The sequence below is a fragment of the Martes martes genome (genome assembly GCF_963455335.1).
Source record: "Martes martes genome assembly, chromosome: 3".
In the NCBI taxonomy this organism is placed as follows: Eukaryota; Metazoa; Chordata; class Mammalia; order Carnivora; family Mustelidae; genus Martes; species Martes martes.
The window spans coordinates 82621054-82689090 of NC_137890.1; positions in this window are offsets into that span (position 1 = coordinate 82621054).

Consider the following 68037-nt stretch of genomic DNA (forward strand, 5'->3'; position numbering starts at 1 on the left):
GCGGGCGCGGCTCTTTCTCGCTTCGGAAGAGAGGCATGCACGCGAAAGGCAGCTCGGCTCCAAGCGTCACTCATGGAGGTAAGGCGCTGGTTCTCTCACGTGGTGTGCAGGCTCGGGTTGGGGAAGGCATCGTCCGTGGAGCGATGTGGGCAGGGATGGCGTGGGCATCCCACACCGACTTCTTTCTCACAGGGGCGGCAGAGGGACGTCACCTCGGGCGTTCACACACACTCTGAGGTAGCAGACCGCCGCTTCCCCGCGAACGGCAGCTGACGCCGAGCGGGCAGAGGCGGGCCGCTCCGCCCGGGCGCTCGCCCCTCGGGAAGCGGGCCGCTTCCTCTCTCACCCACGCTTCTCTCTCTGCGGACGCTGTTCGGGGGAGAACGCTCTTCCCGGAGAACGGCGTTGCTCTGAATTCAGGGCCCGGCTGGCTCGATCGGCGTCCGGGCCCCTGTACGAAACGACTCTGTGTCCCTGTAACCGGCTGTCGCACCAGAGGTGCTGGCGGCACCCACGGGTCCCTGGGGGTGGAGTCCAAAGTCCTCGGGGGTGTGCGTCCATTCGCCAGCGTCGGAGGGGAGGCCCCTTGCCTTCCGGGGGGGGAGGGGTGTTGGGTAACAGGAGCTGAATGGGCCACCTCCGTGAGGCTCGTTCCTGGAGCCTTGCTCGGTGCTTCTGGGTGTCACGACTGCTTCTCTCTTCGCGGGACCGTGTGTGGCATGCCGGGCAGTGGCGTCGTCCGGAAGTTCTCCCGGGGCACGGGTTTTGCTCCTCCACCCCGAAGCCCCGCCGGCCCCGCGCACCGCCCTCCCAGGCTGGCCCCCCTGCCCAGGGCGCCTCCCAGGAGGTGTTCCTGAAGGAGGGCTTCGCCGTCCTGACCTCTGCGCGAGACCGGTATGCAACACGCTGTGTTCCTCATGCTTGCTCCAGTGGGGCCGACCGCCGGCGAGGGGCAGGCACAGAGAAGCGGGGCTGCGGTCAGAAGGACACCTGCGCCCTCAGACGTGCAGTGGGTGTGCGGCATGGGGCGCACGGTCCCGGTAGCAGCAGGAGCCCGTTTCGGCGCCCTTGTGCGGGGCTTCTGTGAGGCCGAGGGAAGGGGCGCCATCTGGGAAGTCCTCCGACGCGAGGGCCGGGAACCTTCCTCCGGCTGCAGCACCAACAGGCGGGCGCGCGACTCTTTCTCTCTTCGCGAGAGCGGCCTGCACGCCAAAGGCATCTCGGCTTCGGGTTTGTGGCTTGGAGGTAAGGCTCTGGCTCACTCTCGCCTTGTCCAGGCTCGACTCTGAGAAGGCATCCCCTTACGTGCAAGCGACCTTTGCGGTTAGGGCGTGTGCACGTCCCACCCTGACTTCTTTCTCACGGCGAGGCCGAGGGACTTGGGCTCAGGCGTTGACACACACACTCGGAGTCAGGAAACTGCTTCCCCGTGTACGGCGCCAGGTGCTGGGCAGGCAGAGGCCGCCCCCTCAGCCCGGGCGCTCCCCCGTCAGGAAGCGGGCCCCTTCCCCTCTCATGCACGCTTCTCTCTTCGCGGACGCTGTTCGGGGGAGAACGCTTTCCCCAGAGAACCGTGTTGCTTTTGAACTCAGGGCCCGCTCGCTCGACCGGCTTCCCAGCCCCTGTGCGGAAGGACTCTGTCTCCCTGAAACACGCTGTCGCCCCAGAGGTGCTGGCGGCGCCCACCTGTCCCTTGGGCGGAGGCCAAAGCCCTCGGGGTGTGTGTCCGTTCGCCAGCGCCGGCGTCTGGCGGAAGGCTCTTTGGCTTTAGGGCCCACGAGCTGACTGGGCCTCCTCCGTGGAGCTCGTTCCTGGAGCTGAGGAGTTTGTGCCTCGCTCTGTTGCTGCTGGGTGTCCCGACTGCTTCTCTCTCCACGGGCTGAGTATGGTGGGCGGGGCCAGGGCGTCGTGCCGAAGTGCTCCCGACGCACTTGTTTTGCGCTGCCTGCCCTCCCGGCTGCCCTCCCAGTCCCCACCCGGGTTCGGGAAGGCCTCCCTGCTCAGGGCGCCTCCGAGGACGGATGCCCCAAGAGGAGCGCGTCGCCGTCCGGTCCTCTCCGCGAGACGGGGGACGAAGCACCATGCTTTCGCGAAGCCTGCTCCGGGGGGGGGGGGGCCGACCAACGGCCCCGTTCAGGCTGAGAGAAGCGGGCCTGCTGTCAAGAAGGACTCCGGTGCAAACCGTCCTGGAGTGTGTGTTCCGCGGTGGGCCCCGCGGCCACGGTCGCAGCGGGAGCGGGTTTCGACGCCCTTGTGCGGGGCTCCTGGGAGGCCGAGGGAAGGGGGCGCCTTGTCGGATGTCCGGCGACCCGACGGCCGGGAACCCTCCTCAGGCTGCCGCACCCACACGCGGGCGCGACCCTTTCGGTCTTCGAGAGCGAGGCCTCCCCGAGATAGGCAGCTCGGCTTCAAGCCGGACTCTTGGAGGCAAGGCTCTGGTTCTCTCTCGCGTCGTGCAGGCTCAGGGTGGAGAAGGCCTCCTTCTCCGGGGGAGCGATGTGCGCGGGGACGGTGTGGGCATCGCACACTGACTTCGTTCTCCCAGGGAGGCAGAGGGACCTTACCTCCGGCCTTCACACACACTCTGAGGTAGCAGACCGCCGCTTCCCCGCGGACGGCAGCAGACGCCGAGCGGGCAGAGGCGGGCCGCTCCACCCGGGCGCTCGCCGACCCCCCACCCCCCCCAGCAAGCGGGCCGCTTCCTCTCTCATCCACGCTTCTCTCAACACGGACGCTGTTCGGGGGAGAACGTTTTCCCCGGAGAGCGGTGTTGCTCTGAACTCAGGGCCCCGTTGGCTCGATCGGCGTCCGAGCCCCTGTGCCAAACGACTCTGTCTCCCTGAAACCTGCTGCCGCCCCAGAGGTGCTGGCGGCAGGCACAGGTCCCTGAGGTGGAGGCCAAAGCTCTCGGGGTGGGTGAACCTTCGCCAGCCTCTGACGGGAGGCTTTTTGGCTGTCGGGGAAACCGGAGCTGACTGGGCCTCCTCCGTGATGCTCCTTCATGGAGCCGAGGCGTTCGCGCCTTGCTCTGTGCCTCTAGGTGTCAGGACTACCTCTCTCCTCACGGGACTGAGTGTGGCGTGCGGGGCAACTGCGTGGGCCCGAAGTGCTCCCGTGGCACTTCTTTGGGCCTCCCACCCCACCCCCGACCGCACCGGCCCCCGGCCCGTCTTGGGCAGGCCTCCCTGCTCAGGGCGCCTCCAAGGGTGTATGGATGCCCCAAGGAGGGCGTCGCCGTCCTGTCCTCTCTGCGAGACGGATATGCAGCCCGGTGCTATTCTAGTGCTTGCTCCGGGGGAGGGGGCCGACCGACGGCGAGGGTCCGGTGAGAGAAGCGGGGCTGCTGTCAGAAGGACTCCCGCGCCATCAGTCCTGGAGTGTGTGTGTTCTGCTGTGGGTTCCGCGGTCACGGTAGCGGCCGGACGGAGCCGGGTTCGCCGCCCTTGTGCGGGGCTCCTGGGAGGCCGAGGGAAGGGGCCGCCTTGTCGGTTGTCCGGCGACCCGACGGCTGGGAGCCTGCCTCGGGCTTCAACAGCAAGACGCGGGCGCGGCTCTTTCTCGCTTCGGAAGAGAGGCATGCACGCGAAAGGCAGCTCGGCTCCAAGCGTCACTCATGGAGGTAAGGCGCTGGTTCTCTCACGTGGTGTGCAGGCTCGGGTTGGGGAAGGCATCGTCCGTGGAGCGATGTGGGCAGGGATGGCGTGGGCATCCCACACCGACTTCTTTCTCACAGGGGCGGCAGAGGGACGTCACCTCGGGCGTTCACACACACTCTGAGGTAGCAGACCGCCGCTTCCCCGCAAACGGCAGCTGACGCCGAGCGGGCAGAGGCGGGCCGCTCCGCCCGGGCGCTCGCCCCTCGGGAAGCGGGCCGCTTCCTCTCTCACCCACGCTTCTCTCTCTGCGGACGCTGTTCGGGGGAGAACGCTCTTCCCGGAGAACGGCGTTGCTCTGAATTCAGGGCCCGGCTGGCTCGATCGGCGTCCGGGCCCCTGTACGAAACGACTCTGTGTCCCTGTAACCGGCTGTCGCACCAGAGGTGCTGGCGGCACCCACGGGTCCCTGCGGGTGGAGTCCAAAGTCCTCGGGGGTGTGCGTCCATTCGCCAGCGTCGGAGGGGAGGCCCCTTGCCTTCCGGGGGGGGAGGGGTGTTGGGTAACAGGAGCTGAATGGGCCACCTCCGTGAGGCTCGTTCCTGGAGCCTTGCTCGGTGCTTCTGGGTGTCACGACTGCTTCTCTCTTCGCGGGACCGTGTGTGGCATGCCGGGCAGTGGCGTCGTCCGGAAGTTCTCCCGGGGCACGGGTTTTGCTCCTCCACCCCGAAGCCCCGCCGGCCCCGCGCACCGCCCTCCCAGGCTGGCCCCCCTGCCCAGGGCGCCTCCCAGGAGGTGTTCCTGAAGGAGGGCTTCGCCGTCCTGACCTCTGCGCGAGACCGGTATGCAACACGCTGTGTTCCTCATGCTTGCTCCAGTGGGGCCGACCGCCGGCGAGGGGCAGGCACAGAGAAGCGGGGCTGCGGTCAGAAGGACACCTGCGCCCTCAGACGTGCAGTGGGTGTGCGGCATGGGGCGCACGGTCCCGGTAGCAGCAGGAGCCCGTTTCGGCGCCCTTGTGCGGGGCTTCTGTGAGGCCGAGGGAAGGGGCGCCATCTGGGAAGTCCTCCGACGCGAGGGCCGGGAACCTTCCTCCGGCTGCAGCACCAACAGGCGGGCGCGCGACTCTTTCTCTCTTCGCGAGAGCGGCCTGCACGCCAAAGGCATCTCGGCTTCGGGTTTGTGGCTTGGAGGTAAGGCTCTGGCTCACTCTCGCCTTGTCCAGGCTCGACTCTGAGAAGGCATCCCCTTACGTGCAAGCGACCTTTGCGGTTAGGGCGTGTGCACGTCCCACCCTGACTTCTTTCTCACGGCGAGGCCGAGGGACTTGGGCTCAGGCGTTGACACACACACTCGGAGTCAGGAAACTGCTTCCCCGTGTACGGCGCCAGGTGCTGGGCAGGCAGAGGCCGCCCCCTCAGCCCGGGCGCTCCCCCGTCAGGAAGCGGGCCCCTTCCCCTCTCATGCACGCTTCTCTCTTCGCGGACGCTGTTCGGGGGAGAACGCTTTCCCCAGAGAACCGTGTTGCTTTTGAACTCAGGGCCCGCTCGCTCGACCGGCTTCCCAGCCCCTGTGCGGAAGGACTCTGTCTCCCTGAAACACGCTGTCGCCCCAGAGGTGCTGGCGGCGCCCACCTGTCCCTTGGGCGGAGGCCAAAGCCCTCGGGGTGTGTGTCCGTTCGCCAGCGCCGGCGTCTGGCGGAAGGCTCTTTGGCTTTAGGGCCCACGAGCTGACTGGGCCTCCTCCGTGGAGCTCGTTCCTGGAGCTGAGGAGTTTGTGCCTCGCTCTGTTGCTGCTGGGTGTCCCGACTGCTTCTCTCTCCACGGGCTGAGTATGGTGGGCGGGGCCAGGGCGTCGTGCCGAAGTGCTCCCGACGCACTTGTTTTGCGCTGCCTGCCCTCCCGGCTGCCCTCCCAGTCCCCACCCGGGTTCGGGAAGGCCTCCCTGCTCAGGGCGCCTCCGAGGACGGATGCCCCAAGAGGAGCGCGTCGCCGTCCGGTCCTCTCCGCGAGACGGGGGACGAAGCACCATGCTTTCGCGAAGCCTGCTCCGGGGGGGGGGGGCCGACCAACGGCCCCGTTCAGGCTGAGAGAAGCGGGCCTGCTGTCAAGAAGGACTCCGGTGCAAACCGTCCTGGAGTGTGTGTTCCGCGGTGGGCCCCGCGGCCACGGTCGCAGCGGGAGCGGGTTTCGACGCCCTTGTGCGGGGCTCCTGGGAGGCCGAGGGAAGGGGGCGCCTTGTCGGATGTCCGGCGACCCGACGGCCGGGAACCCTCCTCAGGCTGCCGCACCCACACGCGGGCGCGACCCTTTCGGTCTTCGAGAGCGAGGCCTCCCCGAGATAGGCAGCTCGGCTTCAAGCCGGACTCTTGGAGGCAAGGCTCTGGTTCTCTCTCGCGTCGTGCAGGCTCAGGGTGGAGAAGGCCTCCTTCTCCGGGGGAGCGATGTGCGCGGGGACGGTGTGGGCATCGCACACTGACTTCGTTCTCCCAGGGAGGCAGAGGGACCTTACCTCCGGCCTTCACACACACTCTGAGGTAGCAGACCGCCGCTTCCCGGCGGACGGCAGCAGACGCCGAGCGGGCAGAGGCGGGCCGCTCCACCCGGGCGCTCGCCGACCCCCCACCCCCCCCAGCAAGCGGGCCGCTTCCTCTCTCATCCACGCTTCTCTCAACACGGACGCTGTTCGGGGGAGAACGTTTTCCCCGGAGAGCGGTGTTGCTCTGAACTCAGGGCCCCGTTGGCTCGATCGGCGTCCGAGCCCCTGTGCCAAACGACTCTGTCTCCCTGAAACCTGCTGCCGCCCCAGAGGTGCTGGCGGCAGGCACAGGTCCCTGAGGTGGAGGCCAAAGCTCTCGGGGTGGGTGAACCTTCGCCAGCCTCTGACGGGAGGCTTTTTGGCTGTCGGGGAAACCGGAGCTGACTGGGCCTCCTCCGTGATGCTCCTTCATGGAGCCGAGGCGTTCGCGCCTTGCTCTGTGCCTCTAGGTGTCAGGACTACCTCTCTCCTCACGGGACTGAGTGTGGCGTGCGGGGCAACTGCGTGGGCCCGAAGTGCTCCCGTGGCACTTCTTTGGGCCTCCCACCCCACCCCCGACCGCACCGGCCCCCGGCCCGTCTTGGGCAGGCCTCCCTGCTCAGGGCGCCTCCAAGGGTGTATGGATGCCCCAAGGAGGGCGTCGCCGTCCTGTCCTCTCTGCGAGACGGATATGCAGCCCGGTGCTATTCTAGTGCTTGCTCCGGGGGAGGGGGCCGACCGACGGCGAGGGTCCGGTGAGAGAAGCGGGGCTGCTGTCAGAAGGACTCCCGCGCCATCAGTCCTGGAGTGTGTGTGTTCTGCTGTGGGTTCCGCGGTCACGGTAGCGGCCGGACGGAGCCGGGTTCGCCGCCCTTGTGCGGGGCTCCTGGGAGGCCGAGGGAAGGGGCCGCCTTGTCGGTTGTCCGGCGACCCGACGGCTGGGAGCCTGCCTCGGGCTTCAACAGCAAGACGCGGGCGCGGCTCTTTCTCGCTTCGGAAGAGAGGCATGCACGCGAAAGGCAGCTCGGCTCCAAGCGTCACTCATGGAGGTAAGGCGCTGGTTCTCTCACGTGGTGTGCAGGCTCGGGTTGGGGAAGGCATCGTCCGTGGAGCGATGTGGGCAGGGATGGCGTGGGCATCCCACACCGACTTCTTTCTCACAGGGGCGGCAGAGGGACGTCACCTCGGGCGTTCACACACACTCTGAGGTAGCAGACCGCCGCTTCCCCGCGAACGGCAGCTGACGCCGAGCGGGCAGAGGCGGGCCGCTCCGCCCGGGCGCTCGCCCCTCGGGAAGCGGGCCGCTTCCTCTCTCACCCACGCTTCTCTCTCTGCGGACGCTGTTCGGGGGAGAACGCTCTTCCCGGAGAACGGCGTTGCTCTGAATTCAGGGCCCGGCTGGCTCGATCGGCGTCCGGGCCCCTGTACGAAACGACTCTGTGTCCCTGTAACCGGCTGTCGCACCAGAGGTGCTGGCGGCACCCACGGGTCCCTGCGGGTGGAGTCCAAAGTCCTCGGGGGTGTGCGTCCATTCGCCAGCGTCGGAGGGGAGGCCCCTTGCCTTCCGGGGGGGGAGGGGTGTTGGGTAACAGGAGCTGAATGGGCCACCTCCGTGAGGCTCGTTCCTGGAGCCTTGCTCGGTGCTTCTGGGTGTCACGACTGCTTCTCTCTTCGCGGGACCGTGTGTGGCATGCCGGGCAGTGGCGTCGTCCGGAAGTTCTCCCGGGGCACGGGTTTTGCTCCTCCACCCCGAAGCCCCGCCGGCCCCGCGCACCGCCCTCCCAGGCTGGCCCCCCTGCCCAGGGCGCCTCCCAGGAGGTGTTCCTGAAGGAGGGCTTCGCCGTCCTGACCTCTGCGCGAGACCGGTATGCAACACGCTGTGTTCCTCATGCTTGCTCCAGTGGGGCCGACCGCCGGCGAGGGGCAGGCACAGAGAAGCGGGGCTGCGGTCAGAAGGACACCTGCGCCCTCAGACGTGCAGTGGGTGTGCGGCATGGGGCGCACGGTCCCGGTAGCAGCAGGAGCCCGTTTCGGCGCCCTTGTGCGGGGCTTCTGTGAGGCCGAGGGAAGGGGCGCCATCTGGGAAGTCCTCCGACGCGAGGGCCAGGAACCTTCCTCCGGCTGCAGCACCAACAGGCGGGCGCGCGACTCTTTCTCTCTTCGCGAGAGCGGCCTGCACGCCAAAGGCATCTCGGCTTCGGGTTTGTGGCTTGGAGGTAAGGCTCTGGCTCACTCTCGCCTTGTCCAGGCTCGACTCTGAGAAGGCATCCCCTTACGTGCAAGCGACCTTTGCGGTTAGGGCGTGTGCACGTCCCACCCTGACTTCTTTCTCACGGCGAGGCCGAGGGACTTGGGCTCAGGCGTTGACACACACACTCGGAGTCAGGAAACTGCTTCCCCGTGTACGGCGCCAGGTGCTGGGCAGGCAGAGGCCGCCCCCTCAGCCCGGGCGCTCCCCCGTCAGGAAGCGGGCCCCTTCCCCTCTCATGCACGCTTCTCTCTTCGCGGACGCTGTTCGGGGGAGAACGCTTTCCCCAGAGAACCGTGTTGCTTTTGAACTCAGGGCCCGCTCGCTCGACCGGCTTCCCAGCCCCTGTGCGGAAGGACTCTGTCTCCCTGAAACACGCTGTCGCCCCAGAGGTGCTGGCGGCGCCCACCTGTCCCTTGGGCGGAGGCCAAAGCCCTCGGGGTGTGTGTCCGTTCGCCAGCGCCGGCGTCTGGCGGAAGGCTCTTTGGCTTTAGGGCCCACGAGCTGACTGGGCCTCCTCCGTGGAGCTCGTTCCTGGAGCTGAGGAGTTTGTGCCTCGCTCTGTTGCTGCTGGGTGTCCCGACTGCTTCTCTCTCCACGGGCTGAGTATGGTGGGCGGGGCCAGGGCGTCGTGCCGAAGTGCTCCCGACGCACTTGTTTTGCGCTGCCTGCCCTCCCGGCTGCCCTCCCAGTCCCCACCCGGGTTCGGGAAGGCCTCCCTGCTCAGGGCGCCTCCGAGGACGGATGCCCCAAGAGGAGCGCGTCGCCGTCCGGTCCTCTCCGCGAGACGGGGGACGAAGCACCATGCTTTCGCGAAGCCTGCTCCGGGGGGGGGGGGCCGACCAACGGCCCCGTTCAGGCTGAGAGAAGCGGGCCTGCTGTCAAGAAGGACTCCGGTGCAAACCGTCCTGGAGTGTGTGTTCCGCGGTGGGCCCCGCGGCCACGGTCGCAGCGGGAGCGCGTTTCGACGCCCTTGTGCGGGGCTCCTGGGAGGCCGAGGGAAGGGGGCGCCTTGTCGGATGTCCGGCGACCCGACGGCCGGGAACCCTCCTCAGGCTGCCGCACCCACACGCGGGCGCGACCCTTTCGGTCTTCGAGAGCGAGGCCTCCCCGAGATAGGCAGCTCGGCTTCAAGCCGGACTCTTGGAGGCAAGGCTCTGGTTCTCTCTCGCGTCGTGCAGGCTCAGGGTGGAGAAGGCCTCCTTCTCCGGGGGAGCGATGTGCGCGGGGACGGTGTGGGCATCGCACACTGACTTCGTTCTCCCAGGGAGGCAGAGGGACCTTACCTCCGGCCTTCACACACACTCTGAGGTAGCAGACCGCCGCTTCCCCGCGGACGGCAGCAGACGCCGAGCGGGCAGAGGCGGGCCGCTCCACCCGGGCGCTCGCCGACCCCCCACCCCCCCCCAGCAAGCGGGCCGCTTCCTCTCTCATCCACGCTTCTCTCAACACGGACGCTGTTCGGGGGAGAACGTTTTCCCCGGAGAGCGGTGTTGCTCTGAACTCAGGGCCCCGTTGGCTCGATCGGCGTCCGAGCCCCTGTGCCAAACGACTCTGTCTCCCTGAAACCTGCTGCCGCCCCAGAGGTGCTGGCGGCAGGCACAGGTCCCTGAGGTGGAGGCCAAAGCTCTCGGGGTGGGTGAACCTTCGCCAGCCTCTGACGGGAGGCTTTTTGGCTGTCGGGGAAACCGGAGCTGACTGGGCCTCCTCCGTGATGCTCCTTCATGGAGCCGAGGCGTTCGCGCCTTGCTCTGTGCCTCTAGGTGTCAGGACTACCTCTCTCCTCACGGGACTGAGTGTGGCGTGCGGGGCAACTGCGTGGGCCCGAAGTGCTCCCGTGGCACTTCTTTGGGCCTCCCACCCCACCCCCGACCGCACCGGCCCCCGGCCCGTCTTGGGCAGGCCTCCCTGCTCAGGGCGCCTCCAAGGGTGTATGGATGCCCCAAGGAGGGCGTCGCCGTCCTGTCCTCTCTGCGAGACGGATATGCAGCCCGGTGCTATTCTAGTGCTTGCTCCGGGGGAGGGGGCCGACCGACGGCGAGGGTCCGGTGAGAGAAGCGGGGCTGCTGTCAGAAGGACTCCCGCGCCATCAGTCCTGGAGTGTGTGTGTTCTGCTGTGGGTTCCGCGGTCACGGTAGCGGCCGGACGGAGCCGGGTTCGCCGCCCTTGTGCGGGGCTCCTGGGAGGCCGAGGGAAGGGGCCGCCTTGTCGGTTGTCCGGCGACCCGACGGCTGGGAGCCTGCCTCGGGCTTCAACAGCAAGACGCGGGCGCGGCTCTTTCTCGCTTCGGAAGAGAGGCATGCACGCGAAAGGCAGCTCGGCTCCAAGCGTCACTCATGGAGGTAAGGCGCTGGTTCTCTCACGTGGTGTGCAGGCTCGGGTTGGGGAAGGCATCGTCCGTGGAGCGATGTGGGCAGGGATGGCGTGGGCATCCCACACCGACTTCTTTCTCACAGGGGCGGCAGAGGGACGTCACCTCGGGCGTTCACACACACTCTGAGGTAGCAGACCGCCGCTTCCCCGCGAACGGCAGCTGACGCCGAGCGGGCAGAGGCGGGCCGCTCCGCCCGGGCGCTCGCCCCTCGGGAAGCGGGCCGCTTCCTCTCTCACCCACGCTTCTCTCTCTGCGGACGCTGTTCGGGGGAGAACGCTCTTCCCGGAGAACGGCGTTGCTCTGAATTCAGGGCCCGGCTGGCTCGATCGGCGTCCGGGCCCCTGTACGAAACGACTCTGTGTCCCTGTAACCGGCTGTCGCACCAGAGGTGCTGGCGGCACCCACGGGTCCCTGCGGGTGGAGTCCAAAGTCCTCGGGGGTGTGCGTCCATTCGCCAGCGTCGGAGGGGAGGCCCCTTGCCTTCCGGGGGGGGGAGGGGTGTTGGGTAACAGGAGCTGAATGGGCCACCTCCGTGAGGCTCGTTCCTGGAGCCTTGCTCGGTGCTTCTGGGTGTCACGACTGCTTCTCTCTTCGCGGGACCGTGTGTGGCATGCCGGGCAGTGGCGTCGTCCGGAAGTTCTCCCGGGGCACGGGTTTTGCTCCTCCACCCCGAAGCCCCGCCGGCCCCGCGCACCGCCCTCCCAGGCTGGCCCCCCTGCCCAGGGCGCCTCCCAGGAGGTGTTCCTGAAGGAGCGCTTCGCCGTCCTGACCTCTGCGCGAGACCGGTATGCAACACGCTGTGTTCCTCATGCTTGCTCCAGTGGGGCCGACCGCCGGCGAGGGGCAGGCACAGAGAAGCGGGGCTGCGGTCAGAAGGACACCTGCGCCCTCAGACGTGCAGTGGGTGTGCGGCATGGGGCGCACGGTCCCGGTAGCAGCAGGAGCCCGTTTCGGCGCCCTTGTGCGGGGCTTCTGTGAGGCCGAGGGAAGGGGCGCCATCTGGGAAGTCCTCCGACGCGAGGGCCGGGAACCTTCCTCCGGCTGCAGCACCAACAGGCGGGCGCGCGACTCTTTCTCTCTTCGCGAGAGCGGCCTGCACGCCAAAGGCATCTCGGCTTCGGGTTTGTGGCTTGGAGGTAAGGCTCTGGCTCACTCTCGCCTTGTCCAGGCTCGACTCTGAGAAGGCATCCCCTTACGTGCAAGCGACCTTTGCGGTTAGGGCGTGTGCACGTCCCACCCTGACTTCTTTCTCACGGCGAGGCCGAGGGACTTGGGCTCAGGCGTTGACACACACACTCGGAGTCAGGAAACTGCTTCCCCGTGTACGGCGCCAGGTGCTGGGCAGGCAGAGGCCGCCCCCTCAGCCCGGGCGCTCCCCCGTCAGGAAGCGGGCCCCTTCCCCTCTCATGCACGCTTCTCTCTTCGCGGACGCTGTTCGGGGGAGAACGCTTTCCCCAGAGAACCGTGTTGCTTTTGAACTCAGGGCCCGCTCGCTCGACCGGCTTCCCAGCCCCTGTGCGGAAGGACTCTGTCTCCCTGAAACACGCTGTCGCCCCAGAGGTGCTGGCGGCGCCCACCTGTCCCTTGGGCGGAGGCCAAAGCCCTCGGGGTGTGTGTCCGTTCGCCAGCGCCGGCGTCTGGCGGAAGGCTCTTTGGCTTTAGGGCCCACGAGCTGACTGGGCCTCCTCCGTGGAGCTCGTTCCTGGAGCTGAGGAGTTTGTGCCTCGCTCTGTTGCTGCTGGGTGTCCCGACTGCTTCTCTCTCCACGGGCTGAGTATGGTGGGCGGGGCCAGGGCGTCGTGCCGAAGTGCTCCCGACGCACTTGTTTTGCGCTGCCTGCCCTCCCGGCTGCCCTCCCAGTCCCCACCCGGGTTCGGGAAGGCCTCCCTGCTCAGGGCGCCTCCGAGGACGGATGCCCCAAGAGGAGCGCGTCGCCGTCCGGTCCTCTCCGCGAGACGGGGGACGAAGCACCATGCTTTCGCGAAGCCTGCTCCGGGGGGGGGGGGCCGACCAACGGCCCCGTTCAGGCTGAGAGAAGCGGGCCTGCTGTCAAGAAGGACTCCGGTGCAAACCGTCCTGGAGTGTGTGTTCCGCGGTGGGCCCCGCGGCCACGGTCGCAGCGGGAGCGGGTTTCGACGCCCTTGTGCGGGGCTCCTGGGAGGCCGAGGGAAGGGGGCGCCTTGTCGGATGTCCGGCGACCCGACGGCCGGGAACCCTCCTCAGGCTGCCGCACCCACACGCGGGCGCGACCCTTTCGGTCTTCGAGAGCGAGGCCTCCCCGAGATAGGCAGCTCGGCTTCAAGCCGGACTCTTGGAGGCAAGGCTCTGGTTCTCTCTCGCGTCGTGCAGGCTCAGGGTGGAGAAGGCCTCCTTCTCCGGGGGAGCGATGTGCGCGGGGACGGTGTGGGCATCGCACACTGACTTCGTTCTCCCAGGGAGGCAGAGGGACCTTACCTCCGGCCTTCACACACACTCTGAGGTAGCAGACCGCCGCTTCCCGGCGGACGGCAGCAGACGCCGAGCGGGCAGAGGCGGGCCGCTCCACCCGGGCGCTCGCCGACCCCCCACCCCCCCCAGCAAGCGGGCCGCTTCCTCTCTCATCCACGCTTCTCTCAACACGGACGCTGTTCGGGGGAGAACGTTTTCCCCGGAGAGCGGTGTTGCTCTGAACTCAGGGCCCCGTTGGCTCGATCGGCGTCCGAGCCCCTGTGCCAAACGACTCTGTCTCCCTGAAACCTGCTGCCGCCCCAGAGGTGCTGGCGGCAGGCACAGGTCCCTGAGGTGGAGGCCAAAGCTCTCGGGGTGGGTGAACCTTCGCCAGCCTCTGACGGGAGGCTTTTTGGCTGTCGGGGAAACCGGAGCTGACTGGGCCTCCTCCGTGATGCTCCTTCATGGAGCCGAGGCGTTCGCGCCTTGCTCTGTGCCTCTAGGTGTCAGGACTACCTCTCTCCTCACGGGACTGAGTGTGGCGTGCGGGGCAACTGCGTGGGCCCGAAGTGCTCCCGTGGCACTTCTTTGGGCCTCCCACCCCACCCCCGACCGCACCGGCCCCCGGCCCGTCTTGGGCAGGCCTCCCTGCTCAGGGCGCCTCCAAGGGTGTATGGATGCCCCAAGGAGGGCGTCGCCGTCCTGTCCTCTCTGCGAGACGGATATGCAGCCCGGTGCTATTCTAGTGCTTGCTCCGGGGGAGGGGGCCGACCGACGGCGAGGGTCCGGTGAGAGAAGCGGGGCTGCTGTCAGAAGGACTCCCGCGCCATCAGTCCTGGAGTGTGTGTGTTCTGCTGTGGGTTCCGCGGTCACGGTAGCGGCCGGACGGAGCCGGGTTCGCCGCCCTTGTGCGGGGCTCCTGGGAGGCCGAGGGAAGGGGCCGCCTTGTCGGTTGTCCGGCGACCCGACGGCTGGGAGCCTGCCTCGGGCTTCAACAGCAAGACGCGGGCGCGGCTCTTTCTCGCTTCGGAAGAGAGGCATGCACGCGAAAGGCAGCTCGGCTCCAAGCGTCACTCATGGAGGTAAGGCGCTGGTTCTCTCACGTGGTGTGCAGGCTCGGGTTGGGGAAGGCATCGTCCGTGGAGCGATGTGGGCAGGGATGGCGTGGGCATCCCACACCGACTTCTTTCTCACAGGGGCGGCAGAGGGACGTCACCTCGGGCGTTCACACACACTCTGAGGTAGCAGACCGCCGCTTCCCCGCGAACGGCAGCTGACGCCGAGCGGGCAGAGGCGGGCCGCTCCGCCCGGGCGCTCGCCCCTCGGGAAGCGGGCCGCTTCCTCTCTCACCCACGCTTCTCTCTCTGCGGACGCTGTTCGGGGGAGAACGCTCTTCCCGGAGAACGGCGTTGCTCTGAATTCAGGGCCCGGCTGGCTCGATCGGCGTCCGGGCCCCTGTACGAAACGACTCTGTGTCCCTGTAACCGGCTGTCGCACCAGAGGTGCTGGCGGCACCCACGGGTCCCTGGGGGTGGAGTCCAAAGTCCTCGGGGGTGTGCGTCCATTCGCCAGCGTCGGAGGGGAGGCCCCTTGCCTTCCGGGGGGGGAGGGGTGTTGGGTAACAGGAGCTGAATGGGCCACCTCCGTGAGGCTCGTTCCTGGAGCCTTGCTCGGTGCTTCTGGGTGTCACGACTGCTTCTCTCTTCGCGGGACCGTGTGTGGCATGCCGGGCAGTGGCGTCGTCCGGAAGTTCTCCCGGGGCACGGGTTTTGCTCCTCCACCCCGAAGCCCCGCCGGCCCCGCGCACCGCCCTCCCAGGCTGGCCCCCCTGCCCAGGGCGCCTCCCAGGAGGTGTTCCTGAAGGAGGGCTTCGCCGTCCTGACCTCTGCGCGAGACCGGTATGCAACACGCTGTGTTCCTCATGCTTGCTCCAGTGGGGCCGACCGCCGGCGAGGGGCAGGCACAGAGAAGCGGGGCTGCGGTCAGAAGGACACCTGCGCCCTCAGACGTGCAGTGGGTGTGCGGCATGGGGCGCACGGTCCCGGTAGCAGCAGGAGCCCGTTTCGGCGCCCTTGTGCGGGGCTTCTGTGAGGCCGAGGGAAGGGGCGCCATCTGGGAAGTCCTCCGACGCGAGGGCCGGGAACCTTCCTCCGGCTGCAGCACCAACAGGCGGGCGCGCGACTCTTTCTCTCTTCGCGAGAGCGGCCTGCACGCCAAAGGCATCTCGGCTTCGGGTTTGTGGCTTGGAGGTAAGGCTCTGGCTCACTCTCGCCTTGTCCAGGCTCGACTCTGAGAAGGCATCCCCTTACGTGCAAGCGACCTTTGCGGTTAGGGCGTGTGCACGTCCCACCCTGACTTCTTTCTCACGGCGAGGCCGAGGGACTTGGGCTCAGGCGTTGACACACACACTCGGAGTCAGGAAACTGCTTCCCCGTGTACGGCGCCAGGTGCTGGGCAGGCAGAGGCCGCCCCCTCAGCCCGGGCGCTCCCCCGTCAGGAAGCGGGCCCCTTCCCCTCTCATGCACGCTTCTCTCTTCGCGGACGCTGTTCGGGGGAGAACGCTTTCCCCAGAGAACCGTGTTGCTTTTGAACTCAGGGCCCGCTCGCTCGACCGGCTTCCCAGCCCCTGTGCGGAAGGACTCTGTCTCCCTGAAACACGCTGTCGCCCCAGAGGTGCTGGCGGCGCCCACCTGTCCCTTGGGCGGAGGCCAAAGCCCTCGGGGTGTGTGTCCGTTCGCCAGCGCCGGCGTCTGGCGGAAGGCTCTTTGGCTTTAGGGCCCACGAGCTGACTGGGCCTCCTCCGTGGAGCTCGTTCCTGGAGCTGAGGAGTTTGTGCCTCGCTCTGTTGCTGCTGGGTGTCCCGACTGCTTCTCTCTCCACGGGCTGAGTATGGTGGGCGGGGCCAGGGCGTCGTGCCGAAGTGCTCCCGACGCACTTGTTTTGCGCTGCCTGCCCTCCCGGCTGCCCTCCCAGTCCCCACCCGGGTTCGGGAAGGCCTCCCTGCTCAGGGCGCCTCCGAGGACGGATGCCCCAAGAGGAGCGCGTCGCCGTCCGGTCCTCTCCGCGAGACGGGGGACGAAGCACCATGCTTTCGCGAAGCCTGCTCCGGGGGGGGGGGCCCACCAACGGCCCCGTTCAGGCTGAGAGAAGCGGGCCTGCTGTCAAGAAGGACTCCGGTGCAAACCGTCCTGGAGTGTGTGTTCCGCGGTGGGCCCCGCGGCCACGGTCGCAGCGGGAGCGGGTTTCGACGCCCTTGTGCGGGGCTCCTGGGAGGCCGAGGGAAGGGGGCGCCTTGTCGGATGTCCGGCGACCCGACGGCCGGGAACCCTCCTCAGGCTGCCGCACCCACACGCGGGCGCGACCCTTTCGGTCTTCGAGAGCGAGGCCTCCCCGAGATAGGCAGCTCGGCTTCAAGCCGGACTCTTGGAGGCAAGGCTCTGGTTCTCTCTCGCGTCGTGCAGGCTCAGGGTGGAGAAGGCCTCCTTCTCCGGGGGAGCGATGTGCGCGGGGACGGTGTGGGCATCGCACACTGACTTCGTTCTCCCAGGGAGGCAGAGGGACCTTACCTCCGGCCTTCACACACACTCTGAGGTAGCAGACCGCCGCTTCCCCGTGGACGCCAGCAGACGCCGAGCGGGCAGAGGCGGGCCGCTCCACCCGGGCGCTCGCCGACCCCCCACCCCCCCCAGCAAGCGGGCCGCTTCCTCTCTCATCCACGCTTCTCTCAACACGGACGCTGTTCGGGGGAGAACGTTTTCCCCGGAGAGCGGTGTTGCTCTGAACTCAGGGCCCCGTTGGCTCGATCGGCGTCCGAGCCCCTGTGCCAAACGACTCTGTCTCCCTGAAACCTGCTGCCGCCCCAGAGGTGCTGGCGGCAGGCACAGGTCCCTGAGGTGGAGGCCAAAGCTCTCGGGGTGGGTGAACCTTCGCCAGCCTCTGACGGGAGGCTTTTTGGCTGTCGGGGAAACCGGAGCTGACTGGGCCTCCTCCGTGATGCTCCTTCATGGAGCCGAGGCGTTCGCGCCTTGCTCTGTGCCTCTAGGTGTCAGGACTACCTCTCTCCTCACGGGACTGAGTGTGGCGTGCGGGGCAACTGCGTGGGCCCGAAGTGCTCCCGTGGCACTTCTTTGGGCCTCCCACCCCACCCCCGACCGCACCGGCCCCCGGCCCGTCTTGGGCAGGCCTCCCTGCTCAGGGCGCCTCCAAGGGTGTATGGATGCCCCAAGGAGGGCGTCGCCGTCCTGTCCTCTCTGCGAGACGGATATGCAGCCCGGTGCTATTCTAGTGCTTGCTCCGGGGGAGGGGGCCGACCGACGGCGAGGGTCCGGTGAGAGAAGCGGGGCTGCTGTCAGAAGGACTCCCGCGCCATCAGTCCTGGAGTGTGTGTGTTCTGCTGTGGGTTCCGCGGTCACGGTAGCGGCCGGACGGAGCCGGGTTCGCCGCCCTTGTGCGGGGCTCCTGGGAGGCCGAGGGAAGGGGCCGCCTTGTCGGTTGTCCGGCGACCCGACGGCTGGGAGCCTGCCTCGGGCTTCAACAGCAAGACGCGGGCGCGGCTCTTTCTCGCTTCGGAAGAGAGGCATGCACGCGAAAGGCAGCTCGGCTCCAAGCGTCACTCATGGAGGTAAGGCGCTGGTTCTCTCACGTGGTGTGCAGGCTCGGGTTGGGGAAGGCATCGTCCGTGGAGCGATGTGGGCAGGGATGGCGTGGGCATCCCACACCGACTTCTTTCTCACAGGGGCGGCAGAGGGACGTCACCTCGGGCGTTCACACACACTCTGAGGTAGCAGACCGCCGCTTCCCCGCGAACGGCAGCTGACGCCGAGCGGGCAGAGGCGGGCCGCTCCGCCCGGGCGCTCGCCCCTCGGGAAGCGGGCCGCTTCCTCTCTCACCCACGCTTCTCTCTCTGCGGACGCTGTTCGGGGGAGAACGCTCTTCCCGGAGAACGGCGTTGCTCTGAATTCAGGGCCCGGCTGGCTCGATCGGCGTCCGGGCCCCTGTACGAAACGACTCTGTGTCCCTGTAACCGGCTGTCGCACCAGAGGTGCTGGCGGCACCCACGGGTCCCTGGGGGTGGAGTCCAAAGTCCTCGGGGGTGTGCGTCCATTCGCCAGCGTCGGAGGGGAGGCCCCTTGCCTTCCGGGGGGGGGAGGGGTGTTGGGTAACAGGAGCTGAATGGGCCACCTCCGTGAGGCTCGTTCCTGGAGCCTTGCTCGGTGCTTCTGGGTGTCACGACTGCTTCTCTCTTCGCGGGACCGTGTGTGGCATGCCGGGCAGTGGCGTCGTCCGGAAGTTCTCCCGGGGCACGGGTTTTGCTCCTCCACCCCGAAGCCCCGCCGGCCCCGCGCACCGCCCTCCCAGGCTGGCCCCCCTGCCCAGGGCGCCTCCCAGGAGGTGTTCCTGAAGGAGCGCTTCGCCGTCCTGACCTCTGCGCGAGACCGGTATGCAACACGCTGTGTTCCTCATGCTTGCTCCAGTGGGGCCGACCGCCGGCGAGGGGCAGGCACAGAGAAGCGGGGCTGCGGTCAGAAGGACACCTGCGCCCTCAGACGTGCAGTGGGTGTGCGGCATGGGGCGCACGGTCCCGGTAGCAGCAGGAGCCCGTTTCGGCGCCCTTGTGCGGGGCTTCTGTGAGGCCGAGGGAAGGGGCGCCATCTGGGAAGTCCTCCGACGCGAGGGCCGGGAACCTTCCTCCGGCTGCAGCACCAACAGGCGGGCGCGCGACTCTTTCTCTCTTCGCGAGAGCGGCCTGCACGCCAAAGGCATCTCGGCTTCGGGTTTGTGGCTTGGAGGTAAGGCTCTGGCTCACTCTCGCCTTGTCCAGGCTCGACTCTGAGAAGGCATCCCCTTACGTGCAAGCGACCTTTGCGGTTAGGGCGTGTGCACGTCCCACCCTGACTTCTTTCTCACGGCGAGGCCGAGGGACTTGGGCTCAGGCGTTGACACACACACTCGGAGTCAGGAAACTGCTTCCCCGTGTACGGCGCCAGGTGCTGGGCAGGCAGAGGCCGCCCCCTCAGCCCGGGCGCTCCCCCGTCAGGAAGCGGGCCCCTTCCCCTCTCATGCACGCTTCTCTCTTCGCGGACGCTGTTCGGGGGAGAACGCTTTCCCCAGAGAACCGTGTTGCTTTTGAACTCAGGGCCCGCTCGCTCGACCGGCTTCCCAGCCCCTGTGCGGAAGGACTCTGTCTCCCTGAAACACGCTGTCGCCCCAGAGGTGCTGGCGGCGCCCACCTGTCCCTTGGGCGGAGGCCAAAGCCCTCGGGGTGTGTGTCCGTTCGCCAGCGCCGGCGTCTGGCGGAAGGCTCTTTGGCTTTAGGGCCCACGAGCTGACTGGGCCTCCTCCGTGGAGCTCGTTCCTGGAGCTGAGGAGTTTGTGCCTCGCTCTGTTGCTGCTGGGTGTCCCGACTGCTTCTCTCTCCACGGGCTGAGTATGGTGGGCGGGGCCAGGGCGTCGTGCCGAAGTGCTCCCGACGCACTTGTTTTGCGCTGCCTGCCCTCCCGGCTGCCCTCCCAGTCCCCACCCGGGTTCGGGAAGGCCTCCCTGCTCAGGGCGCCTCCGAGGACGGATGCCCCAAGAGGAGCGCGTCGCCGTCCGGTCCTCTCCGCGAGACGGGGGACGAAGCACCATGCTTTCGCGAAGCCTGCTCCGGGGGGGGGGGGCCGACCAACGGCCCCGTTCAGGCTGAGAGAAGCGGGCCTGCTGTCAAGAAGGACTCCGGTGCAAACCGTCCTGGAGTGTGTGTTCCGCGGTGGGCCCCGCGGCCACGGTCGCAGCGGGAGCGGGTTTCGACGCCCTTGTGCGGGGCTCCTGGGAGGCCGAGGGAAGGGGGCGCCTTGTCGGATGTCCGGCGACCCGACGGCCGGGAACCCTCCTCAGGCTGCCGCACCCACACGCGGGCGCGACCCTTTCGGTCTTCGAGAGCGAGGCCTCCCCGAGATAGGCAGCTCGGCTTCAAGCCGGACTCTTGGAGGCAAGGCTCTGGTTCTCTCTCGCGTCGTGCAGGCTCAGGGTGGAGAAGGCCTCCTTCTCCGGGGGAGCGATGTGCGCGGGGACGGTGTGGGCATCGCACACTGACTTCGTTCTCCCAGGGAGGCAGAGGGACCTTACCTCCGGCCTTCACACACACTCTGAGGTAGCAGACCGCCGCTTCCCCGTGGACGCCAGCAGACGCCGAGCGGGCAGAGGCGGGCCGCTCCACCCGGGCGCTCGCCGACCCCCCACCCCCCCCAGCAAGCGGGCCGCTTCCTCTCTCATCCACGCTTCTCTCAACACGGACGCTGTTCGGGGGAGAACGTTTTCCCCGGAGAGCGGTGTTGCTCTGAACTCAGGGCCCCGTTGGCTCGATCGGCGTCCGAGCCCCTGTGCCAAACGACTCTGTCTCCCTGAAACCTGCTGCCGCCCCAGAGGTGCTGGCGGCAGGCACAGGTCCCTGAGGTGGAGGCCAAAGCTCTCGGGGTGGGTGAACCTTCGCCAGCCTCTGACGGGAGGCTTTTTGGCTGTCGGGGAAACCGGAGCTGACTGGGCCTCCTCCGTGATGCTCCTTCATGGAGCCGAGGCGTTCGCGCCTTGCTCTGTGCCTCTAGGTGTCAGGACTACCTCTCTCCTCACGGGACTGAGTGTGGCGTGTGGGGCAACTGCGTGGGCCCGAAGTGCTCCCGTGGCACTTCTTTGGGCCTCCCACCCCACCCCCGACCGCACCGGCCCCCGGCCCGTCTTGGGCAGGCCTCCCTGCTCAGGGCGCCTCCAAGGGTGTATGGATGCCCCAAGGAGGGCGTCGCCGTCCTGTCCTCTCTGCGAGACGGATATGCAGCCCGGTGCTATTCTAGTGCTTGCTCCGGGGGAGGGGGCCGACCGACGGCGAGGGTCCGGTGAGAGAAGCGGGGCTGCTGTCAGAAGGACTCCCGCGCCATCAGTCCTGGAGTGTGTGTGTTCTGCTGTGGGTTCCGCGGTCACGGTAGCGGCCGGACGGAGCCGGGTTCGCCGCCCTTGTGCGGGGCTCCTGGGAGGCCGAGGGAAGGGGCCGCCTTGTCGGTTGTCCGGCGACCCGACGGCTGGGAGCCTGCCTCGGGCTTCAACAGCAAGACGCGGGCGCGGCTCTTTCTCGCTTCGGAAGAGAGGCATGCACGCGAAAGGCAGCTCGGCTCCAAGCGTCACTCATGGAGGTAAGGCGCTGGTTCTCTCACGTGGTGTGCAGGCTCGGGTTGGGGAAGGCATCGTCCGTGGAGCGATGTGGGCAGGGATGGCGTGGGCATCCCACACCGACTTCTTTCTCACAGGGGCGGCAGAGGGACGTCACCTCGGGCGTTCACACACACTCTGAGGTAGCAGACCGCCGCTTCCCCGCGAACGGCAGCTGACGCCGAGCGGGCAGAGGCGGGCCGCTCCGCCCGGGCGCTCGCCCCTCGGGAAGCGGGCCGCTTCCTCTCTCACCCACGCTTCTCTCTCTGCGGACGCTGTTCGGGGGAGAACGCTCTTCCCGGAGAACGGCGTTGCTCTGAATTCAGGGCCCGGCTGGCTCGATCGGCGTCCGGGCCCCTGTACGAAACGACTCTGTGTCCCTGTAACCGGCTGTCGCACCAGAGGTGCTGGCGGCACCCACGGGTCCCTGGGGGTGGAGTCCAAAGTCCTCGGGGGTGTGCGTCCATTCGCCAGCGTCGGAGGGGAGGCCCCTTGCCTTCCGGGGGGGGGAGGGGTGTTGGGTAACAGGAGCTGAATGGGCCACCTCCGTGAGGCTCGTTCCTGGAGCCTTGCTCGGTGCTTCTGGGTGTCACGACTGCTTCTCTCTTCGCGGGACCGTGTGTGGCATGCCGGGCAGTGGCGTCGTCCGGAAGTTCTCCCGGGGCACGGGTTTTGCTCCTCCACCCCGAAGCCCCGCCGGCCCCGCGCACCGCCCTCCCAGGCTGGCCCCCCTGCCCAGGGCGCCTCCCAGGAGGTGTTCCTGAAGGAGCGCTTCGCCGTCCTGACCTCTGCGCGAGACCGGTATGCAACACGCTGTGTTCCTCATGCTTGCTCCAGTGGGGCCGACCGCCGGCGAGGGGCAGGCACAGAGAAGCGGGGCTGCGGTCAGAAGGACACCTGCGCCCTCAGACGTGCAGTGGGTGTGCGGCATGGGGCGCACGGTCCCGGTAGCAGCAGGAGCCCGTTTCGGCGCCCTTGTGCGGGGCTTCTGTGAGGCCGAGGGAAGGGGCGCCATCTGGGAAGTCCTCCGACGCGAGGGCCGGGAACCTTCCTCCGGCTGCAGCACCAACAGGCGGGCGCGCGACTCTTTCTCTCTTCGCGAGAGCGGCCTGCACGCCAAAGGCATCTCGGCTTCGGGTTTGTGGCTTGGAGGTAAGGCTCTGGCTCACTCTCGCCTTGTCCAGGCTCGACTCTGAGAAGGCATCCCCTTACGTGCAAGCGACCTTTGCGGTTAGGGCGTGTGCACGTCCCACCCTGACTTCTTTCTCACGGCGAGGCCGAGGGACTTGGGCTCAGGCGTTGACACACACACTCGGAGTCAGGAAACTGCTTCCCCGTGTACGGCGCCAGGTGCTGGGCAGGCAGAGGCCGCCCCCTCAGCCCGGGCGCTCCCCCGTCAGGAAGCGGGCCCCTTCCCCTCTCATGCACGCTTCTCTCTTCGCGGACGCTGTTCGGGGGAGAACGCTTTCCCCAGAGAACCGTGTTGCTTTTGAACTCAGGGCCCGCTCGCTCGACCGGCTTCCCAGCCCCTGTGCGGAAGGACTCTGTCTCCCTGAAACACGCTGTCGCCCCAGAGGTGCTGGCGGCGCCCACCTGTCCCTTGGGCGGAGGCCAAAGCCCTCGGGGTGTGTGTCCGTTCGCCAGCGCCGGCGTCTGGCGGAAGGCTCTTTGGCTTTAGGGCCCACGAGCTGACTGGGCCTCCTCCGTGGAGCTCGTTCCTGGAGCTGAGGAGTTTGTGCCTCGCTCTGTTGCTGCTGGGTGTCCCGACTGCTTCTCTCTCCACGGGCTGAGTATGGTGGGCGGGGCCAGGGCGTCGTGCCGAAGTGCTCCCGACGCACTTGTTTTGCGCTGCCTGCCCTCCCGGCTGCCCTCCCAGTCCCCACCCGGGTTCGGGAAGGCCTCCCTGCTCAGGGCGCCTCCGAGGACGGATGCCCCAAGAGGAGCGCGTCGCCGTCCGGTCCTCTCCGCGAGACGGGGGACGAAGCACCATGCTTTCGCGAAGCCTGCTCCGGGGGGGGGGGGGGCCGACCAACGGCCCCGTTCAGGCTGAGAGAAGCGGGCCTGCTGTCAAGAAGGACTCCGGTGCAAACCGTCCTGGAGTGTGTGTTCCGCGGTGGGCCCCGCGGCCACGGTCGCAGCGGGAGCGGGTTTCGACGCCCTTGTGCGGGGCTCCTGGGAGGCCGAGGGAAGGGGGCGCCTTGTCGGATGTCCGGCGACCCGACGGCCGGGAACCCTCCTCAGGCTGCCGCACCCACACGCGGGCGCGACCCTTTCGGTCTTCGAGAGCGAGGCCTCCCCGAGATAGGCAGCTCGGCTTCAAGCCGGACTCTTGGAGGCAAGGCTCTGGTTCTCTCTCGCGTCGTGCAGGCTCAGGGTGGAGAAGGCCTCCTTCTCCGGGGGAGCGATGTGCGCGGGGACGGTGTGGGCATCGCACACTGACTTCGTTCTCCCAGGGAGGCAGAGGGACCTTACCTCCGGCCTTCACACACACTCTGAGGTAGCAGACCGCCGCTTCCCCGCGGACGGCAGCAGACGCCGAGCGGACAGAGGCGGGCCGCTCCACCCGGGCGCTCGTCGCACCCCCACCCCCCCCAGCAAGCGGGCCGCTTCCTCTCTCATCCACGCTTCTCTCAACACGGACGCTGTTCGGGGGAGAACGTTTTCCCCGGAGAGCGGTGTTGCTCTGAACTCAGGGCCCCGTTGGCTCGATCGGCGTCCGAGCCCCTGTGCCAAACGACTCTGTCTCCCTGAAACCTGCTGCCGCCCCAGAGGTGCTGGCGGCAGGCACAGGTCCCTGAGGTGGAGGCCAAAGCTCTCGGGGTGGGTGAACCTTCGCCAGCCTCTGACGGGAGGCTTTTTGGCTGTCGGGGAAACCGGAGCTGACTGGGCCTCCTCCGTGATGCTCCTTCATGGAGCCGAGGCGTTCGCGCCTTGCTCTGTGCCTCTAGGTGTCAGGACTACCTCTCTCCTCACGGGACTGAGTGTGGCGTGCGGGGCAACTGCGTGGGCCCGAAGTGCTCCCGTGGCACTTCTTTGGGCCTCCCACCCCACCCCCGACCGCACCGGCCCCCGGCCCGTCTTGGGCAGGCCTCCCTGCTCAGGGCGCCTCCAAGGGTGTATGGATGCCCCAAGGAGGGCGTCGCCGTCCTGTCCTCTCTGCGAGACGGATATGCAGCCCGGTGCTATTCTAGTGCTTGCTCCGGGGGAGGGGGCCGACCGACGGCGAGGGTCCGGTGAGAGAAGCGGGGCTGCTGTCAGAAGGACTCCCGCGCCATCAGTCCTGGAGTGTGTGTGTTCTGCTGTGGGTTCCGCGGTCACGGTAGCGGCCGGACGGAGCCGGGTTCGCCGCCCTTGTGCGGGGCTCCTGGGAGGCCGAGGGAAGGGGCCGCCTTGTCGGTTGTCCGGCGACCCGACGGCTGGGAGCCTGCCTCGGGCTTCAACAGCAAGACGCGGGCGCGGCTCTTTCTCGCTTCGGAAGAGAGGCATGCACGCGAAAGGCAGCTCGGCTCCAAGCGTCACTCATGGAGGTAAGGCGCTGGTTCTCTCACGTGGTGTGCAGGCTCGGGTTGGGGAAGGCATCGTCCGTGGAGCGATGTGGGCAGGGATGGCGTGGGCATCCCACACCGACTTCTTTCTCACAGGGGCGGCAGAGGGACGTCACCTCGGGCGTTCACACACACTCTGAGGTAGCAGACCGCCGCTTCCCCGCGAACGGCAGCTGACGCCGAGCGGGCAGAGGCGGGCCGCTCCGCCCGGGCGCTCGCCCCTCGGGAAGCGGGCCGCTTCCTCTCTCACCCACGCTTCTCTCTCTGCGGACGCTGTTCGGGGGAGAACGCTCTTCCCGGAGAACGGCGTTGCTCTGAATTCAGGGCCCGGCTGGCTCGATCGGCGTCCGGGCCCCTGTACGAAACGACTCTGTGTCCCTGTAACCGGCTGTCGCACCAGAGGTGCTGGCGGCACCCACGGGTCCCTGGGGGTGGAGTCCAAAGTCCTCGGGGGTGTGCGTCCATTCGCCAGCGTCGGAGGGGAGGCCCCTTGCCTTCCGGGGGGGGGAGGGGTGTTGGGTAACAGGAGCTGAATGGGCCACCTCCGTGAGGCTCGTTCCTGGAGCCTTGCTCGGTGCTTCTGGGTGTCACGACTGCTTCTCTCTTCGCGGGACCGTGTGTGGCATGCCGGGCAGTGGCGTCGTCCGGAAGTTCTCCCGGGGCACGGGTTTTGCTCCTCCACCCCGAAGCCCCGCCGGCCCCGCGCACCGCCCTCCCAGGCTGGCCCCCCTGCCCAGGGCGCCTCCCAGGAGGTGTTCCTGAAGGAGCGCTTCGCCGTCCTGACCTCTGCGCGAGACCGGTATGCAACACGCTGTGTTCCTCATGCTTGCTCCAGTGGGGCCGACCGCCGGCGAGGGGCAGGCACAGAGAAGCGGGGCTGCGGTCAGAAGGACACCTGCGCCCTCAGACGTGCAGTGGGTGTGCGGCATGGGGCGCACGGTCCCGGTAGCAGCAGGAGCCCGTTTCGGCGCCCTTGTGCGGGGCTTCTGTGAGGCCGAGGGAAGGGGCGCCATCTGGGAAGTCCTCCGACGCGAGGGCCGGGAACCTTCCTCCGGCTGCAGCACCAACAGGCGGGCGCGCGACTCTTTCTCTCTTCGCGAGAGCGGCCTGCACGCCAAAGGCATCTCGGCTTCGGGTTTGTGGCTTGGAGGTAAGGCTCTGGCTCACTCTCGCCTTGTCCAGGCTCGACTCTGAGAAGGCATCCCCTTACGTGCAAGCGACCTTTGCGGTTAGGGCGTGTGCACGTCCCACCCTGACTTCTTTCTCACGGCGAGGCCGAGGGACTTGGGCTCAGGCGTTGACACACACACTCGGAGTCAGGAAACTGCTTCCCCGTGTACGGCGCCAGGTGCTGGGCAGGCAGAGGCCGCCCCCTCAGCCCGGGCGCTCCCCCGTCAGGAAGCGGGCCCCTTCCCCTCTCATGCACGCTTCTCTCTTCGCGGACGCTGTTCGGGGGAGAACGCTTTCCCCAGAGAACCGTGTTGCTTTTGAACTCAGGGCCCGCTCGCTCGACCGGCTTCCCAGCCCCTGTGCGGAAGGACTCTGTCTCCCTGAAACACGCTGTCGCCCCAGAGGTGCTGGCGGCGCCCACCTGTCCCTTGGGCGGAGGCCAAAGCCCTCGGGGTGTGTGTCCGTTCGCCAGCGCCGGCGTCTGGCGGAAGGCTCTTTGGCTTTAGGGCCCACGAGCTGACTGGGCCTCCTCCGTGGAGCTCGTTCCTGGAGCTGAGGAGTTTGTGCCTCGCTCTGTTGCTGCTGGGTGTCCCGACTGCTTCTCTCTCCACGGGCTGAGTATGGTGGGCGGGGCCAGGGCGTCGTGCCGAAGTGCTCCCGACGCACTTGTTTTGCGCTGCCTGCCCTCCCGGCTGCCCTCCCAGTCCCCACCCGGGTTCGGGAAGGCCTCCCTGCTCAGGGCGCCTCCGAGGACGGATGCCCCAAGAGGAGCGCGTCGCCGTCCGGTCCTCTCCGCGAGACGGGGGACGAAGCACCATGCTTTCGCGAAGCCTGCTCCGGGGGGGGGGGCCCACCAACGGCCCCGTTCAGGCTGAGAGAAGCGGGCCTGCTGTCAAGAAGGACTCCGGTGCAAACCGTCCTGGAGTGTGTGTTCCGCGGTGGGCCCCGCGGCCACGGTCGCAGCGGGAGCGGGTTTCGACGCCCTTGTGCGGGGCTCCTGGGAGGCCGAGGGAAGGGGGCGCCTTGTCGGATGTCCGGCGACCCGACGGCCGGGAACCCTCCTCAGGCTGCCGCACCCACACGCGGGCGCGACCCTTTCGGTCTTCGAGAGCGAGGCCTCCCCGAGATAGGCAGCTCGGCTTCAAGCCGGACTCTTGGAGGCAAGGCTCTGGTTCTCTCTCGCGTCGTGCAGGCTCAGGATGGAGAAGGCCTCCTTCTCCGGGGGAGCGATGTGCGCGGGGACGGTGTGGGCATCGCACACTGACTTCGTTCTCCCAGGGAGGCAGAGGGACCTTACCTCCGGCCTTCACACACACTCTGAGGTAGCAGACCGCCGCTTCCCCGTGGACGCCAGCAGACGCCGAGCGGGCAGAGGCGGGCCGCTCCACCCGGGCGCTCGCCGACCCCCCACCCCCCCCAGCAAGCGGGCCGCTTCCTCTCTCATCCACGCTTCTCTCAACACGGACGCTGTTCGGGGGAGAACGTTTTCCCCGGAGAGCGGTGTTGCTCTGAACTCAGGGCCCCGTTGGCTCGATCGGCGTCCGAGCCCCTGTGCCAAACGACTCTGTCTCCCTGAAACCTGCTGCCGCCCCAGAGGTGCTGGCGGCAGGCACAGGTCCCTGAGGTGGAGGCCAAAGCTCTCGGGGTGGGTGAACCTTCGCCAGCCTCTGACGGGAGGCTTTTTGGCTGTCGGGGAAACCGGAGCTGACTGGGCCTCCTCCGTGATGCTCCTTCATGGAGCCGAGGCGTTCGCGCCTTGCTCTGTGCCTCTAGGTGTCAGGACTACCTCTCTCCTCACGGGACTGAGTGTGGCGTGCGGGGCAACTGCGTGGGCCCGAAGTGCTCCCGTGGCACTTCTTTGGGCCTCCCACCCCACCCCCGACCGCACCGGCCCCCGGCCCGTCTTGGGCAGGCCTCCCTGCTCAGGGCGCCTCCAAGGGTGTATGGATGCCCCAAGGAGGGCGTCGCCGTCCTGTCCTCTCTGCGAGACGGATATGCAGCCCGGTGCTATTCTAGTGCTTGCTCCGGGGGAGGGGGCCGACCGACGGCGAGGGTCCGGTGAGAGAAGCGGGGCTGCTGTCAGAAGGACTCCCGCGCCATCAGTCCTGGAGTGTGTGTGTTCTGCTGTGGGTTCCGCGGTCACGGTAGCGGCCGGACGGAGCCGGGTTCGCCGCCCTTGTGCGGGGCTCCTGGGAGGCCGAGGGAAGGGGCCGCCTTGTCGGTTGTCCGGCGACCCGACGGCTGGGAGCCTGCCTCGGGCTTCAACAGCAAGACGCGGGCGCGGCTCTTTCTCGCTTCGGAAGAGAGGCATGCACGCGAAAGGCAGCTCGGCTCCAAGCGTCACTCATGGAGGTAAGGCGCTGGTTCTCTCACGTGGTGTGCAGGCTCGGGTTGGGGAAGGCATCGTCCGTGGAGCGATGTGGGCAGGGATGGCGTGGGCATCCCACACCGACTTCTTTCTCACAGGGGCGGCAGAGGGACGTCACCTCGGGCGTTCACACACACTCTGAGGTAGCAGACCGCCGCTTCCCCGCGAACGGCAGCTGACGCCGAGCGGGCAGAGGCGGGCCGCTCCGCCCGGGCGCTCGCCCCTCGGGAAGCGGGCCGCTTCCTCTCTCACCCACGCTTCTCTCTCTGCGGACGCTGTTCGGGGGAGAACGCTCTTCCCAGAGAACGGCGTTGCTCTGAATTCAGGGCCCGGCTGGCTCGATCGGCGTCCGGGCCCCTGTACGAAACGACTCTGTGTCCCTGTAACCGGCTGTCGCACCAGAGGTGCTGGCGGCACCCACGGGTCCCTGGGGGTGGAGTCCAAAGTCCTCGGGGGTGTGCGTCCATTCGCCAGCGTCGGAGGGGAGGCCCCTTGCCTTCCGGGGGGGGGAGGGGTGTTGGGTAACAGGAGCTGAATGGGCCACCTCCGTGAGGCTCGTTCCTGGAGCCTTGCTCGGTGCTTCTGGGTGTCACGACTGCTTCTCTCTTCGCGGGACCGTGTGTGGCATGCCGGGCAGTGGCGTCGTCCGGAAGTTCTCCCGGGGCACGGGTTTTGCTCCTCCACCCCGAAGCCCCGCCGGCCCCGCGCACCGCCCTCCCAGGCTGGCCCCCCTGCCCAGGGCGCCTCCCAGGAGGTGTTCCTGAAGGAGCGCTTCGCCGTCCTGACCTCTGCGCGAGACCGGTATGCAACACGCTGTGTTCCTCATGCTTGCTCCAGTGGGGCCGACCGCCGGCGAGGGGCAGGCACAGAGAAGCGGGGCTGCGGTCAGAAGGACACCTGCGCCCTCAGACGTGCAGTGGGTGTGCGGCATGGGGCGCACGGTCCCGGTAGCAGCAGGAGCCCGTTTCGGCGCCCTTGTGCGGGGCTTCTGTGAGGCCGAGGGAAGGGGCGCCATCTGGGAAGTCCTCCGACGCGAGGGCCGGGAACCTTCCTCCGGCTGCAGCACCAACAGGCGGGCGCGCGACTCTTTCTCTCTTCGCGAGAGCGGCCTGCACGCCAAAGGCATCTCGGCTTCGGGTTTGTGGCTTGGAGGTAAGGCTCTGGCTCACTCTCGCCTTGTCCAGGCTCGACTCTGAGAAGGCATCCCCTTACGTGCAAGCGACCTTTGCGGTTAGGGCGTGTGCACGTCCCACCCTGACTTCTTTCTCACGGCGAGGCCGAGGGACTTGGGCTCAGGCGTTGACACACACACTCGGAGTCAGGAAACTGCTTCCCCGTGTACGGCGCCAGGTGCTGGGCAGGCAGAGGCCGCCCCCTCAGCCCGGGCGCTCCCCCGTCAGGAAGCGGGCCCCTTCCCCTCTCATGCACGCTTCTCTCTTCGCGGACGCTGTTCGGGGGAGAACGCTTTCCCCAGAGAACCGTGTTGCTTTTGAACTCAGGGCCCGCTCGCTCGACCGGCTTCCCAGCCCCTGTGCGGAAGGACTCTGTCTCCCTGAAACACGCTGTTGCCCCAGAGGTGCTGGCGGCGCCCACCTGTCCCTTGGGCGGAGGCCAAAGCCCTCGGGGTGTGTGTCCGTTCGCCAGCGCCGGCGTCTGGCGGAAGGCTCTTTGGCTTTAGGGCCCACGAGCTGACTGGGCCTCCTCCGTGGAGCTCGTTCCTGGAGCTGAGGAGTTTGTGCCTCGCTCTGTTGCTGCTGGGTGTCCCGACTGCTTCTCTCTCCACGGGCTGAGTATGGTGGGCGGGGCCAGGGCGTCGTGCCGAAGTGCTCCCGACGCACTTGTTTTGCGCTGCCTGCCCTCCCGGCTGCCCTCCCAGTCCCCACCCGGGTTCGGGAAGGCCTCCCTGCTCAGGGCGCCTCCGAGGACGGATGCCCCAAGAGGAGCGCGTCGCCGTCCGGTCCTCTCCGCGAGACGGGGGACGAAGCACCATGCTTTCGCGAAGCCTGCTCCGGGGGGGGGGGGCCGACCAACGGCCCCGTTCAGGCTGAGAGAAGCGGGCCTGCTGTCAAGAAGGACTCCGGTGCAAACCGTCCTGGAGTGTGTGTTCCGCGGTGGGCCCCGCGGCCACGGTCGCAGCGGGAGCGGGTTTCGACGCCCTTGTGCGGGGCTCCTGGGAGGCCGAGGGAAGGGGGCGCCTTGTCGGATGTCCGGCGACCCGACGGCCGGGAACCCTCCTCAGGCTGCCGCACCCACACGCGGGCGCGACCCTTTCGGTCTTCGAGAGCGAGGCCTCCCCGAGATAGGCAGCTCGGCTTCAAGCCGGACTCTTGGAGGCAAGGCTCTGGTTCTCTCTCGCGTCGTGCAGGCTCAGGGTGGAGAAGGCCTCCTTCTCCGGGGGAGCGATGTGCGCGGGGACGGTGTGGGCATCGCACACTGACTTCGTTCTCCCAGGGAGGCAGAGGGACCTTACCTCCGGCCTTCACACACACTCTGAGGTAGCAGACCGCCGCTTCCCGGCGGACGGCAGCAGACGCCGAGCGGGCAGAGGCGGGCCGCTCCACCCGGGCGCTCGCCGACCCCCCACCCCCCCCAGCAAGCGGGCCGCTTCCTCTCTCATCCACGCTTCTCTCAACACGGACGCTGTTCGGGGGAGAACGTTTTCCCCGGAGAGCGGTGTTGCTCTGAACTCAGGGCCCCGTTGGCTCGATCGGCGTCCGAGCCCCTGTGCCAAACGACTCTGTCTCCCTGAAACCTGCTGCCGCCCCAGAGGTGCTGGCGGCAGGCACAGGTCCCTGAGGTGGAGGCCAAAGCTCTCGGGGTGGGTGAACCTTCGCCAGCCTCTGACGGGAGGCTTTTTGGCTGTCGGGGAAACCGGAGCTGACTGGGCCTCCTCCGTGATGCTCCTTCATGGAGCCGAGGCGTTCGCGCCTTGCTCTGTGCCTCTAGGTGTCAGGACTACCTCTCTCCTCACGGGACTGAGTGTGGCGTGCGGGGCAACTGCGTGGGCCCGAAGTGCTCCCGTGGCACTTCTTTGGGCCTCCCACCCCACCCCCGACCGCACCGGCCCCCGGCCCGTCTTGGGCAGGCCTCCCTGCTCAGGGCGCCTCCAAGGGTGTATGGATGCCCCAAGGAGGGCGTCGCCGTCCTGTCCTCTCTGCGAGACGGATATGCAGCCCGGTGCTATTCTAGTGCTTGCTCCGGGGGAGGGGGCCGACCGACGGCGAGGGTCCGGTGAGAGAAGCGGGGCTGCTGTCAGAAGGACTCCCGCGCCATCAGTCCTGGAGTGTGTGTGTTCTGCTGTGGGTTCCGCGGTCACGGTAGCGGCCGGACGGAGCCGGGTTCGCCGCCCTTGTGCGGGGCTCCTGGGAGGCCGAGGGAAGGGGCCGCCTTGTCGGTTGTCCGGCGACCCGACGGCTGGGAGCCTGCCTCGGGCTTCAACAGCAAGACGCGGGCGCGGCTCTTTCTCGCTTCGGAAGAGAGGCATGCACGCGAAAGGCAGCTCGGCTCCAAGCGTCACTCATGGAGGTAAGGCGCTGGTTCTCTCACGTGGTGTGCAGGCTCGGGTTGGGGAAGGCATCGTCCGTGGAGCGATGTGGGCAGGGATGGCGTGGGCATCCCACACCGACTTCTTTCTCACAGGGGCGGCAGAGGGACGTCACCTCGGGCGTTCACACACACTCTGAGGTAGCAGACCGCCGCTTCCCCGCGAACGGCAGCTGACGCCGAGCGGGCAGAGGCGGGCCGCTCCGCCCGGGCGCTCGCCCCTCGGGAAGCGGGCCGCTTCCTCTCTCACCCACGCTTCTCTCTCTGCGGACGCTGTTCGGGGGAGAACGCTCTTCCCGGAGAACGGCGTTGCTCTGAATTCAGGGCCCGGCTGGCTCGATCGGCGTCCGGGCCCCTGTACGAAACGACTCTGTGTCCCTGTAACCGGCTGTCGCACCAGAGGTGCTGGCGGCACCCACGGGTCCCTGCGGGTGGAGTCCAAAGTCCTCGGGGGTGTGCGTCCATTCGCCAGCGTCGGAGGGGAGGCCCCTTGCCTTCCGGGGGGGGGAGGGGTGTTGGGTAACAGGAGCTGAATGGGCCACCTCCGTGAGGCTCGTTCCTGGAGCCTTGCTCGGTGCTTCTGGGTGTCACGACTGCTTCTCTCTTCGCGGGACCGTGTGTGGCATGCCGGGCAGTGGCGTCGTCCGGAAGTTCTCCCGGGGCACGGGTTTTGCTCCTCCACCCCGAAGCCCCGCCGGCCCCGCGCACCGCCCTCCCAGGCTGGCCCCCCTGCCCAGGGCGCCTCCCAGGAGGTGTTCCTGAAGGAGCGCTTCGCCGTCCTGACCTCTGCGCGAGACCGGTATGCAACACGCTGTGTTCCTCATGCTTGCTCCAGTGGGGCCGACCGCCGGCGAGGGGCAGGCACAGAGAAGCGGGGCTGCGGTCAGAAGGACACCTGCGCCCTCAGACGTGCAGTGGGTGTGCGGCATGGGGCGCACGGTCCCGGTAGCAGCAGGAGCCCGTTTCGGCGCCCTTGTGCGGGGCTTCTGTGAGGCCGAGGGAAGGGGCGCCATCTGGGAAGTCCTCCGACGCGAGGGCCGGGAACCTTCCTCCGGCTGCAGCACCAACAGGCGGGCGCGCGACTCTTTCTCTCTTCGCGAGAGCGGCCTGCACGCCAAAGGCATCTCGGCTTCGGGTTTGTGGCTTGGAGGTAAAGCTCTGGCTCACTCTCGCCTTGTCCAGGCTCGACTCTGAGAAGGCATCCCCTTACGTGCAAGCGACCTTTGCGGTTAGGGCGTGTGCACGTCCCACCCTGACTTCTTTCTCACGGCGAGGCCGAGGGACTTGGGCTCAGGCGTTGACACACACACTCGGAGTCAGGAAACTGCTTCCCCGTGTACGGCGCCAGGTGCTGGGCAGGCAGAGGCCGCCCCCTCAGCCCGGGCGCTCCCCCGTCAGGAAGCGGGCCCCTTCCCCTCTCATGCACGCTTCTCTCTTCGCGGACGCTGTTCAGGGGAGAACGCTTTCCCCAGAGAACCGTGTTGCTTTTGAACTCAGGGCCCGCTCGCTCGACCGGCTTCCCAGCCCCTGTGCGGAAGGACTCTGTCTCCCTGAAACACGCTGTCGCCCCAGAGGTGCTGGCGGCGCCCACCTGTCCCTTGGGCGGAGGCCAAAGCCCTCGGGGTGTGTGTCCGTTCGCCAGCGCCGGCGTCTGGCGGAAGGCTCTTTGGCTTTAGGGCCCACGAGCTGACTGGGCCTCCTCCGTGGAGCTCGTTCCTGGAGCTGAGGAGTTTGTGCCTCGCTCTGTTGCTGCTGGGTGTCCCGACTGCTTCTCTCTCCACGGGCTGAGTATGGTGGGCGGGGCCAGGGCGTCGTGCCGAAGTGCTCCCGACGCACTTGTTTTGCGCTGCCTGCCCTCCCGGCTGCCCTCCCAGTCCCCACCCGGGTTCGGGAAGGCCTCCCTGCTCAGGGCGCCTCCGAGGACGGATGCCCCAAGAGGAGCGCGTCGCCGTCCGGTCCTCTCCGCGAGACGGGGGACGAAGCACCATGCTTTCGCGAAGCCTGCTCCGGGGGGGGGGGGGCCGACCAACGGCCCCGTTCAGGCTGAGAGAAGCGGGCCTGCTGTCAAGAAGGACTCCGGTGCAAACCGTCCTGGAGTGTGTGTTCCGCGGTGGGCCCCGCGGCCACGGTCGCAGCGGGAGCGGGTTTCGACGCCCTTGTGCGGGGCTCCCGGGAGGCCGAGGGAAGGGGGCGCCTTGTCGGATGTCCGGCGACCCGACGGCCGGGAACCCTCCTCAGGCTGCCGCACCCACACGCGGGCGCGACCCTTTCGGTCTTCGAGAGCGAGGCCTCCCCGAGATAGGCAGCTCGGCTTCAAGCCGGACTCTTGGAGGCAAGGCTCTGGTTCTCTCTCGCGTCGTGCAGGCTCAGGGTGGAGAAGGCCTCCTTCTCCGGGGGAGCGATGTGCGCGGGGACGGTGTGGGCATCGCACACTGACTTCGTTCTCCCAGGGAGGCAGAGGGACCTTACCTCCGGCCTTCACACACACTCTGAGGTAGCAGACCGCCGCTTCCCGGCGGACGGCAGCAGACGCCGAGCGGGCAGAGGCGGGCCGCTCCACCCGGGCGCTCGCCGACCCCCCACCCCCCCCAGCAAGCGGGCCGCTTCCTCTCTCATCCACGCTTCTCTCAACACGGACGCTGTTCGGGGGAGAACGTTTTCCCCGGAGAGCGGTGTTGCTCTGAACTCAGGGCCCCGTTGGCTCGATCGGCGTCCGAGCCCCTGTGCCAAACGACTCTGTCTCCCTGAAACCTGCTGCCGCCCCAGAGGTGCTGGCGGCAGGCACAGGTCCCTGAGGTGGAGGCCAAAGCTCTCGGGGTGGGTGAACCTTCGCCAGCCTCTGACGGGAGGCTTTTTGGCTGTCGGGGAAACCGGAGCTGACTGGGCCTCCTCCGTGATGCTCCTTCATGGAGCCGAGGCGTTCGCGCCTTGCTCTGTGCCTCTAGGTGTCAGGACTACCTCTCTCCTCACGGGACTGAGTGTGGCGTGCGGGGCAACTGCGTGGGCCCGAAGTGCTCCCGTGGCACTTCTTTGGGCCTCCCACCCCACCCCCGACCGCACCGGCCCCCGGCCCGTCTTGGGCAGGCCTCCCTGCTCAGGGCGCCTCCAAGGGTGTATGGATGCCCCAAGGAGGGCGTCGCCGTCCTGTCCTCTCTGCGAGACGGATATGCAGCCCGGTGCTATTCTAGTGCTTGCTCCGGGGGAGGGGGCCGACCGACGGCGAGGGTCCGGTGAGAGAAGCGGGGCTGCTGTCAGAAGGACTCCCGCGCCATCAGTCCTGGAGTGTGTGTGTTCTGCTGTGGGTTCCGCGGTCACGGTAGCGGCCGGACGGAGCCGGGTTCGCCGCCCTTGTGCGGGGCTCCTGGGAGGCCGAGGGAAGGGGCCGCCTTGTCGGCTGTCCGGCGACCCGACGGCTGGGAGCCTGCCTCGGGCTTCAACAGCAAGACGCGGGCGCGGCTCTTTCTCGCTTCGGAAGAGAGGCATGCACGCGAAAGGCAGCTCGGCGTCAGCTGCCGTTCGCGGGAGGCGGCGGTCTGCTACCTCAAGTGGTGTGCAGGCCGAGGTGGGGACGTCCCTCTGGCCGGCCCCTGTGAGGAAGGAAGTCGGTGTGGGCCATCACACCGACTTCTTTCTCACAGGGGCGGCAGAGGGACGTCACCTCGGGCGTTCACACACACTCTGAGGTAGCAGACCGCCGCTTCCCCGCGAACGGCAGCTGACGCCGAGCGGGCAGAGGCGGGCCGCTCCGCCCGGGCGCTCGCCCCTCGGGAAGCGGGCCGCTTCCTCTCTCACCCACGCTTCTCTCTCTGCGGACGCTGTTCGGGGGAGAACGCTCTTCCCGGAGAACGGCGTTGCTCTGAATTCAGGGCCCGGCTGGCTCGATCGGCGTCCGGGCCCCTGTACGAAACGACTCTGTGTCCCTGTAACCGGCTGTCGCACCAGAGGTGCTGGCGGCACCCACGGGTCCCTGGGGGTGGAGTCCAAAGTCCTCGGGGGTGTGCGTCCATTCGCCAGCGTCGGAGGGGAGGCCCCTTGCCTTCCGGGGGGGGGAGGGGTGTTGGGTAACAGGAGCTGAATGGGCCACCTCCGTGAGGCTCGTTCCTGGAGCCTTGCTCGGTGCTTCTGGGTGTCACGACTGCTTCTCTCTTCGCGGGACCGTGTGTGGCATGCCGGGCAGTGGCGTCGTCCGGAAGTTCTCCCGGGGCACGGGTTTTGCTCCTCCACCCCGAAGCCCCGCCGGCCCCGCGCACCGCCCTCCCAGGCTGGCCCCCCTGCCCAGGGCGCCTCCCAGGAGGTGTTCCTGAAGGAGGGCTTCGCCGTCCTGACCTCTGCGCGAGACCGGTATGCAACACGCTGTGTTCCTCATGCTTGCTCCAGTGGGGCCGACCGCCGGCGAGGGGCAGGCACAGAGAAGCGGGGCTGCGGTCAGAAGGACACCTGCGCCCTCAGACGTGCAGTGGGTGTGCGGCATGGGGCGCACGGTCCCGGTAGCAGCAGGAGCCCGTTTCGGCGCCCTTGTGCGGGGCTTCTGTGAGGCCGAGGGAAGGGGCGCCATCTGGGAAGTCCTCCGACGCGAGGGCCGGGAACCTTCCTCCGGCTGCAGCACCAACAGGCGGGCGCGCGACTCTTTCTCTCTTCGCGAGAGCGGCCTGCACGCCAAAGGCATCTCGGCTTCGGGTTTGTGGCTTGGAGGTAAGGCTCTGGCTCACTCTCGCCTTGTCCAGGCTCGACTCTGAGAAGGCATCCCCTTACGTGCAAGCGACCTTTGCGGTTAGGGCGTGTGCACGTCCCACCCTGACTTCTTTCTCACGGCGAGGCCGAGGGACTTGGGCTCAGGCGTTGACACACACACTCGGAGTCAGGAAACTGCTTCCCCGTGTACGGCGCCAGGTGCTGGGCAGGCAGAGGCCGCCCCCTCAGCCCGGGCGCTCCCCCGTCAGGAAGCGGGCCCCTTCCCCTCTCATGCACGCTTCTCTCTTCGCGGACGCTGTTCGGGGGAGAACGCTTTCCCCAGAGAACCGTGTTGCTTTTGAACTCAGGGCCCGCTCGCTCGACCGGCTTCCCAGCCCCTGTGCGGAAGGACTCTGTCTCCCTGAAACACGCTGTCGCCCCAGAGGTGCTGGCGGCGCCCACCTGTCCCTTGGGCGGAGGCCAAAGCCCTCGGGGTGTGTGTCCGTTCGCCAGCGCCGGCGTCTGGCGGAAGGCTCTTTGGCTTTAGGGCCCACGAGCTGACTGGGCCTCCTCCGTGGAGCTCGTTCCTGGAGCTGAGGAGTTTGTGCCTCGCTCTGTTGCTGCTGGGTGTCCCGACTGCTTCTCTCTCCACGGGCTGAGTATGGTGGGCGGGGCCAGGGCGTCGTGCCGAAGTGCTCCCGACGCACTTGTTTTGCGCTGCCTGCCCTCCCGGCTGCCCTCCCAGTCCCCACCCGGGTTCGGGAAGGCCTCCCTGCTCAGGGCGCCTCCGAGGACGGATGCCCCAAGAGGAGCGCGTCGCCGTCCGGTCCTCTCCGCGAGACGGGGGACGAAGCACCATGCTTTCGCGAAGCCTGCTCCGGGGGGGGGGGGGCCGACCAACGGCCCCGTTCAGGCTGAGAGAAGCGGGCCTGCTGTCAAGAAGGACTCCGGTGCAAACCGTCCTGGAGTGTGTGTTCCGCGGTGGGCCCCGCGGCCACGGTCGCAGCGGGAGCGGGTTTCGACGCCCTTGTGCGGGGCTCCTGGGAGGCCGAGGGAAGGGGGCGCCTTGTCGGATGTCCGGCGACCCGACGGCCGGGAACCCTCCTCAGGCTGCCGCACCCACACGCGGGCGCGACCCTTTCGGTCTTCGAGAGCGAGGCCTCCCCGAGATAGGCAGCTCGGCTTCAAGCCGGACTCTTGGAGGCAAGGCTCTGGTTCTCTCTCGCGTCGTGCAGGCTCAGGGTGGAGAAGGCCTCCTTCTCCGGGGGAGCGATGTGCGCGGGGACGGTGTGGGCATCGCACACTGACTTCGTTCTCCCAGGGAGGCAGAGGGACCTTACCTCCGGCCTTCACACACACTCTGAGGTAGCAGACCGCCGCTTCCCCGCGGACGGCAGCAGACGCCGAGCGGGCAGAGGCGGGCCGCTCCACCCGGGCGCTCGTCGCACCCCCACCATCCCCAGCAAGCGGGCCGCTTCCTCTCATCCACGCTTCTCTCAACACGGACGCTGTTCGGGGGAGAACGTTTTCCCCGGAGAGCGGTGTTGCTCTGAACTCAGGGCCCCGTTGGCTCGATCGGCGTCCGAGCCCCTGTGCCAAACGACTCTGTCTCCCTGAAACCTGCTGCCGCCCCAGAGGTGCTGGCGGCAGGCACAGGTCCCTGAGGTGGAGGCCAAAGCTCTCGGGGTGGGTGAACCTTCGCCAGCCTCTGACGGGAGGCTTTTTGGCTGTCGGGGAAACCGGAGCTGACTGGGCCTCCTCCGTGATGCTCCTTCATGGAGCCGAGGCGTTCGCGCCTTGCTCTGTGCCTCTAGGTGTCAGGACTACCTCTCTCCTCACGGGACTGAGTGTGGCGTGCGGGGCAACTGCGTGGGCCCGAAGTGCTCCCGTGGCACTTCTTTGGGCCTCCCACCCCACCCCCGACCGCACCGGCCCCCGGCCCGTCTTGGGCAGGCCTCCCTGCTCAGGGCGCCTCCAAGGGTGTATGGATGCCCCAAGGAGGGCGTCGCCGTCCTGTCCTCTCTGCGAGACGGATATGCAGCCCGGTGCTATTCTAGTGCTTGCTCCGGGGGAGGGGGCCGACCGACGGCGAGGGTCCGGTGAGAGAAGCGGGGCTGCTGTCAGAAGGACTCCCGCGCCATCAGTCCTGGAGTGTGTGTGTTCTGCTGTGGGTTCCGCGGTCACGGTAGCGGCCGGACGGAGCCGGGTTCGCCGCCCTTGTGCGGGGCTCCTGGGAGGCCGAGGGAAGGGGCCGCCTTGTCGGTTGTCCGGCGACCCGACGGCTGGGAGCCTGCCTCGGGCTTCAACAGCAAGACGCGGGCGCGGCTCTTTCTCGCTTCGGAAGAGAGGCATGCACGCGAAAGGCAGCTCGGCTCCAAGCGTCACTCATGGAGGTAAGGCGCTGGTTCTCTCACGTGGTGTGCAGGCTCGGGTTGGGGAAGGCATCGTCCGTGGAGCGATGTGGGCAGGGATGGCGTGGGCATCCCACACCGACTTCTTTCTCACAGGGGCGGCAGAGGGACGTCACCTCGGGCGTTCACACACACTCTGAGGTAGCAGACCGCCGCTTCCCCGCGAACGGCAGCTGACGCCGAGCGGGCAGAGGCGGGCCGCTCCGCCCGGGCGCTCGCCCCTCGGGAAGCGGGCCGCTTCCTCTCTCACCCACGCTTCTCTCTCTGCGGACGCTGTTCGGGGGAGAACGCTCTTCCCGGAGAACGGCGTTGCTCTGAATTCAGGGCCCGGCTGGCTCGATCGGCGTCCGGGCCCCTGTACGAAACGACTCTGTGTCCCTGTAACCGGCTGTCGCACCAGAGGTGCTGGCGGCACCCACGGGTCCCTGCGGGTGGAGTCCAAAGTCCTCGGGGGTGTGCGTCCATTCGCCAGCGTCGGAGGGGAGGCCCCTTGCCTTCCGGGGGGGGGAGGGGTGTTGGGTAACAGGAGCTGAATGGGCCACCTCCGTGAGGCTCGTTCCTGGAGCCTTGCTCGGTGCTTCTGGGTGTCACGACTGCTTCTCTCTTCGCGGGACCGTGTGTGGCATGCCGGGCAGTGGCGTCGTCCGGAAGTTCTCCCGGGGCACGGGTTTTGCTCCTCCACCCCGAAGCCCCGCCGGCCCCGCGCACCGCCCTCCCAGGCTGGCCCCCCTGCCCAGGGCGCCTCCCAGGAGGTGTTCCTGAAGGAGCGCTTCGCCGTCCTGACCTCTGCGCGAGACCGGTATGCAACACGCTGTGTTCCTCATGCTTGCTCCAGTGGGGCCGACCGCCGGCGAGGGGCAGGCACAGAGAAGCGGGGCTGCGGTCAGAAGGACACCTGCGCCCTCAGACGTGCAGTGGGTGTGCGGCATGGGGCGCACGGTCCCGGTAGCAGCAGGAGCCCGTTTCGGCGCCCTTGTGCGGGGCTTCTGTGAGGCCGAGGGAAGGGGCGCCATCTGGGAAGTCCTCCGACGCGAGGGCCGGGAACCTTCCTCCGGCTGCAGCACCAACAGGCGGGCGCGCGACTCTTTCTCTCTTCGCGAGAGCGGCCTGCACGCCAAAGGCATCTCGGCTTCGGGTTTGTGGCTTGGAGGTAAGGCTCTGGCTCACTCTCGCCTTGTCCAGGCTCGACTCTGAGAAGGCATCCCCTTACGTGCAAGCGACCTTTGCGGTTAGGGCGTGTGCACGTCCCACCCTGACTTCTTTCTCACGGCGAGGCCGAGGGACTTGGGCTCAGGCGTTGACACACACACTCGGAGTCAGGAAACTGCTTCCCCGTGTACGGCGCCAGGTGCTGGGCAGGCAGAGGCCGCCCCCTCAGCCCGGGCGCTCCCCCGTCAGGAAGCGGGCCCCTTCCCCTCTCATGCACGCTTCTCTCTTCGCGGACGCTGTTCGGGGGAGAACGCTTTCCCCAGAGAACCGTGTTGCTTTTGAACTCAGGGCCCGCTCGCTCGACCGGCTTCCCAGCCCCTGTGCGGAAGGACTCTGTCTCCCTGAAACACGCTGTCGCCCCAGAGGTGCTGGCGGCGCCCACCTGTCCCTTGGGCGGAGGCCAAAGCCCTCGGGGTGTGTGTCCGTTCGCCAGCGCCGGCGTCTGGCGGAAGGCTCTTTGGCTTTAGGGCCCACGAGCTGACTGGGCCTCCTCCGTGGAGCTCGTTCCTGGAGCTGAGGAGTTTGTGCCTCGCTCTGTTGCTGCTGGGTGTCCCGACTGCTTCTCTCTCCACGGGCTGAGTATGGTGGGCGGGGCCAGGGCGTCGTGCCGAAGTGCTCCCGACGCACTTGTTTTGCGCTGCCTGCCCTCCCGGCTGCCCTCCCAGTCCCCACCCGGGTTCGGGAAGGCCTCCCTGCTCAGGGCGCCTCCGAGGACGGATGCCCCAAGAGGAGCGCGTCGCCGTCCGGTCCTCTCCGCGAGACGGGGGACGAAGCACCATGCTTTCGCGAAGCCTGCTCCGGGGGGGGGGGGGGCGACCAACGGCCCCGTTCAGGCTGAGAGAAGCGGGCCTGCTGTCAAGAAGGACTCCGGTGCAAACCGTCCTGGAGTGTGTGTTCCGCGGTGGGCCCCGCGGCCACGGTCGCAGCGGGAGCGGGTTTCGACGCCCTTGTGCGGGGCTCCTGGGAGGCCGAGGGAAGGGGGCGCCTTGTCGGATGTCCGGCGACCCGACGGCCGGGAACCCTCCTCAGGCTGCCGCACCCACACGCGGGCGCGACCCTTTCGGTCTTCGAGAGCGAGGCCTCCCCGAGATAGGCAGCTCGGCTTCAAGCCGGACTCTTGGAGGCAAGGCTCTGGTTCTCTCTCGCGTCGTGCAGGCTCAGGGTGGAGAAGGCCTCCTTCTCCGGGGGAGCGATGTGCGCGGGGACGGTGTGGGCATCGCACACTGACTTCGTTCTCCCAGGGAGGCAGAGGGACCTTACCTCCGGCCTTCACACACACTCTGAGGTAGCAGACCGCCGCTTCCCCGCGGACGGCAGCAGACGCCGAGCGGACAGAGGCGGGCCGCTCCACCCGGGCGCTCGCCGACCCCCCACCCCCCCCAGCAAGCGGGCCGCTTCCTCTCTCATCCACGCTTCTCTCAACACGGACGCTGTTCGGGGGAGAACGTTTTCCCCGGAGAGCGGTGTTGCTCTGAACTCAGGGCCCCGTTGGCTCGATCGGCGTCCGAGCCCCTGTGCCAAACGACTCTGTCTCCCTGAAACCTGCTGCCGCCCCAGAGGTGCTGGCGGCAGGCACAGGTCCCTGAGGTGGAGGCCAAAGCTCTCGGGGTGGGTGAACCTTCGCCAGCCTCTGACGGGAGGCTTTTTGGCTGTCGGGGAAACCGGAGCTGACTGGGCCTCCTCCGTGATGCTCCTTCATGGAGCCGAGGCGTTCGCGCCTTGCTCTGTGCCTCTAGGTGTCAGGACTACCTCTCTCCTCACGGGACTGAGTGTGGCGTGCGGGGCAACTGCGTGGGCCCGAAGTGCTCCCGTGGCACTTCTTTGGGCCTCCCACCCCACCCCCGACCGCACCGGCCCCCGGCCCGTCTTGGGCAGGCCTCCCTGCTCAGGGCGCCTCCAAGGGTGTATGGATGCCCCAAGGAGGGCGTCGCCGTCCTGTCCTCTCTGCGAGACGGATATGCAGCCCGGTGCTATTCTAGTGCTTGCTCCGGGGGAGGGGGCCGACCGACGGCGAGGGTCCGGTGAGAGAAGCGGGGCTGCTGTCAGAAGGACTCCCGCGCCATCAGTCCTGGAGTGTGTGTGTTCTGCTGTGGGTTCCGCGGTCACGGTAGCGGCCGGACGGAGCCGGGTTCGCCGCCCTTGTGCGGGGCTCCTGGGAGGCCGAGGGAAGGGGCCGCCTTGTCGGTTGTCCGGCGACCCGACGGCTGGGAGCCTGCCTCGGGCTTCAACAGCAAGACGCGGGCGCGGCTCTTTCTCGCTTCGGAAGAGAGGCATGCACGCGAAAGGCAGCTCGGCTCCAAGCGTCACTCATGGAGGTAAGGCGCTGGTTCTCTCACGTGGTGTGCAGGCTCGGGTTGGGGAAGGCATCGTCCGTGGAGCGATGTGGGCAGGGATGGCGTGGGCATCCCACACCGACTTCTTTCTCACAGGGGCGGCAGAGGGACGTCACCTCGGGCGTTCACACACACTCTGAGGTAGCAGACCGCCACTTCCCCGCGAACGGCAGCTGACGCCGAGCGGGCAGAGGCGGGCCGCTCCGCCCGGGCGCTCGCCCCTCGGGAAGCGGGCCGCTTCCTCTCTCACCCACGCTTCTCTCTCTGCGGACGCTGTTCGGGGGAGAACGCTCTTCCCGGAGAACGGCGTTGCTCTGAATTCAGGGCCCGGCTGGCTCGATCGGCGTCCGGGCCCCTGTACGAAACGACTCTGTGTCCCTGTAACCGGCTGTCGCACCAGAGGTGCTGGCGGCACCCACGGGTCCCTGGGGGTGGAGTCCAAAGTCCTCGGGGGTGTGCGTCCATTCGCCAGCGTCGGAGGGGAGGCCCCTTGCCTTCCGGGGGGGGGAGGGGTGTTGGGTAACAGGAGCTGAATGGGCCACCTCCGTGAGGCTCGTTCCTGGAGCCTTGCTCGGTGCTTCTGGGTGTCACGACTGCTTCTCTCTTCGCGGGACCGTGTGTGGCATGCCGGGCAGTGGCGTCGTCCGGAAGTTCTCCCGGGGCACGGGTTTTGCTCCTCCACCCCGAAGCCCCGCCGGCCCCGCGCACCGCCCTCCCAGGCTGGCCCCCCTGCCCAGGGCGCCTCCCAGGAGGTGTTCCTGAAGGAGCGCTTCGCCGTCCTGACCTCTGCGCGAGACCGGTATGCAACACGCTGTGTTCCTCATGCTTGCTCCAGTGGGGCCGACCGCCGGCGAGGGGCAGGCACAGAGAAGCGGGGCTGCGGTCAGAAGGACACCTGCGCCCTCAGACGTGCAGTGGGTGTGCGGCATGGGGCGCACGGTCCCGGTAGCAGCAGGAGCCCGTTTCGGCGCCCTTGTGCGGGGCTTCTGTGAGGCCGAGGGAAGGGGCGCCATCTGGGAAGTCCTCCGACGCGAGGGCCGGGAACCTTCCTCCGGCTGCAGCACCAACAGGCGGGCGCGCGACTCTTTCTCTCTTCGCGAGAGCGGCCTGCACGCCAAAGGCATCTCGGCTTCGGGTTTGTGGCTTGGAGGTAAGGCTCTGGCTCACTCTCGCCTTGTCCAGGCTCGACTCTGAGAAGGCATCCCCTTACGTGCAAGCGACCTTTGCGGTTAGGGCGTGTGCACGTCCCACCCTGACTTCTTTCTCACGGCGAGGCCGAGGGACTTGGGCTCAGGCGTTGACACACACACTCGGAGTCAGGAAACTGCTTCCCCGTGTACGGCGCCAGGTGCTGGGCAGGCAGAGGCCGCCCCCTCAGCCCGGGCGCTCCCCCGTCAGGAAGCGGGCCCCTTCCCCTCTCATGCACGCTTCTCTCTTCGCGGACGCTGTTCGGGGGAGAACGCTTTCCCCAGAGAACCGTGTTGCTTTTGAACTCAGGGCCCGCTCGCTCGACCGGCTTCCCAGCCCCTGTGCGGAAGGACTCTGTCTCCCTGAAACACGCTGTCGCCCCAGAGGTGCTGGCGGCGCCCACCTGTCCCTTGGGCGGAGGCCAAAGCCCTCGGGGTGTGTGTCCGTTCGCCAGCGCCGGCGTCTGGCGGAAGGCTCTTTGGCTTTAGGGCCCACGAGCTGACTGGGCCTCCTCCGTGGAGCTCGTTCCTGGAGCTGAGGAGTTTGTGCCTCGCTCTGTTGCTGCTGGGTGTCCCGACTGCTTCTCTCTCCACGGGCTGAGTATGGTGGGCGGGGCCAGGGCGTCGTGCCGAAGTGCTCCCGACGCACTTGTTTTGCGCTGCCTGCCCTCCCGGCTGCCCTCCCAGTCCCCACCCGGGTTCGGGAAGGCCTCCCTGCTCAGGGCGCCTCCGAGGACGGATGCCCCAAGAGGAGCGCGTCGCCGTCCGGTCCTCTCCGCGAGACGGGGGACGAAGCACCATGCTTTCGCGAAGCCTGCTCCGGGGGGGGGGGGGCGACCAACGGCCCCGTTCAGGCTGAGAGAAGCGGGCCTGCTGTCAAGAAGGACTCCGGTGCAAACCGTCCTGGAGTGTGTGTTCCGCGGTGGGCCCCGCGGCCACGGTCGCAGCGGGAGCGGGTTTCGACGCCCTTGTGCGGGGCTCCTGGGAGGCCGAGGGAAGGGGGCGCCTTGTCGGATGTCCGGCGACCCGACGGCCGGGAACCCTCCTCAGGCTGCCGCACCCACACGCGGGCGCGACCCTTTCGGTCTTCGAGAGCGAGGCCTCCCCGAGATAGGCAGCTCGGCTTCAAGCCGGACTCTTGGAGGCAAGGCTCTGGTTCTCTCTCGCGTCGTGCAGGCTCAGGGTGGAGAAGGCCTCCTTCTCCGGGGGAGCGATGTGCGCGGGGACGGTGTGGGCATCGCACACTGACTTCGTTCTCCCAGGGAGGCAGAGGGACCTTACCTCCGGCCTTCACACACACTCTGAGGTAGCAGACCGCCGCTTCCCCGCGGACGGCAGCAGACGCCGAGCGGACAGAGGCGGGCCGCTCCACCCGGGCGCTCGCCGACCCCCCACCCCCCCCAGCAAGCGGGCCGCTTCCTCTCTCATCCACGCTTCTCTCAACACGGACGCTGTTCGGGGGAGAACGTTTTCCCCGGAGAGCGGTGTTGCTCTGAACTCAGGGCCCCGTTGGCTCGATCGGCGTCCGAGCCCCTGTGCCAAACGACTCTGTCTCCCTGAAACCTGCTGCCGCCCCAGAGGTGCTGGCGGCAGGCACAGGTCCCTGAGGTGGAGGCCAAAGCTCTCGGGGTGGGTGAACCTTCGCCAGCCTCTGACGGGAGGCTTTTTGGCTGTCGGGGAAACCGGAGCTGACTGGGCCTCCTCCGTGATGCTCCTTCATGGAGCCGAGGCGTTCGCGCCTTGCTCTGTGCCTCTAGGTGTCAGGACTACCTCTCTCCTCACGGGACTGAGTGTGGCGTGCGGGGCAACTGCGTGGGCCCGAAGTGCTCCCGTGGCACTTCTTTGGGCCTCCCACCCCACCCCCGACCGCACCGGCCCCCGGCCCGTCTTGGGCAGGCCTCCCTGCTCAGGGCGCCTCCAAGGGTGTATGGATGCCCCAAGGAGGGCGTCGCCGTCCTGTCCTCTCTGCGAGACGGATATGCAGCCCGGTGCTATTCTAGTGCTTGCTCCGGGGGAGGGGGCCGACCGACGGCGAGGGTCCGGTGAGAGAAGCGGGGCTGCTGTCAGAAGGACTCCCGCGCCATCAGTCCTGGAGTGTGTGTGTTCTGCTGTGGGTTCCGCGGTCACGGTAGCGGCCGGACGGAGCCGGGTTCGCCGCCCTTGTGCGGGGCTCCTGGGAGGCCGAGGGAAGGGGCCGCCTTGTCGGTTGTCCGGCGACCCGACGGCTGGGAGCCTGCCTCGGGCTTCAACAGCAAGACGCGGGCGCGGCTCTTTCTCGCTTCGGAAGAGAGGCATGCACGCGAAAGGCAGCTCGGCTCCAAGCGTCACTCATGGAGGTAAGGCGCTGGTTCTCTCACGTGGTGTGCAGGCTCGGGTTGGGGAAGGCATCGTCCGTGGAGCGATGTGGGCAGGGATGGCGTGGGCATCCCACACCGACTTCTTTCTCACAGGGGCGGCAGAGGGACGTCACCTCGGGCGTTCACACACACTCTGAGGTAGCAGACCGCCGCTTCCCCGCGAACGGCAGCTGACGCCGAGCGGGCAGAGGCGGGCCGCTCCGCCCGGGCGCTCGCCCCTCGGGAAGCGGGCCGCTTCCTCTCTCACCCACGCTTCTCTCTCTGCGGACGCTGTTCGGGGGAGAACGCTCTTCCCGGAGAACGGCGTTGCTCTGAATTCAGGGCCCGGCTGGCTCGATCGGCGTCCGGGCCCCTGTACGAAACGACTCTGTGTCCCTGTAACCGGCTGTCGCACCAGAGGTGCTGGCGGCACCCACGGGTCCCTGCGGGTGGAGTCCAAAGTCCTCGGGGGTGTGCGTCCATTCGCCAGCGTCGGAGGGGAGGCCCCTTGCCTTCCGGGGGGGGAGGGGTGTTGGGTAACAGGAGCTGAATGGGCCACCTCCGTGAGGCTCGTTCCTGGAGCCTTGCTCGGTGCTTCTGGGTGTCACGACTGCTTCTCTCTTCGCGGGACCGTGTGTGGCATGCCGGGCAGTGGCGTCGTCCGGAAGTTCTCCCGGGGCACGGGTTTTGCTCCTCCACCCCGAAGCCCCGCCGGCCCCGCGCACCGCCCTCCCAGGCTGGCCCCCCTGCCCAGGGCGCCTCCCAGGAGGTGTTCCTGAAGGAGGGCTTCGCCGTCCTGACCTCTGCGCGAGACCGGTATGCAACACGCTGTGTTCCTCATGCTTGCTCCAGTGGGGCCGACCGCCGGCGAGGGGCAGGCACAGAGAAGCGGGGCTGCGGTCAGAAGGACACCTGCGCCCTCAGACGTGCAGTGGGTGTGCGGCATGGGGCGCACGGTCCCGGTAGCAGCAGGAGCCCGTTTCGGCGCCCTTGTGCGGGGCTTCTGTGAGGCCGAGGGAAGGGGCGCCATCTGGGAAGTCCTCCGACGCGAGGGCCGGGAACCTTCCTCCGGCTGCAGCACCAACAGGCGGGCGCGCGACTCTTTCTCTCTTCGCGAGAGCGGCCTGCACGCCAAAGGCATCTCGGCTTCGGGTTTGTGGCTTGGAGGTAAGGCTCTGGCTCACTCTCGCCTTGTCCAGGCTCGACTCTGAGAAGGCATCCCCTTACGTGCAAGCGACCTTTGCGGTTAGGGCGTGTGCACGTCCCACCCTGACTTCTTTCTCACGGCGAGGCCGAGGGACTTGGGCTCAGGCGTTGACACACACACTCGGAGTCAGGAAACTGCTTCCCCGTGTACGGCGCCAGGTGCTGGGCAGGCAGAGGCCGCCCCCTCAGCCCGGGCGCTCCCCCGTCAGGAAGCGGGCCCCTTCCCCTCTCATGCACGCTTCTCTCTTCGCGGACGCTGTTCGGGGGAGAACGCTTTCCCCAGAGAACCGTGTTGCTTTTGAACTCAGGGCCCGCTTGCTCGACCGGCTTCCCAGCCCCTGTGCGGAAGGACTCTGTCTCCCTGAAACACGCTGTCGCCCCAGAGGTGCTGGCGGCGCCCACCTGTCCCTTGGGCGGAGGCCAAAGCCCTCGGGGTGTGTGTCCGTTCGCCAGCGCCGGCGTCTGGCGGAAGGCTCTTTGGCTTTAGGGCCCACGAGCTGACTGGGCCTCCTCCGTGGAGCTCGTTCCTGGAGCTGAGGAGTTTGTGCCTCGCTCTGTTGCTGCTGGGTGTCCCGACTGCTTCTCTCTCCACGGGCTGAGTATGGTGGGCGGGGCCAGGGCGTCGTGCCGAAGTGCTCCCGACGCACTTGTTTTGCGCTGCCTGCCCTCCCGGCTGCCCTCCCAGTCCCCACCCGGGTTCGGGAAGGCCTCCCTGCTCAGGGCGCCTCCGAGGACGGATGCCCCAAGAGGAGCGCGTCGCCGTCCGGTCCTCTCCGCGAGACGGGGGACGAAGCACCATGCTTTCGCGAAGCCTGCTCCGGGGGGGGGGGGGGCGACCAACGGCCCCGTTCAGGCTGAGAGAAGCGGGCCTGCTGTCAAGAAGGACTCCGGTGCAAACCGTCCTGGAGTGTGTGTTCCGCGGTGGGCCCCGCGGCCACGGTCGCAGCGGGAGCGGGTTTCGACGCCCTTGTGCGGGGCTCCTGGGAGGCCGAGGGAAGGGGGCGCCTTGTCGGATGTCCGGCGACCCGACGGCCGGGAACCCTCCTCAGGCTGCCGCACCCACACGCGGGCGCGACCCTTTCGGTCTTCGAGAGCGAGGCCTCCCCGAGATAGGCAGCTCGGCTTCAAGCCGGACTCTTGGAGGCAAGGCTCTGGTTCTCTCTCGCGTCGTGCAGGCTCAGGGTGGAGAAGGCCTCCTTCTCCGGGGGAGCGATGTGCGCGGGGACGGTGTGGGCATCGCACACTGACTTCGTTCTCCCAGGGAGGCAGAGGGACCTTACCTCCGGCCTTCACACACACTCTGAGGTAGCAGACCGCCGCTTCCCCGCGGACGGCAGCAGACGCCGAGCGGACAGAGGCGGGCCGCTCCACCCGGGCGCTCGCCGACCCCCCACCCCCCCCAGCAAGCGGGCCGCTTCCTCTCTCATCCACGCTTCTCTCAACACGGACGCTGTTCGGGGGAGAACGTTTTCCCCGGAGAGCGGTGTTGCTCTGAACTCAGGGCCCCGTTGGCTCGATCGGCGTCCGAGCCCCTGTGCCAAACGACTCTGTCTCCCTGAAACCTGCTGCCGCCCCAGAGGTGCTGGCGGCAGGCACAGGTCCCTGAGGTGGAGGCCAAAGCTCTCGGGGTGGGTGAACCTTCGCCAGCCTCTGACGGGAGGCTTTTTGGCTGTCGGGGAAACCGGAGCTGACTGGGCCTCCTCCGTGATGCTCCTTCATGGAGCCGAGGCGTTCGCGCCTTGCTCTGTGCCTCTAGGTGTCAGGACTACCTCTCTCCTCACGGGACTGAGTGTGGCGTGCGGGGCAACTGCGTGGGCCCGAAGTGCTCCCGTGGCACTTCTTTGGGCCTCCCACCCCACCCCCGACCGCACCGGCCCCCGGCCCGTCTTGGGCAGGCCTCCCTGCTCAGGGCGCCTCCAAGGGTGTATGGATGCCCCAAGGAGGGCGTCGCCGTCCTGTCCTCTCTGCGAGACGGATATGCAGCCCGGTGCTATTCTAGTGCTTGCTCCGGGGGAGGGGGCCGACCGACGGCGAGGGTCCGGTGAGAGAAGCGGGGCTGCTGTCAGAAGGACTCCCGCGCCATCAGTCCTGGAGTGTGTGTGTTCTGCTGTGGGTTCCGCGGTCACGGTAGCGGCCGGACGGAGCCGGGTTCGCCGCCCTTGTGCGGGGCTCCTGGGAGGCCGAGGGAAGGGGCCGCCTTGTCGGTTGTCCGGCGACCCGACGGCTGGGAGCCTGCCTCGGGCTTCAACAGCAAGACGCGGGCGCGGCTCTTTCTCGCTTCGGAAGAGAGGCATGCACGCGAAAGGCAGCTCGGCTCCAAGCGTCACTCATGGAGGTAAGGCGCTGGTTCTCTCACGTGGTGTGCAGGCTCGGGTTGGGGAAGGCATCGTCCGTGGAGCGATGTGGGCAGGGATGGCGTGGGCATCCCACACCGACTTCTTTCTCACAGGGGCGGCAGAGGGACGTCACCTCGGGCGTTCACACACACTCTGAGGTAGCAGACCGCCGCTTCCCCGCGAACGGCAGCTGACGCCGAGCGGGCAGAGGCGGGCCGCTCCGCCCGGGCGCTCGCCCCTCGGGAAGCGGGCCGCTTCCTCTCTCACCCACGCTTCTCTCTCTGCGGACGCTGTTCGGGGGAGAACGCTCTTCCCGGAGAACGGCGTTGCTCTGAATTCAGGGCCCGGCTGGCTCGATCGGCGTCCGGGCCCCTGTACGAAACGACTCTGTGTCCCTGTAACCGGCTGTCGCACCAGAGGTGCTGGCGGCACCCACGGGTCCCTGGGGGTGGAGTCCAAAGTCCTCGGGGGTGTGCGTCCATTCGCCAGCGTCGGAGGGGAGGCCCCTTGCCTTCCGGGGGGGGGAGGGGTGTTGGGTAACAGGAGCTGAATGGGCCACCTCCGTGAGGCTCGTTCCTGGAGCCTTGCTCGGTGCTTCTGGGTGTCACGACTGCTTCTCTCTTCGCGGGACCGTGTGTGGCATGCCGGGCAGTGGCGTCGTCCGGAAGTTCTCCCGGGGCACGGGTTTTGCTCCTCCACCCCGAAGCCCCGCCGGCCCCGCGCACCGCCCTCCCAGGCTGGCCCCCCTGCCCAGGGCGCCTCCCAGGAGGTGTTCCTGAAGGAGCGCTTCGCCGTCCTGACCTCTGCGCGAGACCGGTATGCAACACGCTGTGTTCCTCATGCTTGCTCCAGTGGGGCCGACCGCCGGCGAGGGGCAGGCACAGAGAAGCGGGGCTGCGGTCAGAAGGACACCTGCGCCCTCAGACGTGCAGTGGGTGTGCGGCATGGGGCGCACGGTCCCGGTAGCAGCAGGAGCCCGTTTCGGCGCCCTTGTGCGGGGCTTCTGTGAGGCCGAGGGAAGGGGCGCCATCTGGGAAGTCCTCCGACGCGAGGGCCGGGAACCTTCCTCCGGCTGCAGCACCAACAGGCGGGCGCGCGACTCTTTCTCTCTTCGCGAGAGCGGCCTGCACGCCAAAGGCATCTCGGCTTCGGGTTTGTGGCTTGGAGGTAAGGCTCTGGCTCACTCTCGCCTTGTCCAGGCTCGACTCTGAGAAGGCATCCCCTTACGTGCAAGCGACCTTTGCGGTTAGGGCGTGTGCACGTCCCACCCTGACTTCTTTCTCACGGCGAGGCCGAGGGACTTGGGCTCAGGCGTTGACACACACACTCGGAGTCAGGAAACTGCTTCCCCGTGTACGGCGCCAGGTGCTGGGCAGGCAGAGGCCGCCCCCTCAGCCCGGGCGCTCCCCCGTCAGGAAGCGGGCCCCTTCCCCTCTCATGCACGCTTCTCTCTTCGCGGACGCTGTTCGGGGGAGAACGCTTTCCCCAGAGAACCGTGTTGCTTTTGAACTCAGGGCCCGCTCGCTCGACCGGCTTCCCAGCCCCTGTGCGGAAGGACTCTGTCTCCCTGAAACACGCTGTCGCCCCAGAGGTGCTGGCGGCGCCCACCTGTCCCTTGGGCGGAGGCCAAAGCCCTCGGGGTGTGTGTCCGTTCGCCAGCGCCGGCGTCTGGCGGAAGGCTCTTTGGCTTTAGGGCCCACGAGCTGACTGGGCCTCCTCCGTGGAGCTCGTTCCTGGAGCTGAGGAGTTTGTGCCTCGCTCTGTTGCTGCTGGGTGTCCCGACTGCTTCTCTCTCCACGGGCTGAGTATGGTGGGCGGGGCCAGGGCGTCGTGCCGAAGTGCTCCCGACGCACTTGTTTTGCGCTGCCTGCCCTCCCGGCTGCCCTCCCAGTCCCCACCCGGGTTCGGGAAGGCCTCCCTGCTCAGGGCGCCTCCGAGGACGGATGCCCCAAGAGGAGCGCGTCGCCGTCCGGTCCTCTCCGCGAGACGGGGGACGAAGCACCATGCTTTCGCGAAGCCTGCTCCGGGGGGGGGGGGGCGACCAACGGCCCCGTTCAGGCTGAGAGAAGCGGGCCTGCTGTCAAGAAGGACTCCGGTGCAAACCGTCCTGGAGTGTGTGTTCCGCGGTGGGCCCCGCGGCCACGGTCGCAGCGGGAGCGGGTTTCGACGCCCTTGTGCGGGGCTCCTGGGAGGCCGAGGGAAGGGGGCGCCTTGTCGGATGTCCGGCGACCCGACGGCCGGGAACCCTCCTCAGGCTGCCGCACCCACACGCGGGCGCGACCCTTTCGGTCTTCGAGAGCGAGGCCTCCCCGAGATAGGCAGCTCGGCTTCAAGCCGGACTCTTGGAGGCAAGGCTCTGGTTCTCTCTCGCGTCGTGCAGGCTCAGGGTGGAGAAGGCCTCCTTCTCCGGGGGAGCGATGTGCGCGGGGACGGTGTGGGCATCGCACACTGACTTCGTTCTCCCAGGGAGGCAGAGGGACCTTACCTCCGGCCTTCACACACACTCTGAGGTAGCAGACCGCCGCTTCCCCGCGGACGGCAGCAGACGCCGAGCGGACAGAGGCGGGCCGCTCCACCCGGGCGCTCGCCGACCCCCCACCCCCCCCAGCAAGCGGGCCGCTTCCTCTCTCATCCACGCTTCTCTCAACACGGACGCTGTTCGGGGGAGAACGTTTTCCCCGGAGAGCGGTGTTGCTCTGAACTCAGGGCCCCGTTGGCTCGATCGGCGTCCGAGCCCCTGTGCCAAACGACTCTGTCTCCCTGAAACCTGCTGCCGCCCCAGAGGTGCTGGCGGCAGGCACAGGTCCCTGAGGTGGAGGCCAAAGCTCTCGGGGTGGGTGAACCTTCGCCAGCCTCTGACGGGAGGCTTTTTGGCTGTCGGGGAAACCGGAGCTGACTGGGCCTCCTCCGTGATGCTCCTTCATGGAGCCGAGGCGTTCGCGCCTTGCTCTGTGCCTCTAGGTGTCAGGACTACCTCTCTCCTCACGGGACTGAGTGTGGCGTGCGGGGCAACTGCGTGGGCCCGAAGTGCTCCCGTGGCACTTCTTTGGGCCTCCCACCCCACCCCCGACCGCACCGGCCCCCGGCCCGTCTTGGGCAGGCCTCCCTGCTCAGGGCGCCTCCAAGGGTGTATGGATGCCCCAAGGAGGGCGTCGCCGTCCTGTCCTCTCTGCGAGACGGATATGCAGCCCGGTGCTATTCTAGTGCTTGCTCCGGGGGAGGGGGCCGACCGACGGCGAGGGTCCGGTGAGAGAAGCGGGGCTGCTGTCAGAAGGACTCCCGCGCCATCAGTCCTGGAGTGTGTGTGTTCTGCTGTGGGTTCCGCGGTCACGGTAGCGGCCGGACGGAGCCGGGTTCGCCGCCCTTGTGCGGGGCTCCTGGGAGGCCGAGGGAAGGGGCCGCCTTGTCGGTTGTCCGGCGACCCGACGGCTGGGAGCCTGCCTCGGGCTTCAACAGCAAGACGCGGGCGCGGCTCTTTCTCGCTTCGGAAGAGAGGCATGCACGCGAAAGGCAGCTCGGCTCCAAGCGTCACTCATGGAGGTAAGGCGCTGGTTCTCTCACGTGGTGTGCAGGCTCGGGTTGGGGAAGGCATCGTCCGTGGAGCGATGTGGGCAGGGATGGCGTGGGCATCCCACACCGACTTCTTTCTCACAGGGGCGGCAGAGGGACGTCACCTCGGGCGTTCACACACACTCTGAGGTAGCAGACCGCCGCTTCCCCGCGAACGGCAGCTGACGCCGAGCGGGCAGAGGCGGGCCGCTCCGCCCGGGCGCTCGCCCCTCGGGAAGCGGGCCGCTTCCTCTCTCACCCACGCTTCTCTCTCTGCGGACGCTGTTCGGGGGAGAACGCTCTTCCCGGAGAACGGCGTTGCTCTGAATTCAGGGCCCGGCTGGCTCGATCGGCGTCCGGGCCCCTGTACGAAACGACTCTGTGTCCCTGTAACCGGCTGTCGCACCAGAGGTGCTGGCGGCACCCACGGGTCCCTGCGGGTGGAGTCCAAAGTCCTCGGGGGTGTGCGTCCATTCGCCAGCGTCGGAGGGGAGGCCCCTTGCCTTCCGGGGGGGGAGGGGTGTTGGGTAACAGGAGCTGAATGGGCCACCTCCGTGAGGCTCGTTCCTGGAGCCTTGCTCGGTGCTTCTGGGTGTCACGACTGCTTCTCTCTTCGCGGGACCGTGTGTGGCATGCCGGGCAGTGGCGTCGTCCGGAAGTTCTCCCGGGGCACGGGTTTTGCTCCTCCACCCCGAAGCCCCGCCGGCCCCGCGCACCGCCCTCCCAGGCTGGCCCCCCTGCCCAGGGCGCCTCCCAGGAGGTGTTCCTGAAGGAGGGCTTCGCCGTCCTGACCTCTGCGCGAGACCGGTATGCAACACGCTGTGTTCCTCATGCTTGCTCCAGTGGGGCCGACCGCCGGCGAGGGGCAGGCACAGAGAAGCGGGGCTGCGGTCAGAAGGACACCTGCGCCCTCAGACGTGCAGTGGGTGTGCGGCATGGGGCGCACGGTCCCGGTAGCAGCAGGAGCCCGTTTCGGCGCCCTTGTGCGGGGCTTCTGTGAGGCCGAGGGAAGGGGCGCCATCTGGGAAGTCCTCCGACGCGAGGGCCGGGAACCTTCCTCCGGCTGCAGCACCAACAGGCGGGCGCGCGACTCTTTCTCTCTTCGCGAGAGCGGCCTGCACGCCAAAGGCATCTCGGCTTCGGGTTTGTGGCTTGGAGGTAAGGCTCTGGCTCACTCTCGCCTTGTCCAGGCTCGACTCTGAGAAGGCATCCCCTTACGTGCAAGCGACCTTTGCGGTTAGGGCGTGTGCACGTCCCACCCTGACTTCTTTCTCACGGCGAGGCCGAGGGACTTGGGCTCAGGCGTTGACACACACACTCGGAGTCAGGAAACTGCTTCCCCGTGTACGGCGCCAGGTGCTGGGCAGGCAGAGGCCGCCCCCTCAGCCCGGGCGCTCCCCCGTCAGGAAGCGGGCCCCTTCCCCTCTCATGCACGCTTCTCTCTTCGCGGACGCTGTTCGGGGGAGAACGCTTTCCCCAGAGAACCGTGTTGCTTTTGAACTCAGGGCCCGCTTGCTCGACCGGCTTCCCAGCCCCTGTGCGGAAGGACTCTGTCTCCCTGAAACACGCTGTCGCCCCAGAGGTGCTGGCGGCGCCCACCTGTCCCTTGGGCGGAGGCCAAAGCCCTCGGGGTGTGTGTCCGTTCGCCAGCGCCGGCGTCTGGCGGAAGGCTCTTTGGCTTTAGGGCCCACGAGCTGACTGGGCCTCCTCCGTGGAGCTCGTTCCTGGAGCTGAGGAGTTTGTGCCTCGCTCTGTTGCTGCTGGGTGTCCCGACTGCTTCTCTCTCCACGGGCTGAGTATGGTGGGCGGGGCCAGGGCGTCGTGCCGAAGTGCTCCCGACGCACTTGTTTTGCGCTGCCTGCCCTCCCGGCTGCCCTCCCAGTCCCCACCCAGGTTCGGGAAGGCCTCCCTGCTCAGGGCGCCTCCGAGGACGGATGCCCCAAGAGGAGCGCGTCGCCGTCCGGTCCTCTCCGCGAGACGGGGGACGAAGCACCATGCTTTCGCGAAGCCTGCTCCGGGGGGGGGGGCCGACCAACGGCCCCGTTCAGGCTGAGAGAAGCGGGCCTGCTGTCAAGAAGGACTCCGGTGCAAACCGTCCTGGAGTGTGTGTTCCGCGGTGGGCCCCGCGGCCACGGTCGCAGCGGGAGCGGGTTTCGACGCCCTTGTGCGGGGCTCCTGGGAGGCCGAGGGAAGGGGGCGCCTTGTCGGATGTCCGGCGACCCGACGGCCGGGAACCCTCCTCAGGCTGCCGCACCCACACGCGGGCGCGACCCTTTCGGTCTTCGAGAGCGAGGCCTCCCCGAGATAGGCAGCTCGGCTTCAAGCCGGACTCTTGGAGGCAAGGCTCTGGTTCTCTCTCGCGTCGTGCAGGCTCAGGGTGGAGAAGGCCTCCTTCTCCGGGGGAGCGATGTGCGCGGGGACGGTGTGGGCATCGCACACTGACTTCGTTCTCCCAGGGAGGCAGAGGGACCTTACCTCCGGCCTTCACACACACTCTGAGGTAGCAGACCGCCGCTTCCCCGCGGACGGCAGCAGACGCCGAGCGGGCAGAGGCGGGCCGCTCCACCCGGGCGCTCGCCGACCCCCCACCCCCCCCAGCAAGCGGGCCGCTTCCTCTCTCATCCACGCTTCTCTCAACACGGACGCTGTTCGGGGGAGAACGTTTTCCCCGGAGAGCGGTGTTGCTCTGAACTCAGGGCCCCGTTGGCTCGATCGGCGTCCGAGCCCCTGTGCCAAACGACTCTGTCTCCCTGAAACCTGCTGCCGCCCCAGAGGTGCTGGCGGCAGGCACAGGTCCCTGAGGTGGAGGCCAAAGCTCTCGGGGTGGGTGAACCTTCGCCAGCCTCTGACGGGAGGCTTTTTGGCTGTCGGGGAAACCGGAGCTGACTGGGCCTCCTCCGTGATGCTCCTTCATGGAGCCGAGGCGTTCGCGCCTTGCTCTGTGCCTCTAGGTGTCAGGACTACCTCTCTCCTCACGGGACTGAGTGTGGCGTGCGGGGCAACTGCGTGGGCCCGAAGTGCTCCCGTGGCACTTCTTTGGGCCTCCCACCCCACCCCCGACCGCACCGGCCCCCGGCCCGTCTTGGGCAGGCCTCCCTGCTCAGGGCGCCTCCAAGGGTGTATGGATGCCCCAAGGAGGGCGTCGCCGTCCTGTCCTCTCTGCGAGACGGATATGCAGCCCGGTGCTATTCTAGTGCTTGCTCCAGGGGAGGGGGCCGACCGACGGCGAGGGTCTGGTGAGAGAAGCGGGGCTGCTGTCAGAAGGACTCCCGCGCCATCAGTCCTGGAGTGTGTGTGTTCTGCTGTGGGTTCCGCGGTCACGGTAGCGGCCGGACGGAGCCGGGTTCGCCGCCCTTGTGCGGGGCTCCTGGGAGGCCGAGGGAAGGGGCCGCCTTGTCGGTTGTCCGGCGACCCGACGGCTGGGAGCCTGCCTCGGGCTTCAACAGCAAGACGCGGGCGCGGCTCTTTCTCGCTTCGGAAGAGAGGCATGCACGCGAAAGGCAGCTCGGCTCCAAGCGTCACTCATGGAGGTAAGGCGCTGGTTCTCTCACGTGGTGTGCAGGCTCGGGTTGGGGAAGGCATCGTCCGTGGAGCGATGTGGGCAGGGATGGCGTGGGCATCCCACACCGACTTCTTTCTCACAGGGGCGGCAGAGGGACGTCACCTCGGGCGTTCACACACACTCTGAGGTAGCAGACCGCCGCTTCCCCGCGAACGGCAGCTGACGCCGAGCGGGCAGAGGCGGGCCGCTCCGCCCGGGCGCTCGCCCCTCGGGAAGCGGGCCGCTTCCTCTCTCACCCACGCTTCTCTCTCTGCGGACGCTGTTCGGGGGAGAACGCTCTTCCCGGAGAACGGCGTTGCTCTGAATTCAGGGCCCGGCTGGCTCGATCGGCGTCCGGGCCCCTGTACGAAACGACTCTGTGTCCCTGTAACCGGCTGTCGCACCAGAGGTGCTGGCGGCACCCACGGGTCCCTGCGGGTGGAGTCCAAAGTCCTCGGGGGTGTGCGTCCATTCGCCAGCGTCGGAGGGGAGGCCCCTTGCCTTCCGGGGGGGGAGGGGTGTTGGGTAACAGGAGCTGAATGGGCCACCTCCGTGAGGCTCGTTCCTGGAGCCTTGCTCGGTGCTTCTGGGTGTCACGACTGCTTCTCTCTTCGCGGGACCGTGTGTGGCATGCCGGGCAGTGGCGTCGTCCGGAAGTTCTCCCGGGGCACGGGTTTTGCTCCTCCACCCCGAAGCCCCGCCGGCCCCGCGCACCGCCCTCCCAGGCTGGCCCCCCTGCCCAGGGCGCCTCCCAGGAGGTGTTCCTGAAGGAGGGCTTCGCCGTCCTGACCTGTGCGCGAGACCGGTATGCAACACGCTGTGTTCCTCATGCTTGCTCCAGTGGGGCCGACCGCCGGCGAGGGGCAGGCACAGAGAAGCGGGGCTGCGGTCAGAAGGACACCTGCGCCCTCAGACGTGCAGTGGGTGTGCGGCATGGGGCGCACGGTCCCGGTAGCAGCAGGAGCCCGTTTCGGCGCCCTTGTGCGGGGCTTCTGTGAGGCCGAGGGAAGGGGCGCCATCTGGGAAGTCCTCCGACGCGAGGGCCGGGAACCTTCCTCCGGCTGCAGCACCAACAGGCGGGCGCGCGACTCTTTCTCTCTTCGCGAGAGCGGCCTGCACGCCAAAGGCATCTCGGCTTCGGGTTTGTGGCTTGGAGGTAAGGCTCTGGCTCACTCTCGCCTTGTCCAGGCTCGACTCTGAGAAGGCATCCCCTTACGTGCAAGCGACCTTTGCGGTTAGGGCGTGTGCACGTCCCACCCTGACTTCTTTCTCACGGCGAGGCCGAGGGACTTGGGCTCAGGCGTTGACACACACACTCGGAGTCAGGAAACTGCTTCCCCGTGTACGGCGCCAGGTGCTGGGCAGGCAGAGGCCGCCCCCTCAGCCCGGGCGCTCCCCCGTCAGGAAGCGGGCCCCTTCCCCTCTCATGCACGCTTCTCTCTTCGCGGACGCTGTTCGGGGGAGAACGCTTTCCCCAGAGAACCGTGTTGCTTTTGAACTCAGGGCCCGCTCGCTCGACCGGCTTCCCAGCCCCTGTGCGGAAGGACTCTGTCTCCCTGAAACACGCTGTCGCCCCAGAGGTGCTGGCGGCGCCCACCTGTCCCTTGGGCGGAGGCCAAAGCCCTCGGGGTGTGTGTCCGTTCGCCAGCGCCGGCGTCTGGCGGAAGGCTCTTTGGCTTTAGGGCCCACGAGCTGACTGGGCCTCCTCCGTGGAGCTCGTTCCTGGAGCTGAGGAGTTTGTGCCTCGCTCTGTTGCTGCTGGGTGTCCCGACTGCTTCTCTCTCCACGGGCTGAGTATGGTGGGCGGGGCCAGGGCGTCGTGCCGAAGTGCTCCCGACGCACTTGTTTTGCGCTGCCTGCCCTCCCGGCTGCCCTCCCAGTCCCCACCCGGGTTCGGGAAGGCCTCCCTGCTCAGGGCGCCTCCGAGGACGGATGCCCCAAGAGGAGCGCGTCGCCGTCCGGTCCTCTCCGCGAGACGGGGGACGAAGCACCATGCTTTCGCGAAGCCTGCTCCGGGGGGGGGGGGCCGACCAACGGCCCCGTTCAGGCTGAGAGAAGCGGGCCTGCTGTCAAGAAGGACTCCGGTGCAAACCGTCCTGGAGTGTGTGTTCCGCGGTGGGCCCCGCGGCCACGGTCGCAGCGGGAGCGGGTTTCGACGCCCTTGTGCGGGGCTCCTGGGAGGCCGAGGGAAGGGGGCGCCTTGTCGGATGTCCGGCGACCCGACGGCCGGGAACCCTCCTCAGGCTGCCGCACCCACACGCGGGCGCGACCCTTTCGGTCTTCGAGAGCGAGGCCTCCCCGAGATAGGCAGCTCGGCTTCAAGCCGGACTCTTGGAGGCAAGGCTCTGGTTCTCTCTCGCGTCGTGCAGGCTCAGGGTGGAGAAGGCCTCCTTCTCCGGGGGAGCGATGTGCGCAGGGACGGTGTGGGCATCGCACACTGACTTCGTTCTCCCAGGGAGGCAGAGGGACCTTACCTCCGGCCTTCACACACACTCTGAGGTAGCAGACCGCCGCTTCCCCGCGGACGCCAGCAGACGCCGAGCGGGCAGAGGCGGGCCGCTCCACCCGGGCGCTCGCCGACCCCCCACCCCCCCCAGCAAGCGGGCCGCTTCCTCTCTCATCCACGCTTCTCTCAACACGGACGCTGTTCGGGGGAGAACGTTTTCCCCGGAGAGCGGTGTTGCTCTGAACTCAGGGCCCCGTTGGCTCGATCGGCGTCCGAGCCCCTGTGCCAAACGACTCTGTCTCCCTGAAACCTGCTGCCGCCCCAGAGGTGCTGGCGGCAGGCACAGGTCCCTGAGGTGGAGGCCAAAGCTCTCGGGGTGGGTGAACCTTCGCCAGCCTCTGACGGGAGGCTTTTTGGCTGTCGGGGAAACCGGAGCTGACTGGGCCTCCTCCGTGATGCTCCTTCATGGAGCCGAGGCGTTCGCGCCTTGCTCTGTGCCTCTAGGTGTCAGGACTACCTCTCTCCTCACGGGACTGAGTGTGGCGTGCGGGGCAACTGCGTGGGCCCGAAGTGCTCCCGTGGCACTTCTTTGGGCCTCCCACCCCACCCCCGACCGCACCGGCCCCCGGCCCGTCTTGGGCAGGCCTCCCTGCTCAGGGCGCCTCCAAGGGTGTATGGATGCCCCAAGGAGGGCGTCGCCGTCCTGTCCTCTCTGCGAGACGGATATGCAGCCCGGTGCTATTCTAGTGCTTGCTCCGGGGGAGGGGGCCGACCGACGGCGAGGGTCCGGTGAGAGAAGCGGGGCTGCTGTCAGAAGGACTCCCGCGCCATCAGTCCTGGAGTGTGTGTGTTCTGCTGTGGGTTCCGCGGTCACGGTAGCGGCCGGACGGAGCCGGGTTCGCCGCCCTTGTGCGGGGCTCCTGGGAGGCCGAGGGAAGGGGCCGCCTTGTCGGTTGTCCGGCGACCCGACGGCTGGGAGCCTGCCTCGGGCTTCAACAGCAAGACGCGGGCGCGGCTCTTTCTCGCTTCGGAAGAGAGGCATGCACGCGAAAGGCAGCTCGGCTCCAAGCGTCACTCATGGAGGTAAGGCGCTGGTTCTCTCACGTGGTGTGCAGGCTCGGGTTGGGGAAGGCATCGTCCGTGGAGCGATGTGGGCAGGGATGGCGTGGGCATCCCACACCGACTTCTTTCTCACAGGGGCGGCAGAGGGACGTCACCTCGGGCGTTCACACACACTCTGAGGTAGCAGACCGCCGCTTCCCCGCGAACGGCAGCTGACGCCGAGCGGGCAGAGGCGGGCCGCTCCGCCCGGGCGCTCGCCCCTCGGGAAGCGGGCCGCTTCCTCTCTCACCCACGCTTCTCTCTCTGCGGACGCTGTTCGGGGGAGAACGCTCTTCCCGGAGAACGGCGTTGCTCTGAATTCAGGGCCCGGCTGGCTCGATCGGCGTCCGGGCCCCTGTACGAAACGACTCTGTGTCCCTGTAACCGGCTGTCGCACCAGAGGTGCTGGCGGCACCCACGGGTCCCTGCGGGTGGAGTCCAAAGTCCTCGGGGGTGTGCGTCCATTCGCCAGCGTCGGAGGGGAGGCCCCTTGCCTTCCGGGGGGGGAGGGGTGTTGGGTAACAGGAGCTGAATGGGCCACCTCCGTGAGGCTCGTTCCTGGAGCCTTGCTCGGTGCTTCTGGGTGTCACGACTGCTTCTCTCTTCGCGGGACCGTGTGTGGCATGCCGGGCAGTGGCGTCGTCCGGAAGTTCTCCCGGGGCACGGGTTTTGCTCCTCCACCCCGAAGCCCCGCCGGCCCCGCGCACCGCCCTCCCAGGCTGGCCCCCCTGCCCAGGGCGCCTCCCAGGAGGTGTTCCTGAAGGAGGGCTTCGCCGTCCTGACCTCTGCGCGAGACCGGTATGCAACACGCTGTGTTCCTCATGCTTGCTCCAGTGGGGCCGACCGCCGGCGAGGGGCAGGCACAGAGAAGCGGGGCTGCGGTCAGAAGGACACCTGCGCCCTCAGACGTGCAGTGGGTGTGCGGCATGGGGCGCACGGTCCCGGTAGCAGCAGGAGCCCGTTTCGGCGCCCTTGTGCGGGGCTTCTGTGAGGCCGAGGGAAGGGGCGCCATCTGGGAAGTCCTCCGACGCGAGGGCCGGGAACCTTCCTCCGGCTGCAGCACCAACAGGCGGGCGCGCGACTCTTTCTCTCTTCGCGAGAGCGGCCTGCACGCCAAAGGCATCTCGGCTTCGGGTTTGTGGCTTGGAGGTAAGGCTCTGGCTCACTCTCGCCTTGTCCAGGCTCGACTCTGAGAAGGCATCCCCTTACGTGCAAGCGACCTTTGCGGTTAGGGCGTGTGCACGTCCCACCCTGACTTCTTTCTCACGGCGAGGCCGAGGGACTTGGGCTCAGGCGTTGACACACACACTCGGAGTCAGGAAACTGCTTCCCCGTGTACGGCGCCAGGTGCTGGGCAGGCAGAGGCCGCCCCCTCAGCCCGGGCGCTCCCCCGTCAGGAAGCGGGCCCCTTCCCCTCTCATGCACGCTTCTCTCTTCGCGGACGCTGTTCGGGGGAGAACGCTTTCCCCAGAGAACCGTGTTGCTTTTGAACTCAGGGCCCGCTCGCTCGACCGGCTTCCCAGCCCCTGTGCGGAAGGACTCTGTCTCCCTGAAACACGCTGTCGCCCCAGAGGTGCTGGCGGCGCCCACCTGTCCCTTGGGCGGAGGCCAAAGCCCTCGGGGTGTGTGTCCGTTCGCCAGCGCCGGCGTCTGGCGGAAGGCTCTTTGGCTTTAGGGCCCACGAGCTGACTGGGCCTCCTCCGTGGAGCTCGTTCCTGGAGCTGAGGAGTTTGTGCCTCGCTCTGTTGCTGCTGGGTGTCCCGACTGCTTCTCTCTCCACGGGCTGAGTATGGTGGGCGGGGCCAGGGCGTCGTGCCGAAGTGCTCCCGACGCACTTGTTTTGCGCTGCCTGCCCTCCCGGCTGCCCTCCCAGTCCCCACCCGGGTTCGGGAAGGCCTCCCTGCTCAGGGCGCCTCCGAGGACGGATGCCCCAAGAGGAGCGCGTCGCCGTCCGGTCCTCTCCGCGAGACGGGGGACGAAGCACCATGCTTTCGCGAAGCCTGCTCCGGGGGGGGGGGGCCGACCAACGGCCCCGTTCAGGCTGAGAGAAGCGGGCCTGCTGTCAAGAAGGACTCCGGTGCAAACCGTCCTGGAGTGTGTGTTCCGCGGTGGGCCCCGCGGCCACGGTCGCAGCGGGAGCGGGTTTCGACGCCCTTGTGCGGGGCTCCTGGGAGGCCGAGGGAAGGGGGCGCCTTGTCGGATGTCCGGCGACCCGACGGCCGGGAACCCTCCTCAGGCTGCCGCACCCACACGCGGGCGCGACCCTTTCGGTCTTCGAGAGCGAGGCCTCCCCGAGATAGGCAGCTCGGCTTCAAGCCGGACTCTTGGAGGCAAGGCTCTGGTTCTCTCTCGCGTCGTGCAGGCTCAGGGTGGAGAAGGCCTCCTTCTCCGGGGGAGCGATGTGCGCGGGGACGGTGTGGGCATCGCACACTGACTTCGTTCTCCCAGGGAGGCAGAGGGACCTTACCTCCGGCCTTCACACACACTCTGAGGTAGCAGACCGCCGCTTCCCCGTGGACGCCAGCAGACGCCGAGCGGGCAGAGGCGGGCCGCTCCACCCGGGCGCTCGCCGACCCCCCACCCCCCCCAGCAAGCGGGCCGCTTCCTCTCTCATCCACGCTTCTCTCAACACGGACGCTGTTCGGGGGAGAACGTTTTCCCCGGAGAGCGGTGTTGCTCTGAACTCAGGGCCCCGTTGGCTCGATCGGCGTCCGAGCCCCTGTGCCAAACGACTCTGTCTCCCTGAAACCTGCTGCCGCCCCAGAGGTGCTGGCGGCAGGCACAGGTCCCTGAGGTGGAGGCCAAAGCTCTCGGGGTGGGTGAACCTTCGCCAGCCTCTGACGGGAGGCTTTTTGGCTGTCGGGGAAACCGGAGCTGACTGGGCCTCCTCCGTGATGCTCCTTCATGGAGCCGAGGCGTTCGCGCCTTGCTCTGTGCCTCTAGGTGTCAGGACTACCTCTCTCCTCACGGGACTGAGTGTGGCGTGTGGGGCAACTGCGTGGGCCCGAAGTGCTCCCGTGGCACTTCTTTGGGCCTCCCACCCCACCCCCGACCGCACCGGCCCCCGGCCCGTCTTGGGCAGGCCTCCCTGCTCAGGGCGCCTCCAAGGGTGTATGGATGCCCCAAGGAGGGCGTCGCCGTCCTGTCCTCTCTGCGAGACGGATATGCAGCCCGGTGCTATTCTAGTGCTTGCTCCGGGGGAGGGGGCCGACCGACGGCGAGGGTCCGGTGAGAGAAGCGGGGCTGCTGTCAGAAGGACTCCCGCGCCATCAGTCCTGGAGTGTGTGTGTTCTGCTGTGGGTTCCGCGGTCACGGTAGCGGCCGGACGGAGCCGGGTTCGCCGCCCTTGTGCGGGGCTCCTGGGAGGCCGAGGGAAGGGGCCGCCTTGTCGGTTGTCCGGCGACCCGACGGCTGGGAGCCTGCCTCGGGCTTCAACAGCAAGACGCGGGCGCGGCTCTTTCTCGCTTCGGAAGAGAGGCATGCACGCGAAAGGCAGCTCGGCTCCAAGCGTCACTCATGGAGGTAAGGCGCTGGTTCTCTCACGTGGTGTGCAGGCTCGGGTTGGGGAAGGCATCGTCCGTGGAGCGATGTGGGCAGGGATGGCGTGGGCATCCCACACCGACTTCTTTCTCACAGGGGCGGCAGAGGGACGTCACCTCGGGCGTTCACACACACTCTGAGGTAGCAGACCGCCGCTTCCCCGCGAACGGCAGCTGACGCCGAGCGGGCAGAGGCGGGCCGCTCCGCCCGGGCGCTCGCCCCTCGGGAAGCGGGCCGCTTCCTCTCTCACCCACGCTTCTCTCTCTGCGGACGCTGTTCGGGGGAGAACGCTCTTCCCGGAGAACGGCGTTGCTCTGAATTCAGGGCCCGGCTGGCTCGATCGGCGTCCGGGCCCCTGTACGAAACGACTCTGTGTCCCTGTAACCGGCTGTCGCACCAGAGGTGCTGGCGGCACCCACGGGTCCCTGGGGGTGGAGTCCAAAGTCCTCGGGGGTGTGCGTCCATTCGCCAGCGTCGGAGGGGAGGCCCCTTGCCTTCCGGGGGGGGGAGGGGTGTTGGGTAACAGGAGCTGAATGGGCCACCTCCGTGAGGCTCGTTCCTGGAGCCTTGCTCGGTGCTTCTGGGTGTCACGACTGCTTCTCTCTTCGCGGGACCGTGTGTGGCATGCCGGGCAGTGGCGTCGTCCGGAAGTTCTCCCGGGGCACGGGTTTTGCTCCTCCACCCCGAAGCCCCGCCGGCCCCGCGCACCGCCCTCCCAGGCTGGCCCCCCTGCCCAGGGCGCCTCCCAGGAGGTGTTCCTGAAGGAGGGCTTCGCCGTCCTGACCTCTGCGCGAGACCGGTATGCAACACGCTGTGTTCCTCATGCTTGCTCCAGTGGGGCCGACCGCCGGCGAGGGGCAGGCACAGAGAAGCGGGGCTGCGGTCAGAAGGACACCTGCGCCCTCAGACGTGCAGTGGGTGTGCGGCATGGGGCGCACGGTCCCGGTAGCAGCAGGAGCCCGTTTCGGCGCCCTTGTGCGGGGCTTCTGTGAGGCCGAGGGAAGGGGCGCCATCTGGGAAGTCCTCCGACGCGAGGGCCGGGAACCTTCCTCCGGCTGCAGCACCAACAGGCGGGCGCGCGACTCTTTCTCTCTTCGCGAGAGCGGCCTGCACGCCAAAGGCATCTCGGCTTCGGGTTTGTGGCTTGGAGGTAAGGCTCTGGCTCACTCTCGCCTTGTCCAGGCTCGACTCTGAGAAGGCATCCCCTTACGTGCAAGCGACCTTTGCGGTTAGGGCGTGTGCACGTCCCACCCTGACTTCTTTCTCACGGCGAGGCCGAGGGACTTGGGCTCAGGCGTTGACACACACACTCGGAGTCAGGAAACTGCTTCCCCGTGTACGGCGCCAGGTGCTGGGCAGGCAGAGGCCGCCCCCTCAGCCCGGGCGCTCCCCCGTCAGGAAGCGGGCCCCTTCCCCTCTCATGCACGCTTCTCTCTTCGCGGACGCTGTTCGGGGGAGAACGCTTTCCCCAGAGAACCGTGTTGCTTTTGAACTCAGGGCCCGCTCGCTCGACCGGCTTCCCAGCCCCTGTGCGGAAGGACTCTGTCTCCCTGAAACACGCTGTCGCCCCAGAGGTGCTGGCGGCGCCCACCTGTCCCTTGGGCGGAGGCCAAAGCCCTCGGGGTGTGTGTCCGTTCGCCAGCGCCGGCGTCTGGCGGAAGGCTCTTTGGCTTTAGGGCCCACGAGCTGACTGGGCCTCCTCCGTGGAGCTCGTTCCTGGAGCTGAGGAGTTTGTGCCTCGCTCTGTTGCTGCTGGGTGTCCCGACTGCTTCTCTCTCCACGGGCTGAGTATGGTGGGCGGGGCCAGGGCGTCGTGCCGAAGTGCTCCCGATGCACTTGTTTTGCGCTGCCTGCCCTCCCGGCTGCCCTCCCAGTCCCCACCCGGGTTCGGGAAGGCCTCCCTGCTCAGGGCGCCTCCGAGGACGGATGCCCCAAGAGGAGCGCGTCGCCGTCCGGTCCTCTCCGCGAGACGGGGGACGAAGCACCATGCTTTCGCGAAGCCTGCTCCGGGGGGGGGGCCGACCAACGGCCCCGTTCAGGCTGAGAGAAGCGGGCCTGCTGTCAAGAAGGACTCCGGTGCAAACCGTCCTGGAGTGTGTGTTCCGCGGTGGGCCCCGCGGCCACGGTCGCAGCGGGAGCGGGTTTCGACGCCCTTGTGCGGGGCTCCTGGGAGGCCGAGGGAAGGGGGCGCCTTGTCGGATGTCCGGCGACCCGACGGCCGGGAACCCTCCTCAGGCTGCCGCACCCACACGCGGGCGCGACCCTTTCGGTCTTCGAGAGCGAGGCCTCCCCGAGATAGGCAGCTCGGCTTCAAGCCGGACTCTTGGAGGCAAGGCTCTGGTTCTCTCTTGCGTCGTGCAGGCTCAGGGTGGAGAAGGCCTCCTTCTCCGGGGGAGCGATGTGCGCGGGGACGGTGTGGGCATCGCACACTGACTTCGTTCTCCCAGGGAGGCAGAGGGACCTTACCTCCGGCCTTCACACACACTCTGAGGTAGCAGACCGCCGCTTCCCCGCGGACGCCAGCAGACGCCGAGCGGGCAGAGGCGGGCCGCTCCACCCGGGCGCTCGCCGACCCCCCACCCCCCCCAGCAAGCGGGCCGCTTCCTCTCTCATCCACGCTTCTCTCAACACGGACGCTGTTCGGGGGAGAACGTTTTCCCCGGAGAGCGGTGTTGCTCTGAACTCAGGGCCCCGTTGGCTCGATCGGCGTCCGAGCCCCTGTGCCAAACGACTCTGTCTCCCTGAAACCTGCTGCCGCCCCAGAGGTGCTGGCGGCAGGCACAGGTCCCTGAGGTGGAGGCCAAAGCTCTCGGGGTGGGTGAACCTTCGCCAGCCTCTGACGGGAGGCTTTTTGGCTGTCGGGGAAACCGGAGCTGACTGGGCCTCCTCCGTGATGCTCCTTCATGGAGCCGAGGCGTTCGCGCCTTGCTCTGTGCCTCTAGGTGTCAGGACTACCTCTCTCCTCACGGGACTGAGTGTGGCGTGCGGGGCAACTGCGTGGGCCCGAAGTGCTCCCGTGGCACTTCTTTGGGCCTCCCACCCCACCCCCGACCGCACCGGCCCCCGGCCCGTCTTGGGCAGGCCTCCCTGCTCAGGGCGCCTCCAAGGGTGTATGGATGCCCCAAGGAGGGCGTCGCCGTCCTGTCCTCTCTGCGAGACGGATATGCAGCCCGGTGCTATTCTAGTGCTTGCTCCGGGGGAGGGGGCCGACCGACGGCGAGGGTCCGGTGAGAGAAGCGGGGCTGCTGTCAGAAGGACTCCCGCGCCATCAGTCCTGGAGTGTGTGTGTTCTGCTGTGGGTTCCGCGGTCACGGTAGCGGCCGGACGGAGCCGGGTTCGCCGCCCTTGTGCGGGGCTCCTGGGAGGCCGAGGGAAGGGGCCGCCTTGTCGGTTGTCCGGCGACCCGACGGCTGGGAGCCTGCCTCGGGCTTCAACAGCAAGACGCGGGCGCGGCTCTTTCTCGCTTCGGAAGAGAGGCATGCACGCGAAAGGCAGCTCGGCTCCAAGCGTCACTCATGGAGGTAAGGCGCTGGTTCTCTCACGTGGTGTGCAGGCTCGGGTTGGGGAAGGCATCGTCCGTGGAGCGATGTGGGCAGGGATGGCGTGGGCATCCCACACCGACTTCTTTCTCACAGGGGCGGCAGAGGGACGTCACCTCGGGCGTTCACACACACTCTGAGGTAGCAGACCGCCGCTTCCCCGCGAACGGCAGCTGACGCCGAGCGGGCAGAGGCGGGCCGCTCCGCCCGGGCGCTCGCCCCTCGGGAAGCGGGCCGCTTCCTCTCTCACCCACGCTTCTCTCTCTGCGGACGCTGTTCGGGGGAGAACGCTCTTCCCGGAGAACGGCGTTGCTCTGAATTCAGGGCCCGGCTGGCTCGATCGGCGTCCGGGCCCCTGTACGAAACGACTCTGTGTCCCTGTAACCGGCTGTCGCACCAGAGGTGCTGGCGGCACCCACGGGTCCCTGGGGGTGGAGTCCAAAGTCCTCGGGGGTGTGCGTCCATTCGCCAGCGTCGGAGGGGAGGCCCCTTGCCTTCCGGGGGGGGGAGGGGTGTTGGGTAACAGGAGCTGAATGGGCCACCTCCGTGAGGCTCGTTCCTGGAGCCTTGCTCGGTGCTTCTGGGTGTCACGACTGCTTCTCTCTTCGCGGGACCGTGTGTGGCATGCCGGGCAGTGGCGTCGTCCGGAAGTTCTCCCGGGGCACGGGT